The sequence below is a fragment of the Malania oleifera genome, chromosome 1 (genome assembly GCF_029873635.1).
Source record: "Malania oleifera isolate guangnan ecotype guangnan chromosome 1, ASM2987363v1, whole genome shotgun sequence".
Taxonomy (NCBI): Eukaryota; Viridiplantae; Streptophyta; class Magnoliopsida; order Santalales; family Ximeniaceae; genus Malania; species Malania oleifera.
This window is the reverse complement of record NC_080417.1, coordinates 107298470-107370558: the sequence shown is the minus strand read 5'-3', so window position 1 is coordinate 107370558 and position 72089 is coordinate 107298470. Positions and strand designations below refer to the sequence as shown.

The 72089-nt window shown below is 36.0% G+C and overlaps 3 protein-coding genes across 10 annotated transcripts in view; 2 read left to right on the top strand and 1 right to left on the bottom strand.

Moving 5' to 3' along the window:
• Positions 1–16633: 16633 nt before the first annotated feature.
• LOC131147990 (uncharacterized) lies at positions 16634–21322 on the top strand. The gene is made up of 12 exons (XM_058097712.1): positions 16634–16893; positions 17013–17076; positions 17301–17708; positions 18004–18134; positions 18240–18348; positions 18519–18664; positions 18795–18865; positions 18977–19088; positions 19190–19392; positions 19559–20739; positions 20846–21117; positions 21235–21322. Exons 1-12 carry the CDS (start codon positions 16679–16681, stop codon positions 21266–21268), a joined length of 2946 nt encoding a protein of 981 aa, XP_057953695.1. The 5' UTR covers positions 16634–16678; the 3' UTR covers positions 21269–21322.
• Positions 21323–22136: 814 nt separating this feature from the next.
• Positions 22137–27927, bottom strand: LOC131163374 (DExH-box ATP-dependent RNA helicase DExH18, mitochondrial). 4 transcript variants are annotated; one of them, XR_009139067.1, is made up of 5 exons: positions 25163–27871; positions 23778–23844; positions 23492–23587; positions 22560–22593; positions 22137–22241 (listed from the first exon to the last, which is right to left on the bottom strand). XR_009139067.1 is itself a non-coding variant. In XM_058119973.1 (4 exons), exons 1-2 carry the CDS (start codon positions 27496–27498, stop codon positions 23790–23792), a joined length of 2391 nt encoding a protein of 796 aa, XP_057975956.1. In that variant the 5' UTR covers positions 27499–27927; the 3' UTR covers positions 22137–22241; positions 22560–22593; positions 23778–23789. The 4 variants fall into 4 exon arrangements, 2 of the variants coding, with proteins under 2 accessions (XP_057975956.1, XP_057975953.1); XR_009139066.1 differs by having other exon boundaries at positions 22137–22593; positions 25163–27927; XM_058119973.1 differs by lacking the exon at positions 23492–23587 and having other exon boundaries at positions 25163–27927.
• Positions 27928–61718: 33791 nt separating this feature from the next.
• LOC131167390 (protease Do-like 8, chloroplastic) overlaps positions 61719–72089 on the top strand; it is a 26769-nt gene continuing 16398 nt past the window's right edge. For 4 of the 5 annotated variants that reach the window (XR_009140119.1, XR_009140120.1, XM_058126215.1 and 1 more), the window contains exons 1-12: positions 61760–62172; positions 62302–62429; positions 63421–63503; positions 63627–63725; positions 63950–64016; positions 64639–64714; positions 64957–65023; positions 67842–68059; positions 68192–68259; positions 68453–68532; positions 68819–68905; positions 69918–70025. Coding sequence is in view for 3 of the 5 variants with exons in the window: in XM_058126215.1 (XP_057982198.1) it covers positions 62000–62172; positions 62302–62429; positions 63421–63503; positions 63627–63725; positions 63950–64016; positions 64639–64714; positions 64957–65023; positions 67842–68059; positions 68192–68259; positions 68453–68532; positions 68819–68905; positions 69918–70025 (1254 nt within the window). In the remaining 2 variants the exon portion in view is untranslated. Of the gene's footprint in view, positions 62173–62301; positions 62430–63420; positions 63504–63626; positions 63726–63949; positions 64017–64638; positions 64715–64956; positions 65024–67841; positions 68060–68191; positions 68260–68452; positions 68533–68818; positions 68906–69917; positions 70026–72089 lie in introns of all 5 variants that reach the window. The other variant, XM_058126208.1, reaches the window with a different exon arrangement.

Here is a 72089-nt window from a genome sequence, read left to right as displayed (position 1 = left end):
CAAAAATCATACTTGGGAACTAGCTAAACTGCTAAAAGACCAAAAATTTTGGGTCGCAAATGGGTTTTCAAGAAGAAAGAGAGAATTCCTGAAAGTAGAAGATGAAAGGTTAAAAGTATGGTTGGTGGCAAAGGGTTTTACACGGCAATAAGGTATTGATTTTCATGAAGTATTTTCATCAGTTATAAAACATACCTCCATTTGTGTATTACTTACAACAGTTGCTACGAATAACTAAAGCTGGAGCAGTTAGAAGTCAAAATAACCTTCTTGCATGGTGAGTTCGTGCAAGAAGGCCATGAGGAGTTCGTGCTTTCTAGGAAAGAAGACCATGTGTGCTTGTTCACAAAATCATTGTAGGGCTTGAAGAAATCACCTCAGGAATAGTATAAATGGTTTAATATTATTATGCAAGGTAACGATTTTATCATAACTTAGTATGATAGTTGTGTGTGTTATAAAAAGTTCTCAAATGACTCATTTATTGATCTATTATATATTGATGACATGTTGAACACCTCTAAAAACATTTGAGATCAACAACCTAAAGCTCAATTAAGTGGTGAGTTTAAGATGAAAGATCTGGGTGCAACAAAGAAGATTTTAGGATGAAAATCATCAGAAATAAAAGTGTTGGAAAATTATTTATGTCATAAAGAAAATATGTTGAGAAGGTGCTTAAGTGTTTTAGGATGAGTCAATCCAAATCAGTTAGCACTCCTTTAGCTACACATTTTAAAACTTTGATGGTTCTCTCACGTGTTGACTTTTTAAGTCTGATTCCTGTTTTGATGCTGACAAAACATATGTATCTTATATGTGTATTTAGTACTTGAACAGGTTATAATTCAACATACACATAAGGGGACTGAAGATGGAAGCTAGAAGGAACTCAAAGAATGCATCATTTGGCGTATTCCATGAAGTCAAAAGAGTAAAGAAGAAGAAGACATTTATTATTTCATTTATAATGCATTTTAGTTTATTTTTGGTCTATAATAATGCATGGCTTGCATGATATGGATTGACAGCTCAAAATGACCATAAACTAACTTTAGGGGACCCAACCTTTTATAAAAAACATTTTTTTCTAAAACTGTATAATCATACAAAGGTTTTTAAATGTTTTTTTCAAAACAAAATTTGAGCTAAAACTTTATTTTTCAAAGTGCTCAGTCGACCAGTCATGGCTAAGCAAAAATGGCTCAATCGACCGCTTGTCTTATGTGCTCAGCTGACTCGCCATCTTTAAAACAAGAAAGCCCCAGCCGGCCGACCTAAGAAAATTAACCAAAGTCAAAGGCTTAGTCGACCGGCCAACTAGTTCAGAAAAGGCTTAACCGACTAGCACTGTTCACATAGTACACCGGTCTTTAGCCTCAATCGATCGAACCTATGAAGGTTCGGAATCACCTTCCGCCAGCTGACTGACACTTCCCTGAGTCAACCGAGCTTCTTTGAAAATTTAAAATTTAAACAGAGGACAGCCAACTAACAAAGTCGTCAGTCGACCGAACCTCTCGGGAAAGTTAAATTTTCAGAGCTTAAACACGTTTATTTTTTAATTAAACAAATTTAAAAATACCAAGCGTGTCCCCAACAATCATTTTTTTTTTTTCAGAAAATCTGTAAATACCCCTCCCATAAGCTTGATTAGCAACTTTGATTAGCCAAAAAATTCTCTAAAATATTTTGGGCTATTTTTAATCAAAGTTCCCCCAAACTCTTTTTATTGCAAATTTTTTTTTTGGGGCAAATTTTTTATTCTCTCCTACGCTTTTTCACTCTTACATTTGAAAAATATTTTTGAAAGAGAGCATTTTATTTGGGCATTTATTTCATCATTTGAAAGCATTTACTCTCACTTTCTTTAGCTTTGAAAATTATTTTTTAGAGTAAGCTTTGAGTGTTTCCCATATTATTTCCTTGATAAATATTTTTTGGGAAATCTCTTCGTAGCTTGTGAATCTTTACACATTTATTGCAAGATTTAGAAGCTCATATATCATTTATTGCAATAATACTTTTGAGCTTAAGTCCTAACTTCTCCAAACATTGTTTATTGCAAAATCTTTATTGGAGAAAATATTCATTACATTCAGATCTTTGATGTGCTTATTGCATAGTTCATTTCACATCAAAGATCATATATATTCATATATATATATATATATATATATATATTATTTGTGCAAAAATTATTTGAAGGCAAAACCTTAGGTTTTCCTATTATTCTTTGAAAAATATTTTTAGAAAAATATTTATTAGCATTCAAATCTTTGAGTATTTATCATATATATCTTTCTTCAAATATTAGAATTTTTATTTTGAGGAAAACACCCTTACTCTACTAAGCTGATTTCATATCATACGAGAGTACATTTTATAACTTTCTTGTGTACATTTTTGCTTATTTTCAGAAGCATTTTTATGTATAAAAATTATTTGTGTACCAGTTTGGCTCAGTCTGTTGATTGAGCTAGGGAATATCTGCCCCGTAAAGAGACCAAGTTGGCTCAGTCTGGTAATTGAGCTGGGGAGACTCTACCCCGTAAGGAGAAACCAGTTTGGCTCAACCTGTGAATTGAGCTTGGGAGACTCTACCCCGTAAAGGATTCTCGGTTTGGCTTGAACCCGGTTAGGTGAGTTAGGAGGTGCACCATCCTATAAAGTGTGTACAGCTTGGTTCTGCCCAGAAAGTGAACTGAGGTGTCTCCGCCTCGTAAGGAGAATTGGTTGTGGCTCAGCCCTGTAATTGAGCTGGGGAGACTCCGCTCCGTAAGGAGGAACCAGTTTGGCTCAGCCCTGTAATTGAGTTGGGGAGTCTTCGCCCCGTAAGGAGAAGTGTAAACGGTTTCTACTCCACCCGTTAGTGGAACCCTTGGGGGGTTTGCCCAAGGCAGGGACGTAGGCTAGTTTGGCTGAACCTCGATAACAAATTATCTCTCTCTCTCTCTCTCTCTCTCTCATTTATTTTGTGCACTTTAATTTTCATATGTGTATACTTGTTTATTTATTGTTATAATTATTTGCATACACAAATTTAATTTAAATGAGATATGCTACACACATGTATGTTTGTATTCATTGCTTATTCATTTTATGTGCGCACTTATGTTGTGAATGGGATATGATCTATGGTGAATCGGTAAATGTTTAAATGAGAGAAATATTTTTAAAATTCAATTCATCCCCCCCCCCCCTCTTGGGATCACACCTTAACTTTCATCACGTACTACTAAGAAGGAGGAGAGGTATATGAAAAAGTTCCATACGCTAGTGTCGTTGGTTCTCTTATGTATGCTATAACTTGCTCTAGACTAGATATTGCCCAAGTTGTTATTGTAGTGAGTAGATACATGCATTGTCTTGGGAAGAAGCATTGGGTAGCAATCAAGTGGATATTTAGGTATCTCAGAGGGACTGTTGGTTATAACTTAGTTTGTGGCAAAAGCAAGACAATTGTTGGTGTTATAGAATATTCATATTTGGATTATGCAGCTGACTCAGACAAGCGAAGGTTCTTGATAGGTTATATATTTTCACTTCTATTGGAAATAACATCAATTGGAAGGATTTTGCAATCAATAGTACCCTTGTTGACACTGAGGCAGAGTACATGGATTTGGTAGAAGCAGTGAAGGAAGCTTTGTGGCTAAATGGCTTGGTCAAAGACATGAGAGAATAAGAATGGAAATATAGTTCATTGTGATAGTTAGAGTGTCATACACTTAACCCATATCAAATACACAATAAAAGGGCTAGTCGCATAGGTATCAAGTATCACTTTGTTCGAGAGGTCATAACCCAAGGTAAATTAAAAGTCAAGAAGATTGGAACAAAAGATCCATCAAATATGTTGACTAAGTCAATCCCTACAATCGTGTTTGAGCATTTCTTGAACTTGATTAATCTTTTTAGAATAAGGTAAGCCCTTTAAGGGGGCATGGCAGTGAAAGAAAATAAAATTTGTTGAGGACACTTGGTTATTAGGTGAGACTCTGTAATCTCTTATTGCTCATAATGAATATTTTCTCCTGTCTCCCGTTGATGTAAATTTCACATCAAAGTCGAACCACTTTATATTTTATGTTCCAGGTTTGTTTGTTGTTTTTAATTAAATTCGTTGATCCAGACATAAAATTTTTTGAAATATTATGACCAAAAAGTATATATCAGAAATTGAAATTCTTGTAATTAAGGAAAACACTAATCTTTCTAAAAACTTTATAAACGTATATCCCGAATATAATGTGTTGTGTTTCAAGTAAATCATCACTCAAGCCTCTTAATTTGACTATTTTTCTACATCCCACATGTTAAAGTGATAATTTGCAAGAATTCAAAAGGCATTGTTGGATTCAAAAATACATATTTGTAAAATTGTAGAAAAGGTTAAGGGAATCATTTAATCAATAGTAAAGATAAATGGGTTTTAAACAATTAAATATTTAGTTTTTAAAAATATTTATTTATTTCTTAGTAATCATTTACCATTCTCTTAAATATTTAATTTTAAATATAAGAATGCATTCTAAATTAAATATATTTAATGCGGTAAAAATAATTAAAATTAAAACTGTCTAGATTTCTGTTAACTAAGAGTCAACGAGTTTTTTTCCCGTTTTAACTTTTTTTTAAAAAAAATATATTAAATAATACCTCATTCTGGGAAGTATTTCCCAGAATGACTCTGACGTAATCTCGCTAGTCCAAGTAGCAATTTTTAACCAAATCTCGTTACTTCAAGTAGCGAGATTTACCACGTGTCACTGGAGTTTATTTTTTGTAAAGCACAAATCTCGCTACTCCAAGTAGCGATTTTTAACCAAATCTCGCTACTTGGAGTAGCGAGATTTACCACGTGTCACTGCAGATTATTTTTTGTAAAACACAAATCTAATTATGTGTTGTAAAAAAATATTATTTAATATCTATATTTTAAAAAATGATAAAAAAGGAAAAAACTCGGTTCCATGTGCTGTGGTGTTTTTTGGTTCGTTGAATGGATTGTCTCGGGTGGACAGCCCCAAAAATGATAAATAAAGATGCAGTCATCGATTCTCCCGAGAGGCCGCAAGTAAATATTAATGACAAAGGAAGCATTTTTTATACTAATACTTGTACTTGCTCCACTATTCAGCCCAAACCTGGCTGAGGAAGAGTTACGAGGCGTAAAACAAAAAAAATATGCAGATTGGCCCGTGCATACTATATTGAATATAATGATTCCATCATTCATGATAAGATCAATAATAAGATAAATAAGTGTTGGAATATTGCTTCAAGAATTGAACAGTTGGAACTAAAATCCAAAGCTACGCAAGTTAAATTAGAAGAAGAGAAGATTAGTTAATTAGTTAGCCTGATTAGTTAGTTTTCTTTATTCTTGATTCTTGTATTATATAAATACAAACATATACTCTGTATTTGAAGCAGATAATAGAGAAGAATTTTTCAGCTTATGTAAAAACTTCACATGGTATCAGAGCACTTGCTTCCCTTCCGCAATTTTTTTTAAGTTTCAAGAAACCATGAAAGCTCTGTTTTTAGCCACAGTGCGCCTCCAAATTCTGAGCAGTACGAATATTCAGAAAAATTCTGACGCTGATCAAGAGAAGCTGATAGATTAGTATTCTGTATCGGCATTATTCTAGTATCAAATTGTAAAGCCTCAAGTGAATTGCTTTTATCTCTGGTCTTTACAAAGAAAAATTCGTTGATCTGCAAATTTTTTATATTTCTTGGAGAAATTCCATATATGACTTCTGCTGATAATTCTACCAGTTCTCAAAATTGTCATCGTATGATCAATCTTTCTGATGATTCATCCAGTCCATATTACTTACATCCAAGTGATAATCCTGGTGCATTACTGGTTTCTGAAATTTTTAGTGGTGATAATTACATTGCATGGAGTCGGTCAATCACCATTGCTCTAACAGTTAAAAATAAGGTAGCATTCATTGATGGCTCGATTCTTGCTCCTTCTATAAATCAGTGTTCTCTCCATACTACATGGCTGAGTGCAAACAATCTAGTTTTTTCATGGTTAATGAATTCCATTTCCAAGGAAATAAGAAATAGTCTTCTCTATGTTACATCTGCTGTTGATCTTTGGAATGAGCTGAAAATAAGATACTTACGAAGTGATGGTCCCAGAGTTTTTCATCTTGAAAAATCTCTTAGTTCTATTACTCAGGGTTGTTTATCAATTACTGAATATTTTAATTCATTCAAATCATTATGGGATGAATATATTAACTACCGACCATTCCCTACATGTAGTTGTGGTAAAATGGCAACTTGTACCTGCAACCTGTTTGATTTTTTGTTGGTTAGACAGCAATCTGATTATGTGTTGAAATTTTTGATTGGTCTGAATGATTTCTATGCTCCAATTCGAAGTCAATTGCTTATGATTTCGCCATTACCAAGTATGACGAAAGTATTTTCTTTACTACTTCAAGAGGAAAGTCAAAAACAACTAAATAATGTTGTCAGCAGTGAAACTCATGCTTTGATTGCCAAACAAAACATTCAGCCATCTGGTTTTTTGAAATTCTCAAAGGATAAACAGAAGAGATTTTCTCTATACTGTACACATTGTGGATACAATGGGCATACAATAGAAAAATGTTTTCATCTTCATGGTTTTCCTCCTAGCTGGACTGGACCAAAAGGAAAAAGGAAGCCACCTACTGCACATGCTGCCATGACAACTCCTGAGCTTTCTCTTCAACAGAGTAATGAGGATCCAAAGTTTTCTTTTACTTCTGAGGAATTCAATAAATTGCTAGCACTTGCAAATTCTACTTCATCTCCAATATCTCATCAAACATCTTCTCCGGCTGTTAACATTGTTACTTCTCAATTTTCTGGTAACCCTTCAAATTTTTGTTATTTAGTTTCTTCATCTCTGCAGAATGTACATTCATGGATTTTAGATACAGGTGCAACAGATCACATGATATGTTCACCTTCATTATATTCTTCTCCACCTACACCAATCAACACTTCCATAAATTTTCCAAATGGAAACTCTTTTCCAGCTTCACACATTGGCAGTATTTGCATTTCAAATATACTGTCTTCACATAATGTGTTGTGTGTTCCCAGTTTTTCATTCAATCTGTTGTGTGTTTCTAAACTAACAAAACAATCTAACATTTGTGTTTCTTTCTTTAACTCATATTGCCTTCTGCAGGACCAATTAACAAAGAAGATGATTGGGACCAATTAACTCATACTGCCTTCTTTAACTCATATTGAGAAACATAGACTGTACCATTTATCTCAAGTTCCTTCAAAGGCTGCTACTCACAATCAAGCCAAGTTTCATTCTTCATCTTTGGCTTCAACCATTACCCAAAATCAATTAGATACCTGGCACTACAGACTTGGTCATGTTTCCAACTCAAGGTTACCTTATCTTAAACAGTTGGAGTCATCCATATCTTTTAATACCACACATGTTTGTGATGTATGTCATTTAGCAAAACAAAGAAAACTCTCATTTCCTGTATCTTAGTCTAGTTCAAAGAACAAATTTGATTTGATCCATTGAGATATATGGGGACCATTCAATGTTGTTTCCTATTCTGGTTTCAAGTATTTTCTTACTATAGTTGATGATCATACTCGTTGTACTTGGGTATACATGCTCAAGATGAAATCTGAAGTTTCTTCTATCATTAAAAATTGTTGCACAATGGTAGTAACCCAATTCAATGTTCCTGTTAAAATAGTGAGATCAGATAATGGTCCTGAATTTCTTTTAACTCAATTCTATAATGACCATGGCATTATACATCAAAGATGTTGTGTAGAAACTCCACAACAAAATGGTGTTGTGGAAAGAAAACACCAACATTTGTTAAACACTGCCAGGGCCTTATTGTTTCAAGCAAATATGCCTTTACCTTTCTGGAGTGACTGTGTATTAACTGCAGCTCACATTATAAACAGAATTCCAACTCCAAGTCTTAACAACCAAACACCATCTGAAATGCTTTTTGATAAACCTCCTAATCTTTCTCATCTTAAAGTATTTGGTTGCCTTTGTTTTGCATCAACACTTACAACCCATAGACATAAATTTGATCAAAAATGTACCAAATGTTTATTCTTGGGTTATCCTTCTAACATAAAAGGTTACAAATTAATGGACCTTAATACTAATAAAGTTTTCATCTCAAGAAATGTAGTTTTTTCTGAAAATATTTTTCCTTTTAAGGTTTTTTCACCTAATCCTGAATCACATTCTTTCTTATTCCCTCCATCAGCTTCTACATCTGATTTTTTTTATTCTTCTAATCAAACTCCTCCATCCTCTTCACATTCAACCAACAATCATCTAACATCTTTGAACAATGTTCCCATCCCAGATATTATTTCACCACAACTCAGAAAATCTTCAAGAATTACACGACGGCCAAGCTATTTGCAGGATTTTTACTGTGGTACAGCTTCCAAGGTTTCACTTGCAACTTCTTCATCTGATATTGCTAATTGTTTTTCTAATAAAGGTATTCTATATCCCATCTCTGATTATCTTTATGAAAAACAATTATCTCCTTCTCATAAAGCTTTTCTAGTCTCCATTTCAGCTTCTAAAGAACCCAAAACTTACAAATTAGCTACTCAAATACCTGAATGGCAAGCTGCAATGCAAAACGAATTAAATGCCTTGGAATTAAATAAAACTTGGGAACTTGTAACTCTTCCTCAACATAAACAGACTATTGGTTGTAAGTGGGTATTTCCAATTAAGTATAAGGCAGATGGAACTATTGCAAGGTACAAAGCTCAATTAGTAGCTAAAGGTTACACTCAACAAGTAGCCTAATTTTTTTAAAATATCTTTACTCATATTAATATTTAAATTAGAAGGATCCGACAGTTTCATTTATTAAGTCAAATGACAAAAATACTTATCATAGATAGTGCTGGATCTTGGGGATAATAATAATAATAATAATAATAATAATAATAATAATAACGCAATTATTATTTTACAAAAAATTCATTAATATTGTATTGCTGCCCCCTTATGTTTATTGTTGTTCATTCATATCTAAATTCGCAACCTGGTATTAATTAACAACAATTCTGACTTTATATGTAAAATAAGAACCACGAACCAACTGTTGTAGAAATACAAATGGCTCGGTATACACTTTTTAGGATTATATTTTATTTGGTAGTTCTAAAGATAAATCATCATATCATACAGCTCTTTTACTGAGTATACATTTCAACCCTATTCAAGTTGAATTGCACCTAATTGACTTCTTTCCTTTTTCTTCGGGGGCCCTTTTGGTGTTACTTTCAATAATGTGAAATTAAAAGTAGAAATAAAACCTAAGAAACATACATAGAGAGACTAAATTATATTTCACAACGTTACATTCATGAGACTCGTATACATTGAACTTGTCAAAATAGTAAACTAATTTCGGCAGAGTCCTATTTAAAAATTGAGCATATCCATCCACGCACCTGTGCAAATAAAACATTCTTCCAATACAGTTGATACCAGTATGTTCACAACATTACATTCACGAGAAGCTGGCACATTAAACCTATCAAAATAGTATACTAATTTCGGTAGAGTCCTGTTTAAAAATTGAGCATATCCATCCACGCACCTGTGCAAATAAAACATTCTTCCAATACAGTTGATACCAGTATGTTCACAACATTACATTCACGAGAATCGTATACATTAAACCTATCAAAATAGTATACTAATTTTGGCAGAGTCCTGTTTAAAAATTGAGCATATCCATCCACGCACCTGTGCAAATAAAACATTCTTCCAATACAGTTGATACCAGTATGTTCACAACATTACATTCACGAGAAGCTGGCACATTAAACCTATCAAAATAGTATACTAATTTCGGCAGAGTCCTATTTAAAAATTGAGCATATCCATCCACGCACCTGTGCAAATAAAACATTCTTCCAATACAGTTGATACCAGTATGTTCACAACATTACATTCACGAGAATCGTATACATTAAACCTATCAAAATAGTATACTAATTTCGGCAGAGTCCTGTTTACAAATTGAGCATATCCATCCACGCACCTGTGCAAATAAAACATTCTTCCAATACAATTGATATAAGTATGTTCACAACATTACATTCACGACCGACTCTGCCGAAATTAGTATACTATTTTGATAGGTTTAATGTATACGATTCTCGTGAATGTAATGTTGTGAACATACTGGTATCAACTGTATTGGAAGAATGTTTTATTTGCACAGGTGCGTGGATGGATATGCTTAATTTTTAAATATTACTCTGCCGAAATTAGCATACTATTTTGATAGGTTTAATGTGCCAGCTTCTCGTGAATGTAATGTTGTGAACATACTGGTATCAACTGTATTGGAAGAATGTTTTATTTGCACAGGTGCGTGGATGGATATGCTCAATTTTTAAACAGGACTCTGCCGAAATTAGAATAATATTTTGATAGGTTTAATGTGCCAGCTTCTCGTGAATGTAATGTTGTGAACATACTGGTAGCAACTGTATTGGAAGAATGTTTTATTTGCACAGGTGCGTGGATGGATATGCTCAATTTTTAAATAGGACTCTGCCGAAATTAGTTTACTATTTTGACAAGTTCAATGTATACGAGTCTCGTGAATGTAACGTTGTGAAATATAATTTAGTCTCTCTATGTATGTTTCTTAGGTTTTATTTCTACTTTTAATTTCACATTATTGAAAGTAACACCAAAAGGGCCCCCGAAGAAAAAGGAAAGAAGTCAATTAGGTGCAATTCAACTTGAATAGGGTTGAAATGTATACTCAGTAAAAGAGCTGTATGATATGATGATTTATCTTTAGAACTACCAAATAAAATATAATCCTAAAAAGTGTATACCGAGCCATTTGTATTTCTACAACAGTTGGTTCGTGGTTCTTATTTTACATATAAAGTCAGAATTGTTGTTAATTAATACCAGGTTGCGAATTTAGATATGAATGAACAACAATAAACATAAGGGGGCAGCAATACAATATTAATGAATTTTTTGTAAAATAATAATTGCGTTATTATTATTATTATTATTATTATTATTATTATTATTATTATTATTATTATTATTATCCCCAAGATCCAGCACTATCTATGATAAGTATTTTTGTCATTTGACTTAATAAATGAAACTGTCGGATCCTTCTAATTTAAATATTAATATGAGTAAAGATATTTTAAAAAAATTAGGCTACTTGTTGAGTGTAACCTTTAGCTACTAATTGAGCTTTGTACCTTGCAATAGTTCCATCTACCTTATACTTAATTGGAAATACCCACTTACAACCAATAGTCTGTTTATGTTGAGGAAGAGTTACAAGTTCCCAAGTTTTATTTAATTCCAAGGCATTTAATTCGTTTTGCATTGCAGCTTGCCATTCAGGTATTTGAGTAGCTAATTTGTAAGTTTTGGGTTCTTTAGAAGCTGAAATGGAGACTAGAAAAGCTTTATGAGAAGGAGATAATTGTTTTTCATAAAGATAATCAGAGATGGGATATAGAATACCTTTATTAGAAAAACAATTAGCAATATCAGATGAAGAAGTTGCAAGTGAAACCTTGGAAGCTGTACCACAGTAAAAATCCTGCAAATAGCTTGGCCGTCGTGTAATTCTTGAAGATTTTCTGAGTTGTGGTGAAATAATATCTGGGATGGGAACATTGTTCAAAGATGTTAGATGATTGTTGGTTGAATGTGAAGAGGATGGAGGAGTTTGATTAGAAGAATAAAAAAAATCAGATGTAGAAGCTGATGGAGGGAATAAGAAAGAATGTGATTCAGGATTAGGTGAAAAAACCTTAAAAGGAAAAATATTTTCAGAAAAAACTACATTTCTTGAGATGAAAACTTTATTAGTATTAAGGTCCATTAATTTGTAACCTTTTATGTTAGAAGGATAACCCAAGAATAAACATTTGGTACATTTTTGATCAAATTTATGTCTATGGGTTGTAAGTGTTGATGCAAAACAAAGGCAACCAAATACTTTAAGATGAGAAAGATTAGGAGGTTTATCAAAAAGCATTTCAGATGGTGTTTGGTTGTTAAGACTTGGAGTTGGAATTCTGTTTATAATGTGAGCTGCAGTTAATACACAGTCACTCCAGAAAGGTAAAGGCATATTTGCTTGAAACAATAAGGCCCTGGCAGTGTTTAACAAATGTTGGTGTTTTCTTTCCACAACACCATTTTGTTGTGGAGTTTCTACACAACATCTTTGATGTATAATGCCATGGTCATTATAGAATTGAGTTAAAAGAAATTCAGGACCATTATCTGATCTCACTATTTTAACAGGAACATTGAATTGGGTTACTACCATTGTGCAATAATTTTTAACGATAGAAGAAACTTCAGATTTCATCTTGAGCATGTATACCCAAGTACAACGAGTATGATCATCAACTATAGTAAGAAAATACTTGAAACCAGAATAAGAAACAACTTTGAATGGTCCCCATATATCACAATGGATCAAATCAAATTTGTTCTTTGAACTAGACTAAGATACAGGAAATGAGAGTTTTCTTTGTTTTGCTAAATGACATACATCACAAACATGTGTGGTATTAAAAGATATGGATGACTCCAGCTGTTTAAGATAAGGTAACCTTGAGTTGGAAACATGACCAAGTCTGTAGTGCCAGGTATCTAATATATTTTGGGTAATGGTTGAAGCCAAAGATGAAGAATGAAACTTGGCTTGATTGTGAGTAGCAGCCTTTGAAGGAACTTGAGATAAATGGTACAGTCTATGTTTCTCAATATGAGTTAAAGAAGGCAGTATGAGTTAATTGGTCCCAATCATCTTCTTTGTTAATTGGTCCTGCAGAAGGCAATATGAGTTAAAGAAAGAAACACAAATGTTAGATTGTTTTGTTAGTTTAGAAACACACAACAGATTGAATGAAAAACTGGGAACACACAACACATTATGTGAAGACAGTATATTTGAAATGCAAATACTGCCAATGTGTGAAGCTGGAAAAGAGTTTCCATTTGGAAAATTTATGGAAGTGTTGATTGGTGTAGGTGGAGAAGAATATAATGAAGGTGAACATATCATGTGATCTGTTGCACCTGTATCTAAAATCCATGAATGTACATTCTGCAGAGATGAAGAAACTAAATAACAAAAATTTGAAGGGTTACCAGAAAATTGAGAAGTAACAATGTTAACAGCCGGAGAAGATGTTTGATGAGATATTGGAGATGAAGTAGAATTTGCAAGTGCTAGCAATTTATTGAATTCCTCAGAAGTAAAAGAAAACTTTGGATCCTCATTACTCTGTTGAAGAGAAAGCTCAGGAGTTGTCATGGCAGCATGTGCAGTAGGTGGCTTCCTTTTTCCTTTTGGTCCAGTCCAGCTAGGAGGAAAACCATGAAGATGAAAACATTTTTCTATTGTATGCCCATTGTATCCACAATGTGTACAGTATAGAGAAAATCTCTTCTGTTTATCCTTTGAGAATTTCAAAAAACCAGATGGCTGAATGTTTTGTTTGGCAATCAAAGCATGAGTTTCACTGCTGACAACATTATTTAGTTGTTTTTGACTTTCCTCTTGAAGTAGTAAAGAAAATACTTTCGTCATACTTGGTAATGGCGAAATCATAAGCAATTGACTTCGAATTGGAGCATAGAAATCATTCAGACCAATCAAAAATTTCAACACATAATCAGATTGCTGTCTAACCAACAAAAAATCAAACAGGTTGCAGGTACAAGTTGCCATTTTACCACAACTACATGTAGGGAATGGTCGATAGTTAATATATTCATCCCATAATGATTTGAATGAATTAAAATATTCAGTAATTGATAAACAACCCTGAGTAATAGAACTAAGAGATTTTTCAAGATGAAAAACTCTGGGACCATCACTTCGTAAGTATCTTATTTTCAGCTCATTCCAAAGATCAACAGCAGATGTAACATAGAGAAGACTATTTCTTATTTCCTTGGAAATGGAATTCATTAACCATGAAAAAACTAGATTGTTTGCACTCAGCCATGTAGTATGGAGAGAACACTGATTTATAGAAGGAGCAAGAATCGAGCCATCAATGAATGCTACCTTATTTTTAACTGTTAGAGCAATGGTGATTGACCGACTCCATGCAATGTAATTATCACCACTAAAAATTTCAGAAACCAGTAATGCACCAGGATTATCACTTGGATGTAAGTAATATGGACTGGATGAATCATCAGAAAGATTGATCATACGATGACAATTTTGAGAACTGGTAGAATTATCAGCAGAAGTCATATATGGAATTTCTCCAAGAAATATAAAAAATTTGCAGATCAACGAATTTTTCTTTGTAAAGACCAGAGATAAAAGCAATTCACTTGAGGCTTTACAATTTGATACTAGAATAATGCCGATACAGAATACTAATCTATCAGCTTCTCTTGATCAGCGTCAGAATTTTTCTGAATATTCGTACTGCTCAGAATTTGGAGGCGCACTGTGGCTAAAAACAGAGCTTTCATGGTTTCTTGAAACTTAAAAAAAATTGCGGAAGGGAAGCAAGTGCTCTGATACCATGTGAAGTTTTTACATAAGCTGAAAAATTCTTCTCTATTATCTGCTTCAAATACAGAGTATATGTTTGTATTTATATAATACAAGAATCAAGAATAAAGAAAACTAACTAATCAGGCTAACTAATTAACTAATCTTCTCTTCTTCTAATTTAACTTGCGTAGCTTTGGATTTCAGTTCCAACTGTTCAATTCTTGAAGTAATATTCCAACACTTATTTATCTTATTATTTATCTTATCATGAATGATGGAATCATTATATTCAATATAGTATGCACGGGCCAATCTGCATATTTTTTTTGTTTTACGCCTCGTAACTCTTCCTCAGCCAGGTTTGGGCTGAATAGCGGAGCAAGTACAAGTATTAGTATAAAAAATGCGTCCTTTGTCATTAATATTTACTCGCGGCCTCTCGGGAGAATCGATGACTGCATCTTTATTTATCATTTTTGGGGCTGTCCACCCGAGACAATCCATTCAACGAACCAAAAAACACCACAGCACAAGGAACCGAGTTTTTTCCTTTTTTATCATTTTTTAAAATATAGATATTAAATAATATTTTTTTACAACACATAATTAGATTTGTGTTTTACAAAAAATAATCTGCAGTGACACGTGGCAAATCTCGCTACTCCAAGTAGCGAGATTTGGTTAAAAATCGCTACTTGGAGTAGCGAGATTTGTGCTTTACGAAAAATAAACTCCAGTGACACGTGATAAATCTCGCTACTTGAAGTAGCGAGATTTGGTTAAAAATCGCTACTTGGACTAGCGAGATTACGTTAGAATCATTTTGGGAAATACTTCCCAGAATGAGGTATTATTTAATATATTTTAAAAAAAAAAAAGTTAAAACGAGAAAAAACTCACAATTTATCACCTAGTCCACCTAGACTGTAACTTGCAACGGTGTACAGGTACGGTTTTTAAGTTTTCAGTTGATCTAACGGCCAGGTACAGTTTTCAGTTGGATGGGCATATTATAAATTTCCCAACTAGGGCCTCGCTCGTCGAGTCAGACTCCGGCAGTATAGGCAACTATGCAGGGGCATTTTAGTCAACTAACAGTAGAATGGCGCGAACTGGACTTAACGGAACTGAAGTTACACGCCCAATTTACTACTCTTTTGAAATCCGCCTCTATAAGTACCCTGCGCCGGCTTCGCTTCTCTAAAGCATTTTCCCTCGCTCTTTCTGTTCAACTATCAAGAGCTGGACAGAGCACGATCTGCGCTTTTCCCTGGCGGTAAGCTTCTCTCCGACACTTCTCCGTGGATGAAAAATATACATCGAGTTGAATCTTCATTTGCGTTGTGATCGAACATACGCGACCTTTGGAAATGCTTAGATTTTTCCGTGGAAGTGCGCATTACATGTTCGAAGTTGTTTTCTAGTTGATTCTAATGTGAAATTAGGGCTTGAACACTGATCAAACATAATCGTGAATGAAATTAGATCTCTCGTTTTCCTCTGCGAATACTTCCATTTTCTATCTGAATCTGTGTTTTCTTCATCAGAGCTCTTAGTTTGGCCTCTTTTCTCTTATTTACCGACTCTTTATCCAAAGATTGGTTCCGCTTCTCTTCAATAACTGAAAGTGATCTTCTTTCTATGCGTTCTGCAGAAATTCGATGTTCCGGCAATTAATACATGCATAATAAATTAACTCCTTTTCTTTAGATTAGGTGCGATCATCTCTCTCTCTCTCTCTCGTGTGCTTGAAATTCTTGATATCATTGCAGGAAATGAAAAGTTTTAGTCTAACAGAACTCTTCACTTCGCTACCGAAATGCATATATACTTCGGGTAAATGTGATGGTACTGGATCAACTAATGATGATCTTAGAGAATTCAGCACCAAACTGACAGATGCCTACAAGAGGCTTATCGAATCTATCTTGCAAGACGACAGCGCTGAGTTCGTAAGTCAGTTGAAGAGACTCAAGGAAGAAGCTTTGAATCGAGAGAAATTTGAAGGAGGCCAAGGCAGAGGTTCACCAGAGGTGCTCCGCAGTGGCATTGTGTCGCGAATTCTGCATTTCTGTTGTGCATTTGATTCGATGAATTGTGCCTCTGCATTGCTCAACGGAGATATCGGGGTGGTGCCTCTTGTCAACGAGATGGATGATACTGGCTGGTCTGCCTTACACAAAGCGGCGGAGTTGCATGCTAAGAAATGCGTTGAGCTTCTGGTAAAGCAAGGAGCCCGTCCGGACATCAAGTGTAAGGACCAGCAAGCACGGCTCCCTCTGGAGCTAGCTTTGTATAGCAGACGGTAAAATCAAAATTCGCTGCCAATATTATTGACTTTATAAGAACTCCATAATTTTTATTAGAAACAGTGCTGTTTACATTTGAGTTTGCTTATTTTTTATTTTTCAACCAAAACTTCAGGATGGATGTGGTTTGGAATCCAAATGACGCAATTGAAGATCTCGTCGTATGTCTGAGAGAAAAGGTTGGTCCATGGGAGAGCAAATTTTGGTTTGATTCTCAATTTAATATATCTTTGTACTTTTTGTCTTTGAATTTTTTCCCCCTTCTTATAATATGAAAAGACTACAATGGTATTTTGAATATTCAAATTTCTATTTCAGCCACCGAAAAAGCCAAAGTCCAAGAGTATGAGACTACATATAGATTGATATGCATTGATTCTGCAATTGTCATCACATTTTACAGGATTTAACGGTGGTGAAACTTCTGGCTGAGAAAACAAAAGATATTTTAAAGGTTGCTTATGGGTGTGCTGTTGAATGTCGGGTTGTCCCTCTAGCTGCCCTGCTTATGGTAGCTGCTGAGAAAGTTAACACCTCGGCTTTGGTCCCACGACATGATACTGATTTAGGTTGCAAGGACAAGATTACTGTGTATGATTGCGTGATCAGAGAGGCATTGTCCCTGGGTTGGACTGGGATTTCCTCGTGGAGAACAAAAAAACGGACAGCTATTTGGAATCAAAGCGAGAATGCTGAGAGACGGAAACTCTTGTTATGTGAGATAGAGCTACTCCAGCAGTTTGGAGCAGTTGTTCAACGAAGTGGCTGCACTGATAGGAGGATTACATCACCACTAGTCCGTGCTGCACAGGTAAAACAATCTTTCAAGGCAGGAAAATTCCTTTTTAGCTTCTTGCTGTCAAAGAAGTTGCTTCCCTTTATGAGACAAATGTCTTCCAATCATGAAGGTGCAGCAGCCTAAAAGTCTGACTTGAAAGTGACAAACAGGATTAAAAATGAAATGTATTTAGCTCCATCATTCTCAGTTTTGTTTGTCAAGATATTAATCAGAATATATATCATCTGTTATTGGTGCATAAAACAAGTTATTGAAGTATAATATTATTACGGAGCTGAGGAACCAATACTAATAGTACCTTTTGTAGGCTGGAGATGAAGCAGTGATTGAGTTACTTTTAAAAACAGATATAGATGTAAATGATGTCGATGCAGAAGGAAATTCTGCGCTCCATTGGTCCCTGAAGACCAACAAGGATCTGTGTCCGCAACAGATAAGGTCTCTCTCTCTCTCTCTCTCTCTCTCTCTCTCTCTCTCTCTCTCTCTCTCACACACACACACACACACATACGCATCTGTAAATGTAATTGCTTCTGTTTCCAGAATTGTATGCCTCCTCCTGAAGCACGATGCTCTGGTAAGCCTGAAAAATCGATTGGGATTAACTGCGCTCCATATTGCTGCTGCAAATGGTAATAAACAGGCACTTCAGGTATATACAAGGCAATTCCCTTGAGTTCTCTTTTTCAACTTTTGTTTCTCATCTTCCATCTCCTGGGCAGTAGACTGACTTCTGCAATTTTATAACATGAACTACATTTTCTGCAAGCCAGGAAAAAAATATTTAAGTTATGATGCTTTCCTATGTCATTGACACCGCAGATTCTGCTATCTAAAGACCCTGATAGCATTGAGTCTACAACCGAAATGCTAGAAACCCCACTATTTTTTGCAGCCAAGAATGATTATTTGGATTGTGCGCAGCTTCTTCTGCACTTTGGTGCAAACACTGAAGTCCTCAATTTGCGGTTGAAGACAATTAATCCCTTTTGATTAAGTTCCTCACTATGGTTACTTTTTCGCTTTCTACATATGGCATATGCTAAGAGTTTCAGGTGCTGACAGCTGCCTGTTTGTCATCTTATTTTTATCCAGTAGACAAAGGCCTATAGACTTGGCCAAGTCGCAGGACATGCGTTTCATATTAAGCCCCACCAACATTAGCTTTAGTAAGTTAAATTTTATCACATATATTCACCCCAAATATTGTCGAAAGAATTGTGACCATTATAGGTAAGCAATACTAGCCTTAACTTAATATCCCCGCATCTGATATGCAGCAACCCAGGCTTCCCAACGAAAGTATACCCCCTGGTTACAGAATGATCAGATTCTTTCAGGGACCCGTGAAATTATTCCACCCATGACAAACAAAGGTACCACTGTTGAAAGGTAACTGCCCTCATTAAATTTACTATGTTTTAGTTCATATTTTGATAGGATTGGGATTTTTTTTTCCCTAGATCTCACTCATGTCTCCCATGTGGATCCAGAGTTTGCACTAGCCCTAAGACAGAGCTTTGTAGATTCTATGGATCTCCAGGTGGATCCCTCAGAGGAGCTAAGTGTTACCATGCTGAGAGTAAAGAAGAGCTTCAGCAGATAAGGCAGGATGCTCACTCAATTCATTCTCAGGCTAGAGAGAAACTTAAACAGAAAATATTTGTAGGAGGTCTCCCGCCTTCATTGGATTCAGGTTGGAAGCCTGAGAGAATTGTGAAATTTTCATTTTTCAATTTCTTTTTTAGGGTGGAAGCTAGGTACAAGATACATTCTTCATTGTCCAAGTATAGAAGTTAATGGTCGATGAATTGAATTGAATCAACAATTATTCAAATGATCATCCAATATGTGTGAGGCAGGTTCACTGGGAAAGTTTTTTGAAGAACAATTTGGGTGTGTAGAAGAAGCCATAGTTATCAATTCTCAAGCAGGCAATCCAATACAGTCAAGGGGGTTTGGCTTTGTCACCTTTAAATATGAGCAATCTGTTTCAGCTGCCCTTCAAGCGCACTATGTCACTATTAAAGGCAAGCTGGTTGAGATCAAAAGTGCTGTCCCAAAATGCCTATTAATTTCAGAATTTCAAAAGCTTTCGCCTAGACAACAAGAGGAACAGCAGAACAACCAATCACAAACTCAGGCACAAAGCCCTGATGAGGAGAAAACAGACAAGGGTAGACCTAAACAGATGTCTTTGGACGATGGATTGCTGTGCGTTCAACAGAATACACATTCATATGAATCTGAAGCTCATGTTACCACCTTCTCTGTGGACCAATTCCTGCCAGATTGGGTGAGCATCTTCAAAGGGTGGCTCCCCATCTTTTTGCAGGAGGTATCAAAGTGTTTGAGGGAAGGCGAGTGGTATCCTCTCTCATCCCTCAAGGCTGACTTTAGGGCTTCGTGTGGACTAGAACTAGACCATGCTTCTGTTGGCTACCACAAGCTTAGTGACTTTATGAGGTCTCTGCCTGGGATTTGTCGCATGAAGATTGTCCCTGTAGGAGGACGTGGACCTGCTACTCACATGGTCCTCCTGCCTAGCCTTCAGCCAAATGAAGAACTCGCCAAGTCGATCACAATGCCAGGCACATCATGTTGTACACCATTTGATGACAATACTGACTATGTTTTCTGTGACAGCTACCTTGAGGATGGTTCATCAATTTCTTATGCTGACTTCGGTTTCTTGGAAGTTGGCTTGGACGAGAGGAAATCATTTCATAATGAAAATTTTATCCATGAAGCTTTTGAAGCAAAGCAATATCAGTATGATGCTTTGCAGTGGGTGCACCCAAGATTCCTGGAGTTCTTGAAACCAGACCCACTCTTCCATGGCAGACCATGGACAATGAAACAAAATAATAGAGATGCAAGAGGCAGTGATAGTGAAAGGAGTGGGGAAGTGAGATGTGGGAAAGAAGGGGATGCTAAAGGGAAGAAACTGAAGAAGCAACAGAGGCATCTAGTTTTGGAGGCCCTTGCAATAAAAAGAAAAAGCTCCTCAGTTTTCTTTCTCCGTGAATTTGATTTTTATGATGTGAGGAACGAATTATGCAGTGTTGTTAGTGTATTGAGAACTTCACATCTACATTACTTTGTGCACAGTAACTGTTTTTTTGCGGTCTTGTGGATGGTGTGTGCAGAATTACAAAGCAAGCATGGAGCAGGGAAAGTGCTTCGCCTGCAACCAAGGTAAGATGTCATGGACCAACTTTCCATGCCAACACTCACTGTGGTGCAGTGACTGTAAACATCTGGCTGTTCAAGCTGCTGCTGGAACTTTTGAGCACAAGTGTGTGGTCTGCGACTCCAAAGTGGAGGAAATCATATGGAATCCGTGGCATGACAACCCTCAACAAACAGGCAATGTGCCTAGTGATGAGTTTCCTTCTTTTGATCCAAACCAAATACAAAGGTAAGTCCATCTTAAAGCCTGCGCTTGTCATCATATGTTCTCATTTATTATTGCAATAACATTTGGGTAATACCACAGAGAGAATGACCTTTATGCTTTTTTACGTTTCTCTGCAAGCTCGGGCAAGAAGAAATTTCCTCTGCACAATTGATGATGATGTTGCTGCTGGCGCCAGAAAAAGGGAAGATTGCAAGACAGTTAACACGATTTTTTTTTGGGATTTTGGGAGGGGGGGGGGGTGTTGGTGCGGCTTTGGGAGGTACTGCTTTGGACTTGAGACAACAACTCACTAGTTGATGGACACAATTTCAGCCTGGACTAGAGAAAACTCACAATTCCTTTTTTCATTTTCTCATGTTAGCATCAATATTAGTTTTCATCCAACCACTATTAAGAAGTTGACGCTGTGGTCCTACCGGCATTGGGAAGTGTCTGTTCATTACGTCAAGACCCCGACGAGCATCAACCCCCTTGTATCATTCTTGTGTTGAGAACATGGATCTTCTATCTTCTCCCCATCTTCTGTCCCCCTTCTTCTCTCGTCACATCATAAGATAGTATGAAAAACCATAAACCTTTAAAATAATTGATGGTATAACAGCAGAAAAATTAAAAGGGGGCAGGCGGGGCACAGAATGGGGAGACAGGATCCAAACTCCAGTGTGGAAGCATTCATTGTCCGACCAATATTTCTAGAAGAAGCTATTAATCACCAGGGTGAGGAATTTGAAAAGCAGCACTCTTATTTCAATAAAAAGAGAAATGAAAATGTTGAACAATCCAGTAACTGATCCTCACGCAATGTCCAGAATCTTTTCATGTCCCCCAAAATTTATTCACGATGAATGTGAAACCTTTCTAGCCAAACCGAAAGGGGGAAATTTTGATGATGTATATCAACACGCAGACATGTGGAAATAAGAACACACGGCTCTTACAAGGTGTAAGGCCAAAACTGTGAAGAAAGATATCACACTTTACATCATTTAGAAAAATAAAAGTTAAAGAAAGGGAAATAATTGTAAGAACGTGACTGAATGATATCCCAATTAAGTAGTGAGTATCCACAGGACTGCAAACTACTTCAACTGCCTCAACCTGCTTTTCTTGAAATTACACAAATCCTGAAATTGAACATAAGATTTAGAGCAATGTTCTACTATACAAGTCTAATTTGATAACAACTACCCTAAAATTCAACTGGTTGAACCAGAGAAGAGAACAAATGTTTAGGCTACTCCGCAAAAGTCTCAAAATTCCAGTCATCTTCCACAAACTCATGGGTATTGAAAGGCCCTACAGTCCACTGCCTTCGGTGTTAAACTAAATTTTTCATCAACTAAATGTCTAAATGTATCTGCACATCTTTAGGAAGTATAGTAAAGAAGGTTGACAGCCATAAAAAAGAATTTTAAGATGATGGATCACAATAGCCCACACACCTCTCTGCTTTAAGCAAGTTGCCTCCAACCTCACCTGCAAATTCAAATTTGTAGCCTTTTAGCACAAAATTGCAGTAGCATCAAAATTTTATGATAAATATGAGCACTTTTATCCAATATCTCATACCATCAAGCAACTCTAGTTAATGTGAGGGGATAAACATGAAGCATGATGGTTTAGCTCCAATGTCATTTCACCAAGAATCTATTAGCCATCTTAGTTACCCACAGACTTGGTAACAGATCTAGGTTTAGTGAATCTTCCTTTATGGATGGGAGAGAAAATAGGTAAAAAACAGGGATTTGTGACAAAGTGAAGGAATCGCACATCAGCATACTTCAAGCTCCTACACCTCAAAGCCAAACTCATAATTTCTTTCTTTCCTCTCTTACCTATCTATACATTTGGTACATAGAATAGAATGAAATCAAAATTGTCACTCAATTTCTTCACGCTTTTCATTAAATTTTTATTCCATTCTACTCCCACCCCCTTCCATTCCAAGAACCATCATTTGAAGGGAAAAGACGGAAAAATGATGGGGGGGAAGATCAAGCTGAACATGCTCATCACTGATTTATGCCAGCTTCAGCATTTATCCATATCAGAAAAAAAGGCAGGTAAAAACCAAAAAAGAAAAAGAAATAAAACCTACTAGGCTAAACAGATTGTCAGTTTCCATTCTCTGGTAATTCATGCAACAATTAACGCATTGTGAATGAACACAGAATGAAAAAAGCACATTCAAATGGTTTTTAAGTGCATGCTTGTCCATCCCTTCTGGCTTAAACAGCCAATACTTCAACAATGTGATCCTCAAGAGAGCATGAAATATAAATGCTAAATAATGCGAAAGCCCCACATCTCCTCAATTATTAGTAACCCCAAACTTATTGTTAAATTTCATCATACAAATGGCTGCAATTCTTACCTAAACTCTGCAAAGATTCATAAAGCTGAATAATTACATATTCACTATGCATGTGTATGTACCCACATGCGCAAATTCATCAAAGAAGGCTTTTCTCTGCAGAAGGCATAGTGAAAAGGGAAAAAGGAAAATTATGAACATTATGCAGTTTCTGTCTAGGGTTTTCCTTAAATCTCAAAGTATTACAAATATGAAAACTGTATGATATCAACATATTAGGGGAGAAGAGTAACAGAAACAGAAGATGGTGTCACAGCCAAAACATGGAGGATGGTGGTACATGTACCTGGCAAGAAAACTAGGCAGCCACCTTCTCTGAATAATTGTGCAGTGAGAAATTTGTTTGCCTTTTTCTGCAAAGTGGAAAAGATGCCATTATTTGGAATCAATTAAATTGCATAAAAACCCAAAAATCTCTTTCTTGATAAGAATTAAAAACACAACTATCTCAGAGACAGAACCAGCAAAATCTTTTACAATATTATATCCCTGGCGGCCAAACTAGGGAAAAGCTCATGTTAAAACAAAACCATATGCGGACCTATGTTAGAACTTAGAACAAGGAAGCAATAGAAAAAAAAAATGGCAACAATATTTCATTCTCCATAAATCACTTCAAAATAACAAGACTAAAAACCATTAGCATTCTGAACAACCTGTTTATCAAAACCTTTGCTTTCCAAGGATATCCTTTTGGAAAAAGAAAAAGAATATATATGGCACTGTTGGAATCTCCAGCCATGATAATCCTTCCAACATTCTAATCCTTATCAATCAAGCAAACCATCAATAGGGTTGTGAGCTCATGAAATAAAACAATGTGGTCCTCTTCGGCAGCAGAAAAGCACAGGGATCTCCTGATGATCTCAACTAATTAGTACATATCCTTAAAAAAAAAGCTGATAATGCCCACTAATGTTCAACAATAATAAGCTTAAACAAAAAAATATATATCTAATCAGCATGCCTCTACTGCCATCATATCACAAACAATGGCCACTCTTACAGTCACCAATCCCGCTGCCACAACTCCCACCTGTTACAACAACTGCACTACCAACTACATGACCACCAACACCACAACCACCAACACAATAATCCCAAACATCATCACCTCTCTGATGTAAGGCAGCCTGATTTCTGAATAAATGCTAATGAACATTAAAGTAAATTATATCAAAACCTAACACAAACTATAGCTACTTAAAATATTTGAAGAACTTCAAAAGACCATAAATTGTTGAGGTTTTAAAAAATCAATTCCAACCAAACCTAATCAAGCCAAGACTAACACCATCAACCTAGCAAAATGGCTACCACCATCTCAACCATAACCATGCACGCCATATGACCACTATCACCACTCCCACCACCATCACCCAAGAAACTCACCAACAGTGCTACTTAACCACCACCAGCCCTGCCACCGTAATCACACTATTTTTGAACAATTTCTATAACTTAAGAAAGCTTTTGAGTTAAATGATGCCTGTGCAGCGATTTTAATGCACAAGATTAAAGGGCAAATACAAGACAGGGGACATAACAAAATAAATTATTATCAGTAACTGTAGACTACAATAGTATCAACACTCAGAGCTCCAATCATGAAAACTATTAATAGCATGTCAATTCAGGAAGCTAAAAATACAACTAATTCAGCAAACTTACTTTTCATAGAGTTTAATCAGTGACCTTGGCCTCTCATAGCCATCTTCCTTCTTTTGGGGCTTTGGTTTCACTGCCTGCCTTGATTCTGGTTTCCAGCAAGCTTTGGCAAGAGACTCTCCCAGTAAACTGGCAATATCAGCTGCCATCGTCTCAGCTTTCTTCACATATGGAAAAGTTTCCTTCTTAAAGTGGTAAGACAACCAAAGATACATAGACAAGACTTGATGCTTAGTCTCAAGGTCCAAAAGCTCCGAGTCGTTACGGGCAGAACCTTTTGGCATGCCCATTGCAATGCCAACTGGGAGATTTTGACCGTATGATGAAGCAAACCTCATAAGATGGTACATGGCTTTTGGGTCTCTAACATTAACTGGAGCAAAGCAAAAGTTAAAACGATCTTCCAGTGATAATCCCTGGACTTTCTCTAACATATTTGCTACCTTCTTGATATGAGCATGTTGGCACAAAAAGTAAGAACCATCTAGACGACAATTTTCACCAAACTTATCCAGCAGCTGGGAGAATGTCGCATTTGGGAGTTGGCCAGCAAATAACTCAACTTGCTCAAAGAAAGGAAAAAGCCCCACTTTCTTAACTTCATCAAAAGGCTTCTTCAGACACTTAATCAGATAATCTAAATCATCTAAATGTAGAGTTGTTGTGAGCCCATCAGGATAGAGACATCCCCTTCGACCAGCTCTTCCAGCAATTTGCTTCACCTGTGATGCTGGAACTGGAACAATCTTGTGGCCGTTGTACTTAGAAAGACTGTAGAAAATAACTCTTCTGATATTAAGATTCAAACCCATTCCAACTGCATCACTTGCAACCAAAACATCAAATTCATTATCTTGATCATTAAATAAGCTAGCTTGCTGCCTACGAGTCTCTGGTGGCAAGGCACCATAAATAACACAACATCGGTGCTTTGTATGTTTCTCAATTGCCATTTTCACCTCAAATATCTCTCTCCTAGAGAATGCAACCACACAGTCTCCGGACCGAACATTTTGAAGATCACCCAATAGAGTCTTGGCTTCAACCACCAAAGGCTTGAACCTTCCATAATGGTTTTCAACCAACTCGTCGCCAGTTTCGGAACACATCTTTCGAACAATATTTAGAACACTTGGATCCCCACATAAATGTATTTCATCAGCTTTTAACCCAAGTAGAGCTCGTGTCCATGCATAACCTCTACATGGGTCTGCCATCATCTGAATTTCATCAATAACGGCCACATCATACAATTCATCAGTGGACACCATTTCCACAGTACAAGCAATATGGTTAGAAAAAGGGACATGCTTCTTTTCTTGCCCTGTGTGAAGGCTACAGTAGATCCCCAATGAATTAACCTTGTCAAATACTTCCATGGCCAACAACCTAAGAGGACTGCAGTATATACCATTCTTTGCTTCCATGAAGCTCTGCAGAGCATTGTAGGTTTTGCCACTGTTAGTCGGACCACAATGATAAATAATTTTACGTTTCATGGCTCGTGCAAAGGGAAACCAAGTGTGGGGTTTTGTAAGGTCAGCCGATTCAATCATGCTCCTAAATCGCTTGATCTCATCTGGGAATTCTTCCAAACAATATTCAACAAATATAGGGAAAAGGAATCGGTCAGCAGCATCAGATGGACCAAGCGTCACCAAGTACTTGGCTACATCAGCTGAACATTTCTTGAAGAAGAAGTTGTTCCGAAACTTATGCACAGCAGTAGGATAAAATGAGGTACCAATGTAGATTGCCAGAGCCTGATTAGATGCCCAACCTGATCTCGCAAAGCTACGGAAGATATCTGCAAGCATTTCCCAGTCAGACCGCGTTTGCTTTGCACATTTTACATTATTGCGAAGCTCGTGGTACAATTCCACAGGACTGCGCAATGCAACATGCTCAAACCCAACACTCTTTCCACTGCCCACATCAACCTTATTACATTCTGACTCGATCACGGTTGAATTGCGAGCATCATCCTCATTTACCCCATCCCCATCTTCTACTGCTGTAGAAACACAATTACTACTATCATTAACATCATTCCTATCCTCCACAATGGATGAGAATGATTTCGCACCAATGGTATAATTATGGCTCCTAAATTTTGAACTCTGCAAAGCTAATTGCAGATTATTTGTATTCATCAAACCCATCCAAAAGGGAATGTCGGGCACATCATAAAAAGCACCGGTTGGCTTCCTCTGGGGGTCGCAGCGATCCCATCCTCCACGAGAATGGACGTATCGACTTGATATCAAAACCCTAGAACTAACAAATCTGTTCTTTGATGCATAAATACGAAACAGAGTAGTTGCTGGACCTCTTGCCATTTAACACCCGCATGCGAATCCAATGAATTTAAACAATTGCACTAATCTAATTGATGTATCAAATGATCACAATCACAAAACGACTCAATTTGCGAAATATACAGTGGAAGAAGGTGATCTCCAAAAGCTGCATTAATCATACCTCGATGGGTTGAGAGAGAAAATCGGGCGCTCGAGCATTTCACACAGAGAGTGCGAGTGCGTGTGCGTGTGGGAGAGAGACAGAGACAGGGCCGGGTGGCGTTAACCACCAAAACCCTAACCAGTTCGGCCTATCGGGGATGGTTGGTCACCGGCCCATAAGCTCACCGAAGCCAGCCCAATGTAAAACCTAAAAGCTCATCATCTCCCGACTATGGAGTTGCATGTTTCAAAATCCATACTGCTAAACTTGGTGACGTAAATAATTATTATACCAGTATCTAAAATTTTAGTGTATTACAAAGATCTTACTCATTGTTTAGTTCTTCTTTTTCACAGTTAATGTTTATATTATTAATTAAAGGAACACAGGTATTCTTTAACCATTAAATTTTAAAAATATTCTCAAATTTTTACATATATTCATTGAAAATTAAAATTTTGCTTAATAGGTAATTCAGTAAATATAAAATTTACTAATAAATATAATAACTATCTGTAGTTATAAACAACCATCCATAATAATTATACTTACTATTCAATATATTCATGGTCACTTGAAGCCAATAAACATTTAAGACTAGTATACATCTAAATTTACCATAATATTTTCCCGATCATATTATTAAACAAGGCTACTAAGACGCAAAAATCTTTAATTTCTCAATAAAAAAAGTAAGCAAATGAACTAGTAGTCTCACAATCTAATGTGTTTTCATATCCAATAACTACAATTATAAAATAATTTTATTCACTTGTAATGGCATAATAATTTTAGCGGTAACCTAAAAGGAGGGGGAGGAGAAGTCGCGTACAATGATAAAAAATAAAGAATAATATGAATTATACAATTTAAATCGCCACCTAATATTATAAATTGACTATTCTCTCATTGCTAAAGGGCATGTTGGTCTCTATCTTTAACATTGACATCGATTGTAGCCATTAAAAATAGTACTCTTTCTAAGTTTATTAAAGAAATAATTTAATTTTAACAACTCCTCAAATTTAGAGTCATTCTCAATACAAGTCACAAATGAAGCAATGTCCACTCTTTAAATTATTATCAGGTTTCCTCTTTCTCTCCAAATTGGTGTTAGCTAATGGTTTAAAGGATTTAATTTCAATTTGCTTAACAAAGTTCATTTTCAATGTACTCTTAAGTTGTACTTGAGAAAAATATTCTAAGCACTAATATTAGGAGGTCAAATAAGGCATTGCGAGGTAAAATGAGGCATCCCAACACATAGCCCTCGACTGATGTGTTAAGACCGGAGGAACCCATGGGTAGGCATGATACGCATGGGTGAACAACAACTTGACCCAAAAGCTTAAACCTATCAGGTCTTGAGCTCATCCATATATATAAGCACTCATCATCCACTCTAATTTTCCAATGTGGGATAAGCTCACAAGTGAAATTCTCAACAATCTCCCCCTCACTTGTGAGTTCCAATTGCTCTCCTTTGAACGAAAATCATCTCCCTTATAGAGCAAGCCCAATTCCCCAACAGTTGCTCAAGTGGGCCTTACCATTGGCGCCTTATGTGCATCAAATTGCATTTCATGTGCCTTCGAACCAATCCTACCTCTCACGTCTTGACCCTATTCAAATCCATCTGCAGCCTAGATGATCTTTATTAGCCTCAATCACACACTTGGTCCTCCAACTATTAGCACGTCAGGAGAATTAGCTTCACGTCTCAACTTTTTTATGATGTCGCTTACCCAGACTTACGAACCGTTGGCTTTATACCTCTTGGATCCATCATGCTCTTCTTTGATCCTGTACACCCATTTGTTGTGAAGAGCCTTCTTACCATTGAGCAACTTAACTAGTTTCCATGTTTTGTTGGAGTTAAGAGACTCCGTCTCGTCTTTCATTGCAAGCTCCCACTTGCTCAAATCTCCTGCCTGACATGCTTCAACATAGCATTCAGGTTCTCCTCCATCTGTAAGAAGTAAATGATTCACATACCTCCTATTTGGTACATGCTGCCAAGATGATCTCCTAAGCTCCGGTGCTGGAGTAGGAGGTGGTGGTGCAACAATCTGCTCCACAGGTTCCTCTACCTGAGGATTCTCAATATGCTGCTAAGGATTCTCGGTATTCCACTGACGTATCCTTACACCTTCTAGAACATCATCCACATCTACAAAGGTTGTTTCAAACTCTGTAGATTCTATTGTGTGGCTATCTTTGTACATCAACTTTTCATCAAAAATCACATCTCTGCTTCTGATCACTTTTTTGTTTTCATCATCCCAAATGCGATACCCATATTCATCTCCACCATAACCAACGAAGGTGCATTTCCAGGATTTTGGATCCAGCTTATTCCTAACATGATCATTGATATGTGCATATGCAACACAACCAAAAACTCTCAAATGTGAAAGTCTTACCTCTTTATTGCTCTATACTTTTTTTGGTAGATTATAATCCAATGGTACTAATGGACTCCTGTTAATAAAATAAGTTGTTGTGTTGACTGCTTCTGCCCAAAACATTATTGGCAAGCCTAATTGCATACGCATGCTTTTGGCTTTTTCTATCAATGTTCTGTTTATCCGCTCAGCTACACCGTTGTGTTGAGGCATACCTAGCACAGTTCTTTCCATTTTGATACCATGCTCATAGCAGAATTTCTTGAACTCAGTGTCAACATACTCACCACCGTTATTTGTTCTCAGCTTCTTGATTTTCAAACTAATTTCATTTTCTACCATTGCTTTCCAAATTTTAAAAGCATCAAAAACATCAGATTTATATTTCAAGAAGTAAACTCATACCTTTCGTGGATGATCGTCAATAGATGTTACGAAGTAATGCTTCCCACTTGTGGATGAAATGGTCATTGGTCCCCATACATCTGAATGGACTAGCTCAAGTCTCTCCTTCTTTGGTGTACTGATGTTCGTATTTAAACTGACCTTCTTCTGTTTCCCAAATATGCAATCCTCACATATGTCAATCTCCATCGACTGTAAATCACTTAACTTACCCTTTGAGTGCATCATCCTAAGTCTCTTCTCACTCAAGTGTCCGAGTCGTTGATGTCATATGTTGCTATCATCATTTCCTGTAGCAATTGTAATAGACATGCATGCATTAGGAGTTACATAAAGAGTACCACTTTTCTTACCTCGTGCAATCATCGATGCACCCTTTGAAATCTCACATTCATCACCAATGAAAGTTATGTTATATCCTTCATCTGCCAGTTGACCAACTGAGATCAAATTCTTCCGCAGGTCTGGAATATATGACATCTCTCAGGTTCCATACCGACTCATTCATTTTGATTTTCACTGTCCCCTTGCCAGCAAAGTAGTAAGGTTGATCATTGTCAAGATATACTTTACCGAAATTACCTGATGTATACTCCTTTAGGCAATCTCTGCTGCAAGTGGCATGGAATGAAGCTCCAGAGTCTAACACCCAAGACTCCTTTTTACTTTCCAAAGAGCATATCAACATATCATCATTTTCTGAAGCAACATTTGCTTTTGTCTTTGACTTTGTCCCATATTCTTTCTTCAGACTTTTGCACTGGTTCTTCTAATGACCTATTTTTCCACAGTTCCAGTACTTAATAATTTTTGTGCCCTGGGAACCTATGTCCTGAGAACCTTTAGGATTTATGGATTTAAACCGCCTGGGCCTAGATCTGCCGCAGTTGTTTGATCATCCATGCCTATTTCCTCTGCCTCAACTTTCCATGTTCAAGGTTGAACTCGAAGTGGAACCATGGTTTAACTGCATTTTGATTTCTTCCGTTAAAATCATGTTGACGACCTCATCATATACAAGCTTTGATTTCCCTACAGAGCTACTGATTACAGTAATAACACCATTCCAACTTTCAGGCAACTGACTGAGAATCAGTAGAACACGAATCTCACTATCAAATGTAATCCCGACTGAGGCGAGTTGATCCGACAGCTCGTTGAAATTATTCAAATGTCTGCTAAAACTTTCACCTACAGACATAGTCATAGTAAATAATCTTTTCATAAGATGTACCTTATTAACGGCTGACAGCTGCTCGTACATAGTAGAAAATGCATCCATTAAAGACTTGGTGGATGAAATATGCTTGATATTGAATGTCACAGACTTTGACAACGTCATTCTGATAATTCTGAGAGTTTTACGATCAAGCAACTCCCACTCGTCTTCGTTCATAGATGCTAGTGTATCCTTCAATGGTAAGTACAACTCCTTCCCAAACAAGTAATCTTCAATCTGTATTTTCCAGAAATCGAAATTATTGTCATTAAACATCTCGATCTTTTAGCTCTTTTCATTCAATATCTCGAATCATTGATCTAGAGATGGAATTAGCTCAAATGGACAGTACAGTTGGATCCAAAACGGTCAAAAACCTTCGAAATGGTTCAAGTTGTTTGAAAAGCGGACCCAAAATGACTCTAAAAAATCCGATCAAAGATCAGGTCAAATCTGGTCAACGGTTGCTGATGTGGCTAGTGCTGACGTGGTAGGTGTGGGGTCCACTACAGACGAGGCACTGTGTGGCAGATTTTGTAGGTCCCACGATGGGTCCCGCTGCTGATGTGGTGGCTGATGCAGCGGCTAACGAGGCGCTCACTCAGCGTTGACAGGACGCTGGTTCGCAGACGTGGACGGACCGGGTATGGATTCGGGTCGCAGGTTTCCAAGTTGGGTCGAGGGTTGCTGGGTAGGTCGAGGCGGCCGGGTGAGGGAGATGCGTGGCGCGTGTGCGGGTACGTGGCCGACAGTTCACCGGCGCGTGAGAACACAAACCAATTCAGCAAAGCGCGTGTTGGCACGTGTGCATCCGTTTGAACTCCTTTTGAGCTCCGGCTTGCACTGTTGGCTTCATCTCGACGAGGTGAACGTGATGGTGGCCTCAAAATTTAATTTCAAGCCACTGGACAGAGCTCTGATTTCGGTGAAAAAACTCCAATTTGGCCTTTCTGCTCCAAACAGATCTCTAATACCACTTGTTAGGACCAGAGGAGCCTATAGGTAGGCTTGATACACATGGGTGAACACCAACTTGACCCAAAAGCTTAAGCATATTGGGTCTTAGGCTCATCTATGTATATAAGCACCCATCATCCACTCTAATTTTCCAATGTGGGACATGCTCACAAGTGGAATTCTCAACATGATGAAGGATGTTTCCAGATAAGGTGCCATAGTACACGCATGTATACCTATCTCCTCCTGGGAAGGTATGTCTCAAAATCCTAAAAGCTCCATCTCGAATAGACACTACTTTGACTTGAGACTCAAAGAGGGCCTTTGGAAGCCATCGAGGTCCTCCAAACTTTTCTCTTTCTTGGTTGCATCTAACTATAGGAAGGTATTAGGATGGAGTTCAAGTCACGTTGATTTTTGCACCAACAACCAATATTATTCAAACATAACTAGGTGAGTTGGAGACCTAGCTATCCATGCCTAAAATTAAGTATGTTTATGTTAGACAAGAAACATATATGACCTAGTTATATTCAGCATGTTTTGGGGTACTTTTAGAAGTTTTAGCTAGATTAGACACATCTGCATGAGTTTGCATTTGTAATATATTTATTTTTCTTATTTTTTAATATTTTTTTATTCAGTTGTATTTTTTAAAAAAAGCTTAGATTAGTAAACTGTTGAAGTTTTTATAGTCATTTTTTTAACCAAACAAACTTTAATCGAGCTAAAAAAGTTAATTCAAGACAAAAACTAAAAAGGAAAATAAATGTTTCACAGAACAATCAATCGGTCCCCTTCTTCCCCATTTTTTTGCTCATGTGCAAAGGATTTTGGCATCATTTGCAAATGGTTAATCAGTCTATCCAGGGCAGTCGACCAATTTAGTGCAATTTTGAATTTTGTATTATTTTCCTCTCATTTATTGGTCATTTTGGTTGTATCATTTGCTCTAACGATTGACACATGTTAAGTAGCAAATGAGGACGTTGGTAGTTGGTTGTTGGTAGTTATCTTGATTTAAATTTGATTTTTAAAAAATTCAAAGTCCAAAGTTGTTTACCTCATCCATTATGCATGGTCTATTTATAAACCATGCATTAGTCATTTTGTTGCACACCTAAGAGGGGAAAGAGAGGTTAATTGTAGAGACTTAAGAGTATTTTCATTCATGTTTGGAGGAGATCTCCCACTCTTAAATTCTCATCATTTTCCCCATCTTTCTATGCTCTTATTCATTCCATCTTTTCGTAGTCTTCTTAAGTGTGAGTTCTTCCGCTCTTATCTACATTAATAAGCAACTTTCAAGTTAGTTAGACATCTTTCGTTTATGTTAATTAACATGTCATTTTTGTTTTATTGTATATTTGAGAATATGGATTGATATGATTGATTTTGTATGATTATTACGTACCTAAGTTGATTTTGAGTAATAGCATGTCATTTAGGATTAGTTTATAGTAAGATTATATTATAGAGTCAACAAAATTGCACTAAAATTTGAGTTTAGTAGGACATACATGCAATCGACTGCCTCTCTAGGGAGTGGCAACTAGCTTGAATGGAATGTGGAAGGTTTATTTTCTTTTTTCTTTTTCTTTTTTTGCATCCTTTGATTTCTTGAAATGCTGCTAAGTTTATATATTGTATTATGAGATTGGGCAATCCTTTGGTAATGATTGGTGGCATTTTTATGGGTTTTCTCTTCAAAAAATTTTTTTTAAAAAATCAATTTTTAAGCTTTATGGTTTTTTTTTTTTAACTTTAAAAAGTCCTAAAATATTTTTGGAGAATTTACCCTTTTAATGAACTATTCCTGATGTCTATTGGATAGATTAAAAATGCTATTTAAAAAAAAATAGAAAGATTAGGTAAGGTTTTATAATTTTCATCTCAAATAAACCAAAACATTTTTTTTTATAAAGTATGTATTTTCAATGAACTGTCCATGATGTGCTTGTTAGATAAATTAAAAGCCTTTTTTTGAAAAAAAAAAAAAACAAAATAAGGGACTTCAAGTTAGGTTCTATGGTTTTCCTTCTAAAGAAATCAAAATAGTCAAATCTCAAGGATTTTCTCAAATAAACCTAAAAATATTTAAAAATTTAAATTTAAAAATATTTTTAAGAACTACAAATGACTTAATCCCTCTTTAGAAGATATGTAAGCAAACTACTTTGTAAATTCATATCAATCAAAAAACCAGAAGTTTATTTTCTTCATTATTCTCTTTATTTTCAAATTTTATATGAATGTATTATCGTTTTGGAGAGATATAAAGTAGTGGATTCTCCATAAGGTTAAATCCTTTGTATGAACCTTAAGAAATTAAGATATAATAAAAATAATAACTAAATTAAATTAGTGAGACAATTATAATAGAATTGAGATGTGGTAGGACCATTGTCCTTAAAACCGATTTCGTTCTTATGGAGAAAATCTCTTGGTGCAAATATTCACAGCATGCACGATTTCTAGGATTACTCAGCTAGGCTTGGGTTTGTGTACACTCACAAACTCCTAAGCTTCAAGAGTTATAGTATACGGTTACCCAATGCGAAGGAAGGAAAAGAAAGAAGAATAAGATGATAGGAAAAAGACATAATAACAAAATATCTACTAGATGTTGAAATAGTAAACTTGTTTAGAGATGGCCGGCAGCCCACTGCTGTTGATTTTTCTAGAGTCGGTAGGCAACCTACTCCACCTACCAGCCCAACTCTGTTGAAAATTTACTCCCACAATTGTTGATTATTTGATTTACAATTTGCTATAAATAGGTGCGTGTATGTGATGTATTAAAATGTGGTGTTGAGAGAGTAAAACCAGTGAGCGAGAGAGTGATTATTTTCCTCTATAATTCAGTTTTGAAATAAATTGAATGTGTTTTTTGTTTGTTATTGATTCTCACTAAGTTTCACTCACAACCAGTGACTGAGCATTCCTCTCCACCGATCAGTGGTATCAGAGTGTCCAGGTACGCCGGAACCCGCCAAACAAAGGTGAATAGAGGAGAAATTCAATTTTCTTCTCAGATTTGAAGTTGCTCAAAATCTAAAATTGAGTCGATCATTGTAAAATTCAAGTCGAGACGATTCCAATGGTGAAAACCACGTCTCAAACGCACTCCGGGAAACGCTGCATGCGCTCACACGCGCCTTTGACAGTTTTAGCGTTTTTCCCATGCGCCACATGCGCCAACGAATACTCTGATGCCAGTGACACGCGCCCCACGCACCCCACACCTGTCTTCCTCGCCCGATTGTGAGATCTGACCCAGCCAGCAACCCACGACCCATCAACCCGCGACCCAGCTCAGCAACCAGCGACCCGTAACCCGGATCCGTACCCAAGACCCAACCCACTTCCGACCCGCATCCAGCCGCCGACACGCAACATGCGTAAGAGCTGCCGCGTGGCCTAACGGTAAGCACTAACGCCATTAAATGGCCATTAAGTTAAACCGGCCAGTTTAAAAACCACCCAAAAATTCCTATAGCTAGTTCAATGATTTTTGGACTGGTTCTTTGCAACCCAAAACCGGTTCCTAAGGTTTTTTGACCTTCTGAACACATTGGTGGCATCATATTTGCCAACATCAATCCCCATATCTCTATTTTGATATACTAAATTCGATGGCTAACGATACTACACAAGCGTTCATTCCAAAATTGACCCGAGAAAATTATGACAACTAGTCTATTCAAATGAGAGCCCTTCTAGGTGCTCATGATGTCATGGACATCATTGAAGATGGGCACAGAGAAAGCCCATTAAAAGAAGCAGAAATAGCTATGTCGGATGCTTAAAGAACGACCTTGCGAGCCAATCGAAAGAAGGATTGTAAGGTGAAGTCCATAATCTACCAAGGCCTTGATGAGGCCACGTTCGAAATCATCACCTCCACCGAGACATCCAAAGAAGTTTGCGACTCTCTCCATCGAACACACAAAGGTGTAGACAAAGTGAAGAAGATTTGTCTTCAAACATTGAGAGGTGAGTTTGAATCTCTAAAAATGAAATCTACTGAATCTATTGCTGACTACTATACACGAGTTATGGTAGTATCAAATCAATTAAGAAGAAATGGAGAGACTCTCAATGACGAGAGAATTTGTGAGAAAATTTTGCGATCTCTAGATCCAAAATATGATTATATAGTTGTGACCCTGGAAGAAACAAAAGATTTGGAAACCATGTCCGTAGAAGAACTTGTGGGCTCACTCCAAGCCCATGAGCAGAAAGTCAACAGAAGAAGTGATGATAAAACACTAGAGCAAGCCCTCCAAATGAAGTTGTCCCTCACTGTAGATAGATATAACAAAGGGGGGACGTCACAGCAAGGAAGAGGACGAGGCCGAGAAACCTGTGGAAGAAATTATGGAAATTTTGACTCCAAAGGAGATGGCAAAGGCGAAAGAGGTCCCACTAGAGAAGGACGCAATCAACATAACTACGTACCACGAGGTAGAGGACAAGGAAGAAAAAGAGGATACAATAACCACACAAACGTAGACAAAAGAAACATTCAATGCTACAACTGCCACAAGTACGGACACTACAGCAATGAGTGTTGGGGGCGACAACAAGAAAAAGTTAGCGAGGAGGCCAACCTTGCCGAAAGTGAACATGCAAATGAAAATTCGTTGATGCTAATGGTACATAATTCAACTCCCCAGGACCAAAGTGTTTGGTACCTTGATTCTGGAGCCAGCAACCATATGACTGGAAAAAAGAACATATTTTTTGAACTTGATAATAAAGTTCAGGGGGAGATCTCTTTTGGCGATAATTCTAAAATCCCAGTCTGAGGGAGAGGAGATGTTTTGATCAAATAGAAGTCTGGAGATCATGCTTACATTTCCAACGTCTATTACGTGCCAGATATGAAGACTAACATCTTGAGTCTCGAACAATTCGTGGAGAGAGGCTACCGAATTAGCCTTAGTGGTAAGCAAATGGTGATAATAGACACTCGAGGAAAGCTTGTTACTCGAGTTCAAATGGCAAAGAATCGAATGTTTCCGCTCGCCATCTAACATGATACGCCAAGGTGTTTGAGCGTTATCATCAGAGACAAAGACTAGCTGTGGCATCTAAGGTATGAACATCTGAATTTTGAAAGTTTGAAACAATTGGGAAGCAAGAAGATGGTGAAAGACTTACCCAATATCCACCATCCAAATGTAATATGTGAAAGCTATATTCTGAGCAAGCAATACAAAAACAGTTTTGGAAAACAAGCCGACTGGAGATCTACCATGCCGCTCCAGCTAATACACAGACGTGTGTGGTCCACTAAAACCATTTTCGAGTGGATAGAATCGATACTTCCTAACCTTCATCGATGACTACAGCAGGAAGACTTGTGTCTACTTCCTGAAAAGGAAGTTAGAGATGTTCGACAAGTTCAAAGAGTTCAAAGAGTTCAAAGCTCTTGTGAAGAAACAGAGTGGCTACCGCATCAAGTCACTCCGGTCAGACCAAGGAGGAGAGTACAAAGATGAAGCTTTCTTGGAATTCCTTAGGCATCAAGGGATTCAAACACAATTCACACCGACCTACACTCCCCAGTTGAATGGTGTAGCCGAAAGGAAGAACCGCACAATCCTTAGCATGGCTAGGAGCATGTTAAAGGATAAGAATGTGCCCAAGAGTTTTTTGGCAGAAGCAATGTCATGTGTAGTCTATCTGCTCAATCAGTGTCCTATGAAGAGTCTTGATACAAAGACACCATATGAAGCCTGGAGTACTCATAAGCCCAGTGTGAGTCATCTTAGGGTGTTTGGTTCCATAGCCTACGCCAAGATTCCAGAAGCAAGAAGGACAAAGTTGGATGATAAAGGAGAGAAGTGTATCCTTGTTGGATACGGTGATAGCACCATGGGATATCGACTCTATAATCCCATCAACAAGAAAGTATTTCACAGTCGGGATGTCATTTTTGAAGAAAATGAATCTTGAAAATGGGACCAGGCTGAATGTTCAAAGATGTTGAATTGACACTTGAAGGAGAAGAACCTACACAGACAAGAGAAGTGGCTATCGTGTCATGCCCCAAACCCGAAAATGGGACCCAGGGGTGAATTGGTAACCTAACATGTCCATGTATCATACAAATAACAATGATACAACATAATGAATGAGGGTCTGACCCCGTAGGGTTACGAAGCACCCTATACGCATCCATACACAAATCATATACACAGTGGAAAAGGTCATTCTATACATGCACTATACCATACCAGAGTCTATATAAAACAAAATTGAGTCCAGACTCCATACATTCATACAAAATCATACATTCGGGTGCCAACATACCCCAAAACGGCAACCTGCACAACCAAGGTCCTAGTACTTACCCAAGCACTACCCATAGTACATTGACCACTACGCTCCCAACTCTAGGACGCTAGTTCCGGTTACTCAAAAGACCTGTAAAAATATACGTACAGCAGGGGTGAGACACATCTTAGTAAGGCAAACACAGGTTATATTAGTGTGTGGCATTCGAGTGTTATCATGACAGCAAACAAACACAGTTAATGCAATTCCAGTATTCTCACAATATAGTTCCAATACAATTCATACACGCACACACACGCATATGCACACCCCATGATCTACATGGTGTCGTCACACCCCTCGGCCCGAAGCCGGTCCGGCACATACGGTGTTGGCCCATAGCCAACCTGCGAATACGGCGCCATCGGCACATGGCTAGTCCCAGACTCCCATGGCATCATACCAACGCTAACTAGTGGATCCACACCCTTCGGTGATCAATCGGTATAGGCTCACGTCCTCGGATATGGAGTCGGACACTCTTGCCTACATGGCAAGTGATAAACACACGCCCTCGGATATAGAGTCGAACACTCTTTTGTACTTGGAATAATTTAGAACCCAGTTCCTATTGCATTTTAACATAACACGCTCATGCATGCTCATATAACCAAACATACCACACCCATTTGGTAATCTGAAAATCGTGTTTTCCAATCATATACAGTTTAAAACAAAGTCAAGGCATGACCATCCCTAATACACAGTATAAATCACAATATACCAACTGTTTTCAACAAAATTAGGGATGCAACCCAATACAATTTTTCCCAAAATTGTGACATGAAAAACCCATAATTTTACTTGTCAAATTCCCCCAAATGAGTAGTCAAAACACACACAGGACCGTGAACCACAGTTCCACCGAGTCCAATTTCAAAAATAGCTAATATAAACTGCATTCCCTTACCTTTCCCCCAACAGACCAATCCCAAACTCTACAGCTCCTAAACAGCGAACCAAGTTCTCAAAATCTACAAAACACAGTACAGAATATACTCACAACTTTGTCCTCTACCAAACTACCTGACCAGAAAAGAAAATTGAGCCTTACCTCGATTTTAAGCTGAAACCCGAAAATCTCTGAAACGAGATTCTGATCCATAGGTTTTGTAGAGAATCCTTCCGTGATCCTCGTGGTAACGTCAGATTATCGAATCAGCCAACGAACGACGAAGAAATCTAGAGAGAGAGAGTGCCCTTTAAGTTCTAAAGAGAGAGGAGGAGAGGATATTTAGATTTCTTAACTTGGAAGCAAAATAATGGATATTTATAGCACCCTTGACTCGGCCGCCCTCGTCGACGAATGGCAACCTCATTGACGAGGCATTGAAGGCACCTCGTCGACGAGATGACAACCTCATCGATGAGACGACAACCTCGTCGATGAGCCTGAGAATACCGTTTTCTTGAGACTCCTCAGCTTTTCCTCGTCGACAAGCCTTTGAACTTCATTGACGAGCATAACAAAGCCTTCATCAATGAAATCTGACTTCATCGACGAAGCCTGCTCAAATTCCAATTTTACCCTTCTATTATTTAATTAAACCCATATTTCACATTTCAGGTTTTTACAATCGAGCCACAAGTTCCCAAGCTATAGAAACCTTCACATGGTTCACCATTGAGGAATGAAGCTCCATCACCAATAGAGTGTGAAATCTCATACATGAGACCTAGAGGAGCTCGAACTCTAGCTGACCTGTATGAAACTACAGAACCAAGAGAAGAGTATGTTACTCTATACTATCTGTTGTTGACCAGCGACCCGGTTAGTTTTGAGGAAGCTAATGAAGAAGACCAATGGAGAAAAGCAATGGATGAGGAGATTCAATAAATCGAGAAGAACAAGACTTGGGAGTTGACAAATCTCTCGAAGGGCTGCAAAACTATTTGTGTGAAATGGGTCTACAAGACCAAGAAGAACGCTTAAGGAGAAGTTCAGAGATACAAAGCAAGACTTGTCGCCAAAGGCTACAAGCAGAAAGAAGGGATTGATTATGGAGAAATTTTTGCCCCGGTTGCCAGACTTGAAACCATCAGATTACTAATTTCACTTTTAGCACAAAATGGATGGAAGATTTACCAACTGGACGTGAAATTAGTATTTTTGAATGATTTTCTGGAAGAAGAGATTTATATCGATCAACCACCTGGATATGTAAAGAAGGGCGAAGAAGATAAAGTGTATAAGTTGAAGAAAACACTTAATGGCTTGAAGCAGGCACCTCGTGCGTGGAACATGAGGATTGATGACTACTTCCAGAAGAATGGATTTGAGAAGTGTTCCTACGAGCATGCGCTATACATAAAGATGGAGACAGATGGAAGCATGCCGATAGCCTGCCTATATGTTGATGATCTGATCTTCACCGGCAACAATCTAGAGATGTTTGCCACTTTTAAGAGGAGCATGGTAAAAGAATTTGAAATGATGGATATTAGCCAGATTGAACTCACTTCTTGGTATTATAGACGTATGCCAAAGCCCAGAGAGGGAATCTCACTCCCAAAGTCACTCTCAATAAAGAAGTACTAAAGACAGTTTGGGATGACAAATGCAACCCTGTGACAACTCCGATTGAAACGGGATTGGAATTGAGAAATATGCGGCAGGCGATGTGACCCCCTATATTTTAAGAGTCTGATTGGAAGCTTGAGGTATTTGATGTGCACTAGACCAGACATACTGTATGGAGTTGGGCTTGTCAGTAGGTACATGGAGACTCATGACCAGTCTCATCTAAATGCAGCAAAAAGGATACTCAAATATGTCAAGGGTACCATCAACGATGGTATGTTCTATTCATCAAGAGGTGATTGCAAACTTATTGGCTATTCCAAATAGCGATTGGGGAAGAGATCTTGATGAAAGAAAAAGCACGATGGGATTCACATTTTTCATGGGAGATACAGCGTTTACATGGTCTTCAAAGAAGCAACCCATCGTAACATTGTCATCATGTGAAGCTGAGTATGTTGCTGCCAGTTCGGCTATTTGTTATGGTATATAGATTAGGAATGTACTGAAGTATCTGAGATTGCTTTAAGATAACCCCACAGAATTCTACATCGACAACCGATCAGCGATTGCACTTGCAAAAAATCCAATTTACTATGAAAGAAGCAAACATATTGATACTCGGTATCATTTTATCAGGGAGCATGTGAAGAATAAAGAAGTAAAATTGATATCTTACATAACGTATGATCAGATTGCTAACATTTTCATGAAACCACTCAGGCATGATATTTTGGCAAGACTGAAGACAATACTCGGAATGACAAAGAGTCAAGTTTAAGGGGGGATGTTGAAATAGTAAACTTGATTGAAAAAAAAAAAAAGAATTTGTTTTTTGCGCAGCCCACTGCTGTTGATTGTTTTGGAGCTCGAGTAGGCAAACCCTACTCCACCTACCAGCCCTAAACTCCGTTGAAAATTACTCCCACAATGTGATTATTTGATTTACATTTGCGTATAAATAGGTGTGTGATGTAATGTATTAAAAAGTGGTGTTGAGAGAGCCAAAACTAGTGAGCGAGCGAGTGATTCTTTTACTCTTGTAATTCAGTTTTGCAAAAAATTGATGGTTTGTGTTGTTAGTGGATTCTTACTGAGTTTCAGTCACAATCAGTGATTGAGCGTTCCTCTCCACCCATCACTAGAGACTATGTTGAATTATGGTAAGAAAAAGTATGTGAGAAAGAGACAAAGTATGTTTCTTTGGTTGTATTTTGGAAATGACTGTACTTAGCCTTTTTATAGGTTGCATAAAGGAGTAATTTTTAACTGGTTATTGCAGCAAATTAATGGTATTTGACCATTCAAATACCGCCATTAATATTTAGCTGTTGGAATAAATTAAACAAAATAAAAACATTTGAAAATAACACAAAGAAAAAAAATTGTTACCATTAATCCACAAAATAAAGAAACAAAAAATTGCTAGAATTTGAAACATCTCCAACATGAACCCGACAAAAGTTTTTTCAAGAGGGGTTAAAGGTTTGAAAGTTATTTATCAAAAAAAAAAGAATAGAAGTTTGCAGCAGACAGACGATTGACCTCTTCAAGCGGTCAATCAGTCATTGCTGCAACTTGTGTTCTATGTTTTTAAATATTCATTTTTTATAAAATTACTATCCAAAAATGAAGACATGAATTACCTTATTCACAATTGTACTTCCACCCTTAATTTTTTTTTTTCAAAAAAGTTTTCCTTTATTTTGTCTTTTTAAAACTAAAATAAAGTGATAAATTCGTTTTCTAAAATGTAAAAAGGTAAGTTAGATAACTAATGACTTGATATTCTGTCTTAATTTTCAAACAATCACAAAATATAATGACAACCAAATGGGTCACCTGAGTTCGGTATCGAAAATATATGAAAACAATCAATAAAAAACTATGGTAGCCAATTAACAAAGCAATTAGGAGTTTGTTACAATTTCTTCCCCTTTTTACCCTTGCAAATGATTGACTTGGCATATTCACTCAATACAACACATGTGAAGAACATTTGATTGGGTTGTACGTATTTAAACTCAATCTAGATTTTTAGGTTGGGATAATATATTTTATAGCCAACATGCTCAATTGTGTCAATTACTCATGGATTTAAAACATTTTCTCAAGTATAATTTGGCATAAAGGAGAGACATTAAAAATGATTCCAAAAACTAGGGGCATGTTTGGTATTGTTGTTTTTTTTATTTTTTATTTTTATTTTTGCATAATGAAGAAATAGATTATAAGAAAATGTTTGTTTATTTTGTCAATTTTTTGTTCTCGTGTCGATTTTCAATTTGTGAAAAAATTTAAAATCAAATTTTATGATTTTTAATTGTTTTAATTAACAATCTGTTGCTAGAAAATTTAATATCCATAAATAGTTTTTTTTTTAAATTAAATCATTTATTTTATATACTTTAAATTAAAATATAAAATAAAATAATCATAAAAATTTTAAATATAATTAAAATAAAAATATACATAAATTTAATAAAACCAATCACAAAATATTTTTACTACTGTTCAATTGTCGTCTCTGACAAAATTCTTATTGTAAAGTAAATTTGAAAGCATAACAATTAAGTGAAATAATTATAATAATATTTATTTTTATGATAATATTTTTAATGTATATTATTTGTAATTTTATTATTTAATTAAATTTTTATAATATTATTTGATTTAAAGATGAAAATAAGTATTTTTAATTAAGTTTTGAATTTATTTTAATTTTATAAATATTAACCATATGTTGATTCTTGATTTTTAGTTTATGTTTTTAATTTTTTATTTAAGTTTATTATTTTTATTTCTATAATTTTTAATAGTGATACCTAAGTAATTAATTAAAATAAATCCTTTAATCCATTAAAAGTATTAATAAATGTAGTGCTATAAAATATGGAGGAAAATAAATAGAGATGAGACAAAAATTTACGTGGTTCGACTATACCTACTCCATGGGCAGATGAGATAAAAAACTCCACTATTTCGGGAGGAATTATAAGACGATTTTGAACTGACCTTGTACAAAATATCTGTCTCCTCTTTATCTCTCCTCTTCTCTCATCCTTTTTATATAACTACTCTCTTCAAGTATTTTTCTGTACATTATAAAATGAGAGGGAGAAGGCCATTTTATAGGGCAATACATGGTGGTGGAAGATGATGGAGTGGAAGATGAAGGGGTGACAACTATTCATATTTTTCATAACACCCCTCCTTTGATGTCACCCATATACTAACTCCTTTTGCTAAGATCTTTAAGACATTTCATTCTAATAAGATGAAACAACTTCTTGAATGCTAGGCAAAGTTTTGATAAACAATTCTGTTAGATTATCACTTGATTGAATCTGTTAGACATTTATATCACCATTCTTCTGGAGTTAATGTGTATAAAAGAGTTTTGGAGAGATATGCTTTGTTCTATTACCCATTATGTATCCTCATTTTAGTTGAACTATACATGCAGCATTGTATTCTTATAAAACTGCTGGAATTCCCTTAATTGATTGAAGACCACAATTTGCTTGGATATGAGAAATCATTTATCTGAGTCACACTAATTATCTACTAGTTTCATGGATAGCTAGTATTTCGGAATGATTGGACTATGTTGCTGTAGCCGTCTGCTTTAGTGATTTCCAAGATATAACAGTTTTTCCGTAAAAAAATACATATCCAGTTTGAGATTTAGCATTGTGAGAATCAGATAGATATCTAACATCTGCATATCTTACTAGTTGAGATTTGGAATTAAATGAGTAGAATATACACAAATTAGATGTACCTCTTAAATAGTGTAGAATGTGCTTAATTTCATTCCAGCGTCGCCAAGTAGGAACAGAACTATATCTTGCTAGTAGATTTACAGAAAATGCAATGTCGGGTCTTGTACAATTGGCCATATACATCAAAGAGTCGATAGCACTTAAATATGGTACTTTAGGCCCAAGTAATTCCTTCCCCTCATCATGAGGTCGAAATGGATTCTTCTTAAGATCAAGTGATCGCACTATCATTGGAAATCCCAAAGAATGAACTTTGTCCATATAGAATTGTCTTAATATCTTTTTGGTATATTTAGATTGATGAACAAGAATTCCATCATTTATATGTTCAATCTGTTGGCTAAGACAATATTTTGTCGTTCTTAAATCTTTCATCTCAAATTTTGCTATTAAATAATTAGCAGCTTTAGTGAGCTCTTCAGGAGACCCAAGTAAATTCAAATCATCAACATAAACAACAATTATAGCAAATCCAAATTCTGATCTTTTAATAAAAACGTATGGACAAATTGGATCATTTATGAATCCTTCTTTCACAAGGTACTTAGTTAATCGATTGTATCACATACGTCCATATTGCTTTAATTCATATAAAGAACATTGGATTTTAATTGAATATAAATTTCTAAGTTTTGCTTCAGACAATTTAAATCCTTCAAGAATTTGCATATAAATTTCACTATCCAACGATCCATATAGGTATGCTATGTCCATAAGACACATGTTCAGTCATTCAGCGACTGCTAGCCCAATTAAGAATCTGAAAGTGATTCCATCCATTACAAGAGAATATGTCTCCTAATAATCAATTCCAGGTTTCTGTGAGAAATCTTATGCCACAAGCCTTACTTTATATTGAGTAATTTCATTATTTTTATTTTGCTTGTGCACAAATACCCATTTGTATCTAACGAGTTGGACATCTTTTGGTGTTTGGACTACAGGTCCAAAAACTTTTTTTTTTTTTTGTATAGAAAGTTTAATTCTGATATGATAGTCTTTTTCCATCTTGGCCAATCATTTCTATATCGATATTCATTAACAGATTTAGGTTCAGGATCCTCATTACTTGTAGTGATATCAGTAGCCACTGCATATGCAAATATGTTGTTGACAACAACTTTATTTTTATCTCACCTTTTTCTCGTGTAATGAATTGAGATCTCATTATTATTTTCAGGTACCTGTCCCTTTTCATGAGATGTCTCTTCAAAAGTTTTCTCTTCAAGAGATTCCTTTTTGGGAGGTTCCATAATAGGGATTTCATTTTCAAGAGAAACGAGTTTGTAAATATCGAATGGATTATCGACCTCTGTAACCTCTTCTGGAGTTTTTACAGATTTTAATTTTCTCCTCCTCGGAGTTTTATCTTTTGCACCAACAGGCTTGGATGTAACGACCTACTTAATTTCCATGTTTTTTTCCCCCCCATATACTATGACATTCTACATGCTCTGATACCATACTAGGGGTAAATCCAATCATTAACTTAAGCATCAAGAAGCAGAATTCAAATAAACATAACCATATGTAAATATATATATATATATATATATATATATATATATATATATATATATATATACAATACCAAAGTACTAACATGTTTCCCAAAATATGGGGAAAAAAAACACCCTCAACTAGCTAGGGTTATACAAAAACACTCCCAAAATATACTCACTCTCTACTGACAGCGCAGTACTGTGACCCCTCTATCTGCGAGCCTGGTCTGCTCGCCTACCTGGATCACCTGAAAAATAATTCAACACTGGGATGAGCCAAAGCTCAGTAAGACGAAATATACTATTACTAGTATGTGGCAAATGAGCTACAATATTATGAAAATCTGTTTTCATATAATCATGTATAACTGAATATGTAAATACAGTACAAGTGATAAAATCCACCCCCCTTTCCATGTTGCTTATCATAACAGTATTATAGGTTACTATTCAAAATACTTATAGTGTACATAAGTAGGTTTCCTATTTCTGTAAATCTGTATATACGTAATAGTAACTAAAAACTTTCTCTGTGGATAACTGTGTGTCATGATTTAACCCCTCATGACAGGGTTGTGCAGCTCGTAGGAGGGATCTACACTGGCTGGCCGACTAGGGTAAATCACTATACTCCATCGATCTGATCTGCCCACCTCAACCCATACCTGATGGGGAGCCTGTTCACGTCAAGGACCTAGGTGATCGACCTATTACCATGTATTATCTAAATAGGTGGTTGCACTCATAACATAACATAATATCTGTAGCAATGGTACCGTGCTCTGTAACTGCATAGTCCAATAGGGTCTGATACTATATAATATATCTCTATATACAACTATCTGATTTACCATGATTCTGAAATAATCGTAATAACCATGATATTGCATAAACTGTACTATAATTCATATATCATAATACTGAGAACTGTATAATCATAACACTGAAACTGCATAATCATAATATTGAAATTCGTATGATCATGGTATTGAGATTCGTATAATCATGGTACTGAAATTCATATAATCATGGTACTGAAATTCATAAAACATATCTTCGTACTATATATTCATATTCTCAAGCCACACCACACTTTAATACATAATTTTCATAATTTAATAAACTGTATAATATTTCAAAATTTCCTAGCATAGCATATTTCCCTTACCTGACTATTGAAAAGCCTTTATGCTTTACTGGCCTAACACCCGCAGGGCCTCTTACATAACACCCTGAAAACAACATTTGCCAAAACAGAATATCAATATTTCTTTGCCTACATCATTTCCTATAACTGTCATAAGGCCAAAAATGGACTAAAAGGCCTTACCCTGAATTTGGAATGAAATCCAATTTCATTTCACCGATGATCCGCTCCGGCAAACTTGCAGAGAACTTCCTTAGGAGCGTCGTGGTGGTTTCGGATCATCAATCCGGTGACTGGTGAGGCCGAAATCGAAGAGAGAGGGGAGAGGGACCGTAGGAGAGAGATAGGAGAGAGAGAGAGGGCACTGAAAATATGATAAAAATCTGAGTTTTCCCTATTTATAGGGTCAGATTCGTCGATGAGTCCTTAATAAATTCGTTGACAAACCTTACCCTTCGTTGACGAAATTCAGAGCAGCCCAAAACCTTCACTCGGTATTTTCTCGTCGACAAAATGGGACCTCGTTGACGAGATTCTGAAGACCTTCGTCGACGAATCCCTGTATTCGTAGACGAAGCCTACTGCCTCCTTTTGTTTCTGTTTCCATTTCTCTCACTCTTATTATTAAAATACTATTATTCTTTGGGTCACTACATTCCATGCTTAACTTGCAATTTAAGTTTATTAGCCCGCTATTGTCCTTCAAGGACATCAATACGTGTTGGAGTATTTGCAGTAGGTAAAAGAGATTTTAAAATGGCCTTGGTATTTGCAAAAAAAATCTAGTAACTAATTTGCAATCCCTTACAAATGTATAATCTTTTAAACTTTAAGTTCACTTTGATTTGTACGAGAATTTAATTGAGATAAACTCATAACATTTCACATGATTTCATGTTGTGCTTCAAATACTGATTTTGCCCCTTTTAATGTAGGGAATACTGTTTCATCAAAATGACAATCTTGAAATTGTGCTTTAAACAAATCACCTGCTAAAGGTTCAAGATATTTAATAATAAAAGGGGAATCAAAATCAACATAGATACCAAACTTACGTTGAGGACCCATTTTAGTTCTTTGAGAAGGGGCAATAGGAACATATACCATACAACCAAAAGTTTTTAAATAATAAATATCAGGTTGTTGTGTTGAAACTAATTGCATGGGTAAAAGTTTGTTGTAAGTAGTTGGCCTTATATGAACTAAACATGCAGCATAAAGAATAACATATCCCTAAACATATAAAGGCAATTTGGTTATCAAAATCATAGGTCTAGCAATGAGTTGAAGTCTCTTTATAAAATATTCAGCTAAACCATTTTTGTGCATAAATATGAGCAACAGGATGTTCAACATCTATTCTAAGTGACATGCAATAGTTATCAAAAGTTTGGGATGTAAATTTGTCAGCATTATCCAAACGAATTGATTTAATTGGATAATCGGTAAAATGAGCTCGTAATCTAATCAGTTGAGAGAGAAGTCTAGAAAATGCAATATTACGAGTAGAAAATAGAGAAACATGTGATCATCTAGTAGATACATCAATTAAAACTATGAAGTATCTAAATGGTCTAGATGGTAGATGTATTGGTCCGCATATATCACCATGAATTCTTTGAAATAAACTAGGAGATTCAAGACTTATCTTTGAAATAGATCTTTTGACAATTAATTCCCCTTGAGAGCAAACAATACATATGAAATCAATTGATAAAAGAATTTTATGGTTCTTTAGTGGATGACCATGTGAATTCTCAATGATTCTTCACATCTTTACATCTCAAGGATGTCCAAAATGATCATGTCATAGTATAAATAACTTTAGGCCATTGCACTTCTGGTGCAAGACATTATATGATTCAACTGATTTAATCTTTATATAATACAATCCAGAAGATAAAGTTGACAATTTTTCTAAAATTTGCTTCTTTTTTTTCTAGAAACAATAGAAGTAATATAAAGAAATTATTTACTGCCTTCATTTGTAGTTTCAATGTGATATCCATTGAATCTTTAATCTTTAATCTTTAAAGTTTAACAGATTTCTTTTGGATCTGCTGTAATATAAAGTTTCATCAATTTGTAATAAGGTACCATTGGGTAACTTTATATTAGTTATTTCGGAGGCTTCAATCAAATTTGTAGAACCAGATATCGTATGAACATTTATTGAAGATATATTCAAGTAAAGGAAATATTTTTTATCTCCAAGAATTGTGTGTGTTATAGCACTATTAGCTAAACAAGCTTTTTCCATTAAAATTTTAGAATCGATCAAAGCTTTAAAACAATCCACACTACAATACATATTTAAAAAAAAAACCCATTATTATAATTAATCATAGCAACAATAAATAAGATAATTTATTTATTGAAATCCAAATACAATATTGCTTTACTTTATCTCTTAGAATATTACATCATTATTTTCGTCTTTATTTAAAAGGAAATCAGCAACATCAAGATAAATAGAGTTGGATGGTTCAACATCAAGGTCTATTGGAACATCATTATCAGCAAAATTTGTTTCAATTTTTTTACTTTTTTCATTTTCTTTTATAGAAGACTGGTGTAGATCTACTAAGTATCCGGGCGTACGACAAGTACGCAACCGATGACCTTTTCCTCCACATTATTTGTAGCATTTATTTTCATGATGTCTGGGTCGTTGATCCTGATCATTATCCCTCTTATAGGGACCATCCCTCTTCTAGGGGATTGTAGCCTCACGTCAATGCCAATGATTATTTCGACCACAACTACGATCATGCCTGTGACCTCGTCCCTGACCACGAGATGTATTCATATTCACTTTAGGGAATGAGATTGAACCTGTTGACACGCAGCGATTTTAATCTTTCGATCAACAAAATAAATAGCACAAAGAACATTCATAGGAAAAATGTAGACGAGAGATTTTACGTGATTCGTCAAGATTGCTTACGTTCACGGAGCGTGCGAAAAATCCACTATGAAATGATGGCAGTATAAGAACTAATCAAACTCTCCTCGATCCTAGATCCCAGATCCCCTGTACACCCTTTCACCTGTCAAACCAATGAAGAAAAAATCTTCTTAGAGAGAAAGCCCCTTCTTGCTCTCCTTGCACAAAATGACAAGCAATACACACTTTTCCCATGGCTTACAAATATATATATGACACCACACAACCGTTGAATTTAGAGACGATCCAACGGTTGTAAGCCACAATAAAAAAAAAAACATATTTTTTAACAATATCCACCTTGGCTTTTAATCACATCCAAGCCCAACATTCCATCCCCACGCTCTGGGAAACATATTTTTTAACAATCTCCACGTTGGCTTTTAATCACATCCAAGCACAACATTCCATCTCCACGCTCTGGGATGCTCTGTGAACAATCAACAAGAGACTACATTAACTAAGTCTAGACAACACTTGAACTTAGCTAATGTAATAGGCTTCGTGAGCATATCTGCAACATTTCCATATTTGTGGATCTTCAATAACTTAAACTTACCACTTTCAACCCAACCTTTAACCAATATGCTTCGTGCGAGAGTGGTAGACCTGATTCCTTGCCAAGTGGATTGCACTCTGACTATCACAAAATACGTGTAACCTATCCTGCATAACACCAAGTTCCTGAATTAGTCCAGTTGACCACAAAGCCTCTTTACCTGCCTCTACTAAAGCTATGTATTCAGCTCTTGTAGTAGACAAAGTTGTAGTAGGTTGCAACATAGCCTTCCAACTAATGGAACCACCAGCCATGGTAAAAATGAAGCCAGAAGTAGACCTCCTCTTATCCAAATCACCTACATAATCAGAGTCCACATAACCCTAAACATTACAATCATCAGTACTTTCAAATAAGATATCATAATCAGAAGTGTCACGCAAATATCTGAAAATCCATTTCACCGCATTCTAATGCATTCTACCTGGATTAGCCATATATTTGCTTACCAAACTAATTGCATATGACAAGTCTGGTCTACTATATACCATAGCATACACAGACTCCCTACTGCACTAACATAAGGCATACTAGCCATATCCAACTTATCCTCATCAGTAGAAGGACACAGTTTAGCAGACAACTGAAAATGAGCCGCTAGAGGTGTACTTATCGGTTTAGCCTTATCCATATTAAACCTTTCCAACACCTTCTCAATATACTTACCTTGTGACAACCACAACTTTTTCTGTTGTCTGTACCTCATGATTTCCATGCCAAGGATCTTTTTAGTTGCACTGAGATCCTTCATCTCAAACTCATCCTATAACTTGGCTTTCAACACATTCAACTCATCAGTATTGTTAGAGGCAATCAACATGTTGTCCACATATAGCATAAGGATCACATATACACCACTGGTAAGCAATATGAAGTAAACGCAACTGTTATAACTACTTCTAACACACCCAATCCTCAACATATAAGAATCAAACCTCCTATACCATTGCTTAGGGGATTGCTTTAAACCATAAAGAGACCTATTCAACTTGCATACCAGGTGTTCTTTACCCTATTCCACAAATCCCTCTAGTTGCTCCATAAATATATCTTCCTCCAACTCACCATGAAGGAAAGTTGTCTTTACATCCATCTGTTCCAGATCTAAATCATGCATGGCAACCAATGCTAACAAGAATCAAATAGACACATGCTTAGCAAAAGAAGAAAAGATTTCATTATAATCTATACCTTCTTCCTCTTTGTATCCTTTTGCTACTAACTTGACCTTATATTTTATCCCTTCCCATTTTGAAGTAGGTTCTTTCTTTTTGAAAACCCACTTACAACCAATCAGCTTCCTGTCCTTGGGCTTCTGAACCAACACCCAAGTGTTATTCTTATTAAGAGACTCCATCTCCTTAACCATGGCTCCAAGCCAACTATCTCGTTCAGAACTCTAAACTGCTTCCTGAAAATCAGAAGGATCCCCACTACTAGTAATCAGAGCAAATGCAACTAAGTCCTCAAACCTATACCTGACTGGAGGCTTAACATTCCTCCTTTCTCTACCGGTGGTTAGCCCTGTAGGCCCATGTCTATCACCTATTTGAGAAATTTCCTAAGGAACTGTAGCTTGTCTCATTGTATCCTGTGCAATAGAATCAACAACAGTAGTCTGAGTATTACCCATACTTGAATTTTGAATACTATCCAGCTCCACCTGAATAGGTACTCCCGTTGAATCAGACTTCATCTTCTTATCAGCATTCTCCTTCAACATGGCTTCCTCATCGAATACCACATCCCTAATAATGACCACCTTCTGTGTTATAGGGTCCCACAACCGGTATCCCTTCACTCCTTATTGGAAACCAAGAAATATGCACGGTTTGGATTTAGAGTCCAACTTTGATCTTTCCTATTCCTGCAAATGCACATACGATGGACAACCAAATATTCTTAACACAGAGTAATCTACTGGCTTACCTGTCCATACCTCCTCAGGATTAGACTGAATCCTTATACATCTTTCCCTCTTTAGTAATGTTCTGTTCATCCTTTCAGCCACCTCATTCTGCTGTGGCCCATGTGGAGCTGTATAATGTCTAGTGATCCTCTTTTCCTTACAGAAGTCAATTAACTAGTTGTTTTTGTACTCCAGTCCATTGTCAGATCTCAAAAACTTCACCTATTTTCCTGTTTGTTTCTCTACCTGAGTTTTCCATTCCTTGAACTAACTGAATACCTTACTCCTGTGCTTTAGAAAATACACCCAGACTTTATTGGAAAAGTCATCAATAAATGAGACAAAATAAATAAATAGCACCATTGTGAAATTGTACCTGTACTGGACCCCATACATCTGAATGAATGTACTCCAACACCTCCTTGCTCATATGCTTTCCTGTTCTGAAACTCACCCTGTGCTGTTTATCAAACAAACAGTATTTACAAAACTTAAGCTTACAACAAGAATTACCTTCCAGTAAGTTCCACTTGTGCAGCTCATGCAAACCACGCTGACTCATGCTACCCAGCCTCATATGCCACAGAGTAGTATCATCTGTATTTGTATCTGAAGAGGTACTAGTTGCAGCTCCACCTGTCACTGTGCTACCCACCAAAGTGTACAAATTGTTCCTCAGATAACCCTTCTTTACTACCAGTGAACCTCTAGCCACTTTCAGTACACCAGATCTCTAGCTAAAAAAGAGAAACCATTACTGTCCAAAGAGCTCAAGGAAATCAGATTCTTTTTTAGATTTTGAACATGCCTCACGTCTCTGATGGTTCTAACCAAACCATCGAACATCCTGATTTTGACGGATCCAATACCAAGAATACCACAAGAAGCATCATTACCCATCAACACCATCCCTCAAGAGATTGGTTCATAGGAGTCAAACCAGTACCTGTATGGACACATGATATGAGCACGCTAAATCCAAAGTCCAGATATCAACTAAGTAACTGCAACCTGAAGTAACAGCCAAAAGATCCCCATAAAAAACTGATGAACTGCTCTTCACTACAGTAGCCTGCTCAGTCTTCTTCCTGTTTCTTTTCCTCTAAATCTCTTTTCCTTCTTAGACAGTCCTTCTTCATATGCCATTCTTTCCCACAATAAAAAATAACCACTCCTCTAGTTCCCATTCTTACCCCTGGACTTGGATCGAGATTTCCCTTGATTCCAATTATCCCTGCTAAAACTCCTACCCCGTTGTTGACTAGACTCACTCTTAGCCACCAACCCTTCTCCATGTCCTGGATAATCTGGTTTGTGAAAATTCTCACTATCCAGAATGGCAGTAGTCACCTAATAAACTATAAGAGTCTCCTTACCTAGCAGTAGTGTGGTTTTCAAAGTATTAAGTGAACTGGGAAGCAAATACAACAAAATCAACGCTTTATCTTCCTCCTTTTTTACCTCAATACTTAGCAACTGTGTGATTATCTTATTGAAATAATTGAGGTGGTCTCTGACTTCTGTGCCCTTAATCATCCTCAACTGATACAACTATTTCTTCAAATACAGTCTATTAACTAAGGACTTGGACATATAAATATTCTCCATTTTTTTCCAAAGCTCAGCTGGTGATGTTTCATTCAACACACTATATTTAATTTTTGAAGCTAAACTTAAGCGAATGGTACTTACCGCTTTCATTTCAAGCTCCTCCCACTAATCATCTAACATGGTCTCTAGCTTCTTGTCTTTCCTATACAATGCTTTAATCAGTCCCTATTGAACCAACACATCCTTCACAATGCTCTACCACAAATTGAAATTATTTTTTCCATTAGAAGGCTCCACCTCGAACTTGGCCGTCGAAGTACTCACCATTAAAATTTTTTTTTCTCTCTCCTTTGACATCAGCACCTGTCAGGATGATGTCAGCGTGATGTCAGTGCTCCATGGGGAGGATCCGCGCCTTGACTCAACCCGTTTCGCTCGACTCGGATCCCTGATCCACTGCACATGTTCTAGCCAACCTTGACCCAATGGGTTGCGCTTAGATCCAACCTGCAACCCAGCCTCTTAACCCAGATGCCAACCCGTTGCATTCTGTACTCGACCCGATTCTGAATCTGGGTCTATCACCCAATTCTGGCACTGATCATCATGTTCTTCATCTACGAATATTTTTTTTTTCTTCTGAATTTTTTTTTCACACCTTCAATTGAAAAATGATCCTCCTTCAATTGAAAAAATTTCGAAATAATTTTTCGGCACCTGATCTGAATCCAAATAGCTCAATCCAATTTGAATGAACCACTCTGATCTTGAGCACTCCTGCGAAAAACTATAGATCCAAAAAATTTCTTTGAATCTGATATGATCTATCAGATCTGCACCCAATCGAAAATCGTGCTCTAATACCGCTTGTTGACGTGCAGCGATTTTAATCTTATGATCAAAAAAATAAATAGCACAAAGAACATTCACATAAAAAATGTAGACGAGAGATTTTACATGGTTCGGAAAGATTGCCTATGTCCACATAGCGTGCACTTGGAGAAAAATCCACTATGAAACGATGGTAGTACAAGATTTGATCAGACTCTCCCCGATCCTAGATCCCCTATACATGTACACCCCTTCACCTATCAAACCAGTGAAGAAAAAATCCTCCTAGAGAGAAAGCCCCCTCTGGCTCTCCTTACACAAAATGACAAGCAATACACACTTTTTCCCATGAGTTACAAACATATATATGACACCACACAACCGTTGAACTTAGAGACGATCCAATGGCAGTGATAATAGCCACAATAAATAAATAAAAGAACATATTTTTTAATAGAACCAGTTGGACGAGTTTGGTGATATTTCATCAAAAGCTCGTTATTTTACTTAACAACAAGAAGACATGATATAAGTTCAAAAAATTTAGTAAATTTCTTCTCCCTATATTCCTGCTGCAGGAGTACATTAATAGGATGAAAAATAGTAAATATCTTTTCAAGCATGTCTTCATCAATAATATTTTTGCCACATAATTTTAGCTTCAAGCTAATCTTATGTAGAGCTAAGTTATATTCATCGACTATGTTTAAAATCTTGCAACCTCAGGTGTAGAGACCTAAAAGAATTATATTAATTAAATAATAAAAGGAGAAAGAAAGGAAATTGTAAAGGGGGGTCACAGTAGGTCCTCGTGTTTGTCGACGAAGTGGCTTATTAGGATCGTCGACGAGGACACGTGTTTCGTCGATAAAGGTTAGTGTATAAATAGCCTAAACTCGAATTTTCTGCAGAACTATGCGCAGAAACACCCCTCTCTCTCTCTCTCTCTCTCTCTCTCTCTCTCTCTCTCTCTCTCTCTTGTGCATCCCTTTCCCCTTCTCTTTAAGATTTCGAGCGGGTTCTCGCCGATTCGACGATTTGAAACTGCCGCGACACTCTTGGGAAAGTTCTTTATAAGTTTGCTGGAGTGGATCGTTGGTGGAGCTGACTTGAACTCCATCCCAAATTCAAGGTAAGACTTTTTAACTAATATTTGACTTTTCCGTAGTTGTAGGAAATGTAGTACTCGAAGAAATGCTGAAATTTTGTTCAGAGAGATATTGTTTTCAGGGTGTGAACAGGGAACCTTACAGGTGTAGGACTAGACACTATAGGGGCATTTTAGTAGTCAGGTAAGGGAAATATGCTATGTTAGGAATTTTAGAAAGTTTGCTAGAAAATTATATATGTATCGGTATTATTATTCAGTTTCCCATAATTTTATTATTATTATATCAGGAGATGTAAATTTTTAGAGCATGAAATTTAATTACTTTATTGTGTGGCATGAGTTTATTACAGTTTAGTATAATATTTATATAGTTTTACAAATATCAGATTGTACAGTTCATTAGCAGGAAAATATTGATATCAATTGTTCTGAAAATATGATTTAAAGTATTTTTTAGAATGCCATGACTTCAGATCCATAACACTCAATTATTCAGTTTATTTAATTAGTCAGTCAGAAATTCAGATTATGCAGAGCAGTTTAAAGATGTTATGATTATTTTTATATCATGGTAAAAACAATAAGATAATTATATATATCAGTACTAAATAATATTAGACCCTGTGGAGATATTCAGTCAAATTGAGACAGCAGAGCACGGTACCATTGCTATTTCATATTAGAGTACAACCACATATCTCAGATAGTGTGTGGATTCCGTTTAATCGTGCCAGGAGAGATTGTAGACTCCCTAGAAAGCTGGGTTGAGGTGGCAGGTTAGACGAGATAAAGTAGGAGTATGCCCGGAGAGACTGCAGTGGGCCAGATTGTTGATAGAGATGTGGATTGACTTGCTTGGTAGGCCAACCAGAGTAAGTCCCACTTACGGGCCGCACAACCCTGTCATGAGGGATTAAATCATGACATTCAGTTCTAGGATATTCTCACAATTGTTTTTGTATAAATATATATATATATATGTATATATATTACAAATATATAGTGCAACAACAGTATTATTATAATATTAGAATTATGTGTGATTAGAAAACTCAGATATCCAGTTGTACTTTAAGCTATTCTAAATGTGATTTGTACAGTATACTAGACTAGCAGCTTTACAATTTCAGTATTAAAATTAGTAATTTAAATGTGTAACTCGGTTGCCACACACTAGTAATAGCATATTTTCTCTTACTGAGTTTTGTCTCATCCCGGTGACTTACCATTTTTCAGGTGATCTAGTTAGGTGAGCAGATTAGGCTCACGGGTAGAGGAGTTCTTGCGCTGCCCTTTCTGGAAAGGTAGGTGTTTCTGTGGTGTTAGTGGTTAGGGGTAGATTCTGTTGACTTTATAGGTCAAGCCCGGTTTTGATAATGACAAATACTTTTGTGTTTAATAAATATCTAGTTCATGTGCAGGTCTATATTAGCAGATACATTGATGGCATGTGAAAGCTCAAAGCTTGAAGACAAACTTATGTTCTCAATTGTAATATTCAGTAGTGAAATTTGTCTGTTATAGTAATTAGGATATTTGGTTTATAATAAGCACACACATCACATGTATGGTTTATTTTGTGAGCTTAAACCAATCATAATGCAAAATGACCTTAGAGTGACCTTAGGGTTTTTGGTCGACCGACACCGGACTTATTCGATGTCTTCAAATTGGACCTCAAGTGACCCTAGGACATACACATTTATACATATGTTTGATAGGCACTTCATTAGGGTTTGTATGCTTCAAGATTGGACCGAAATGCCCACATGGTGCACTTTTGGTCGACTAGCACAGTCAGTTCATTTTGGCCTGGTCGACCGAAACCTCCTTAGGTCAAAAGTTTGACCACCTGGTCGACCGAACCAGGTAGTTCAAAAAGACCTAGTTGACCGAAACCCTCCCTGGTCAACATTTTGACCATCTGGTCGACCGAGCACTTTTGTTCTCCAACTACCTAGTCAATCGGAGGGTCCTCGGGAGAAATCCCAACGGTCTGGTCGACCGAAGCAGCCAGTTCAAAATGGCCTGGTCGACCAAACCTCAAAAAATTGAGAATTCTCCCTCTCCTGGTCGACCGAGCCCTTAGTTCAAAAGTCCCCTTATTGACCGAACCATATGAGACTTGGTCGACCGAACTTGTTCTGGTCGACTGGACCTCTTGGGTTGCACCCAATTTTTTACCGCAGTTAAAATCTTTAAGCGGGGTTAAAATGTTTAAAACATCATTAACTTTTCTAATAATCCCTAATAAGTCCCCAACGGTGAAAAATTCGGGTGTGTCTATATATACCCTTTCATTTGGGAGAATTAAGCATCGATTAGCAAAAATAGAAAATCAAATTCTCTCTCAAAAAAAATATTTCTCATTGCTCATACTCTTCCAAATACACTCTAGCTTACCTTCAAAAGTTGTTAAATCATCTGTAAGTGTTGTTGAGTGTTTAGATTGAAAGGTTTGCTCTCTTTTTGCTGTGAGATTGTTTCATTTTGTTGAGAGCCAAACCCAAAAGGATTTTTAGGGGACTTTGCTGATAAGTTCATTCTAAGAAGACTTTACTAGATCTTCTAAGATTGCATATTCGTTGCAACATCTTGAGAAGCTCGCATTTGCTTTTGGTTGCGAAATATTTTCAAAATCATTTACAAATATCTATTGCTCTTTATTTTGAAAATCATTTGAGGAGATATTTGTTTTTGAGGTAAAACATCTTTGTTGCAATATTTATTCACTCATATATTTTTGCTGAAAACAAAGATCATATATATTTTGCAAGTCCAAGCATATACATATTTATGTGATTGAAATATTCTACTGATTGACATTCTTGAGGCTTGTTTGATATTTTGTATAAACACGTTTGATTGAATATTTTGAAATACACAGATTATTATTGACACTCTCATGTACGTACTACACTGATAGAAAATATATTTGAGAGTGAACTATCTAGACCACACTGAGCTTACATTTTAGATCATCCGTGGTGTTTGTGATTGTGTGCATTTGTGGTACAAATTTGCTTTACGTGAAAGCACCATTGTATTGTACCTTTTGATTGTATATCTGAGAGATTCCAAGTGTGGCCTGAGGGGGCGGTAATCCAGCCTGGTAAGGATTGGTGTAAAGGTTGAGGTCAGCCCTGTGATAATTTGACTTGATTTGTATAGGTGCCGCTCCACCCGTTTAAGTGAGCAAGTTATTGTGATAATTTTGTGCTGGTTAGCCAAGGCCGCGACGTAGGCAGTTGGCCGAATCTCGATAACATATCTGTGTGTTACCCTATTCATTACTGCTTTCTGGTGCATGTGTAATTGATTAAATTGTTTTAATTAACTTCTGATATTACTTGCACAAGATTGACTATAGGGTTGTGAACATACTGCTGTTAAGAGGAACACCTAGGGGATAAAAATTTAAAAATACTAATTCACCCTCCTCTTGGGATCACGGTAAAGCTAACAGATTCCAGGATTTTGATGACGTCACTGGGTATTTTGTGATGTATGTTTTGAGACTTTTTTTTTTTTTTTTTAGATTTCTGGTATTATATATAATTGTTTACAGTTTTATGTTTACCGCTGCTTAAGAATGTATAGTGTACAGAGTTTTCCTCAGTGCTCCTTTGGGCTTGAGATATTTTTAGTAGTATTACAGTCATAATTGCTATATGTTTTATATATATATTAAGGGGAAAAAATGGTATATAAAAGCAGGTCGTTACATCAGGTGCAACAATTAATATAGAGCATTTGGTAAAATCACATTCTTTTGATGGTAAAATCTATTCTTAAAATTTTTCCATAATATAAGTGAGTCTTTAATAATGAGGTATTCAGTATTTAATTCTTCATCTAAATAATGACGGAGAAAGATCATAACCTTTGTGCGATTCTGCAAGGATGCAGTATTTTTATGTATAATAATAGTATTTTCAAAGTTCATTACATTTAGATGGATGTTAACATAAAGAATTCATGATAAATAATTATTGCCTTTGATATCAAGGGGAACAAATTCAACTTTATTTAGGTTTGACATTTGAATAAATTAACAATAATAAGGTAATTTAGAAAAATACAATGTAAAAATTGCAATAAAATTGAGATAATAATAGATATAATTTTATTTCCACCCTTCTAGGGGTACTTAAATATGTTTCTTTATGAACATTATTATTTTTTTTAATTTGTACTTTTCATGAGTATGATTTCAATTACAATATGAAAATAGGTAATAATTTATCACCTATTATGGAGGTTAAATGTACTATCTCATTTGGAGATAAACGTCTCGCATTCTCAGGAGGTTAATTTTAACATCTTTTCGGGAGGTTAAAAATATACCCTTTTCAAGGGATAAATATTTACTATCTCTTTTGCAGACTAGATACATAACCTCTTCAAGAGGTTTATCACTTCGAGAGATTAAATATATAGACAGAAAATTTAAATATATAACCTCTTTAGGATAACTATCTTACCATCTCTTTTGGAGAATAATATTCTTTAAACTTTAAAAGACATATTCTCTTCTAAATAATATCATACACTTGTGGAGTAAAAGTTGTAATAAATAAATTAAGTAGGATTTAAAAAAATATCTCAGATAGTTAGAATTTCTTGTTGATAAGATGTAGGAAAATAAATAGAGATGAGACAGAAATTTACGTGATTTGGCTATGCCTACTGAGCGGATGAAATAAAAAACTTCACTATCTGAGAAGGAGTTATAAGATGATTTAGAACCGACCTTGTATAAAATATATTTTTGCTCTTTCTCTCTCATCTTCTTTCATATTTTCTATATGACTACTCTCTATTTTTCAGTGAGTTGTAAAATAAGAGGGAGAAGGTCCTTTTATAGGACAATACATGGTAGGGGAAGATGAAGTAATAGACGATGGAGTGGAAGATAATGAGGTGACTACCATTCATTTTGCCTCATTTACAACTTCAAGATGCACATTGAAAACGACCCTAAGTTTTAGGGGAAGTGATTATATAAAATCAAAGTGATCCAAAGCACCCTTTTCATTCGCCGGTCTGCTAGAAGCTTTACATCCTCACCTGAGGGAAACTCGGCCGCCTCATATCTTCCACTGCTTCTCTGCTAAACTTGCGCACGGGTCCTTCTTGGGTCGGCCGTCTTTCCCACCAATTGCTACCCTTCTGGTTCAGCAATGCAAATCATCGCTTGCAGTTGTCTTCCGCAATCTCACAGAATGCTGCTTCCGGCTCACTTGGGTCGCCGACGTCTCTGCTTCGATGGCGTCTCTTCTGTCTTCTCTCACACCCAAGCACCGACGGATTCTCCCCTTGGCGTCGTTTCTTGCCAACCCATCTCCAGTTCAAGGTCCTTCTCGCTGCCATTCTCCATTTCTCCCCCAATGCAAGCACACTGCTTGTATTTTATCATTAGGGTCAGTTTTGATTTTTCTTTTTTCTGCTGTGAATTTTGGTAGCGTCTCTCTGATGCTTTCAGGACTGGTGAAGACTGTGTCAAGGTTGTGGGTGAAGTGATACGGAAAACCATTCCCTTAACAACGCGCCGGATGTTGTTTGCTAGTTTGTTTGTGTATTCGTGCTTTAATCCCCCAAGGTACTTATCAGGTTCGCACTGTTCGGCTTTGATTTCTTCCGGCGTGATTGCTTTTTCTTCTGGGTTTCAGCTGTACTAAACAACCTGAGTAATATTGCAGCAATTATTTGTTTTCACAACATTAGTATCTGCAGATGGTTTGGTTTGCTGAGAATGAAGTGGATTGATTATTAAAAAATTCTAAACTTCGATGTGTTTGTGAGGCACTGAAATGCTGAGGATTAATCAGAAAATTATGATAAATATCTCTGCAAAACATATATGGGCATGATTGTTTTGAAAAGATAACATAACAAATTGGAGAGCTCATGTGTAAATAGCTATTTAGCTAAGGCTTTGGAGAAATGTACTCATTTGTGATGATTTTTATGTTTGAAAATGAGTCTAATAACCAAAAGTGGGATGCATGTGGCCAAATGCTTATATGTGCAGAAACATGAAGGCGTCATGCAGAAGAAGAGACGTAATATTTATGCTTTTAGAAGGATATCCACTCGTTTGGGCATTAATGAACAGATGCAATGTGCATTGTTGATAGTAAAAAAAAGATTTGAGTTTCCAAAAAGATGCACCTGACCAAATTCATGCCATGAAAATGAGCCTCAAACTCTGTAGAAATGTTGCCAGCTGATTACAATGAGTGATTTTTGTGGTTGCCCTCGGTTCTTCAATCCTGACTGATTTTTGGTTGGATGATAGATCACTTCTCTTTCCCCTTGACAGAAAACAGTTCTAACTGATTGGGTTGAACAGTTTATGACAGCATTCAACATGGTGTCTCAGCTAGACACAAGGGCGGGGCCCACACATGGATTCCATACCCCTGCTGCTAGCTGGGAACCCACATGGGATGCATTTCCTGGGACCTTAGTCATTTTCCAACTGTTTAAGACTTAAATGGTATTCATTTAATCGTAAAGGCATAACCTGGTTATTATATGTTTATTGCACTTCATTTAAGCATACTGGGTTCTTCTTACACTATATTCTTTGGATATACAGCCCATGCTTTAGGGGATCCATCTGTGACAGTTGAAGAAGTAACACCTCCTGTTTTCCCTTCTGGGGAACTTTTTCCTACTGAGGTCCATTTTTATACCAGCCACTTGCTCTTATTTCTATTTAATTACAGTTTTATCAGTTTCATTTTTTTGTCATATTCTATTTTCATGGTGGATGAATGATGTCTTGGTTCTCTTCTTTGACAGGATAGAATTGTCCAACTTTTTGAGAAGAACACTTATTCTGTTGTCAACATCTTTGATGTAACCTTGCGCCCTCAACTTAATGTAACAGGTGTGGTTGAGGTAATTCTGTCTGTAAAACTTGACCATTATCTTTTGTGAATTTCTTGGGTATCAAAAGAAGAGGAAAAACATAATAAATCTTGAAGGTTTATTGTTCATTAATTTCCCAGCTTAATAAGCATGGTTTGAGTCAACGATTTCAACATCTTTCTGTGCTTATGAGCTTATATGACATTTAAGATAGAGGTATTTCTCAAAATAATTCTTAACATGCACATGGACAGGTTCCAGAAGGAAATGGTTCTGGAGTCGTTTGGGATAGATTTGGACACATTGTGACAAATTATCATGGTAAGATCCGGAGTTTGAAATAGCAGTTTCACATGTGCATGTGAAAGATAGTTTGCCAAGCGCCTCTATGTAATGAACAGGTCAATCTGTCCTTTATCTGTCTTGCTAAAAATGCTATGTCACGGGGATACTTTTTATCAAGGCAGCAGATTCATAATTGGTGACAGAATATTATTTGACCCTTAGTTGAGGTTTGGTTCATTATTCTTATCAACCTTGCCAGCAAGAGCCTCTTTCTAGGATGCCTCTTTAAGCTTTCTCATTGCATCTCTATATTTTTTTTAATTATTATTATTTAGTCTTGTATAGAGCAAGATATTGCGGTTAGGTTTCTTGGGAACAGTCCCGTAAAATTTTTACCATGATTTTAAATGTAGCTTGCTATCCTAGAGCATTTTTTTTTTCTTTGATTTCTCTGTGTGAGTTTGAGGTTGATTTTCTAAATTTGGCTTACAGGTTGAACATGACATGCAACACTAGATAATTGTTATAAATTTCTAATATTTTTCTGGGCATATTGACTTATTGAGTATGGCTTGGTTCTCTTTAAAATAATTGGAATATCAATTGGATTGTAAAATTGTACATTAACACATTTTTTTTTTTTTTTTCATTTTCTCAGTAATTGGAAATGCCCTTTCGAGAAATCCAAGCCTTGGCCAAGTTGTTGCTCGAGTCAATATTCTAGCATTAGAAGGGTGGGACTTGTTCTGTTCTGCCTTCGCCCAATCCTTATATTGAATTGCATTTTATGGGAGATCAATCTTTGGCCAAGTACAACAGCTGTTGTACAGTTATTGTTGTTGAGTGCAGTTTAGCCTCTGCAAATAAATTTTAGAGCACTAGCTTAACAATGATTTTGGCTATATGGTCCACATTTATTGCATATTGATCTCGTTTTCTAGCACCTGTTTTCTAATTTTCTGTAGTTTTTTGAAAGGGTGCAAAAGAATTTTGAAGGTAAGCTGATTGGTGCAGATCGTGCCAAGGATCTTGCTGTCTTGAAGGTATGTATGTTTCCTTTGCACTGCCTTTTTAATATTCTTTTAAAAATGCAATATCCTGTTTTCTGGTGGCCAATTTTTTACTTCATTTATATTTTTGGTTTTGCTATTGACTTCCTATAACTTATTTAGGAATCGTTTGAAACCACTTTTCATTAAATACTTTTCTAAAAAAAAAAAAAAAAAAAACTTGGAAAAGTATTTATTTTAAGTACTGAATTGGAAAAGCATTGAAAATCATAAGTAATGTTTGGTTGTGTATAAAAAAATGTTGATTTTAAGTACTGCTTGGATACTCATGTGAGTTCTATGTGAATGTTATTATCATGTGAACAATATTATACATTTATAATATATAAAAATGATATATAATTATTAAATTATGTAAACATTTTTAGTTAATATTTACAATTGACATTTTAGATATTTTTAATTAAAAAAATAATTATTATTTTCATTAATCAACATTTTAAATTGACGTTTCAATATTGTTTGATCAACAAAGTAATTGACATTTTGAACTAATATTTATTAACAATTTTTATTAAAATTTTGAATATTTTATAATTATTAAATTACACTTTTAGTTAAAATTTTATTATTAATATTTGCAATTAAAATTTTAATTTTTAATTAACAAATTAATTGATATTTATGTTAATTAAAATTTTTAATTGAATTTTTTAATATTACCAAATTAAAAATTAGTTAGCATTTTTAGTAAAAAGGGGCAGCCCGGCGCAGAAAGCTCCCGCGTATGCAAGGTCTGGCTAAGGGGTGGACCACAATGGGTAATTAAACTTTTAAACTTTTTCTACTTTTAAAACTTTAATTAAAAATTTGTAATTAATATTTATGTTAACTAACATTTTCAATTGACCTTTTAATATTGTCTAATTAAAAAAATAATTAAAAATTTAAGTAACATTTTAATTAAAATTGTAAATATAGCCTAATTAACAAATTAATTAAAATTTTAATTAAAAGTTTATAATTCATGTATTTAATTAATATTTTAGAAATTTTCTAATTAAAAAATAATTATTATTTATCTTAATTAATTAAACATTTTTAATTCACACTTTTAATATTTTCTGTTAAATAAAACAATGAATGATTGTTATTTTCTAATTAAAAATAATATTATTGTTACCTTATGTTTATAACATTATTGTTTCAATAGTATTTTATGATTTGTCATTAATTATTAAATAATAAAATGATCGTCATGCACATAAATTGCTTAAATTTACAAGTTTGCCACCAACTATGTACAATTACTACTTATAAGTAAAGTAATAATTGATCACTTCTTAAAAGGCACTTATTTTTACTCCAAAAAAGTAGTTTTGAATAAATATTTTTTGCATAAGTACTTATTTGGGTGCAAGCCAAACAGTACTTTTGTACACAAGTACTTATTTTAAGTACTCTTTGGATAAGTACTTATATTTTAAGTAGTTCCAACGGGGGCTTATTCCTATTATCTCAACCAAGGTCCGTCTTATTGTCTCAGGAATAGTTTATGCACTTGTTGCTCTTTTCCAATCTCATCATGAATGAGCATTTTCATTACTCTGGGTCTCATTTGCAATATAACCTTGATTGAAACCCTCATACTGTTATCTGGCTACAGTTACATGACAGTTTTTTATCCTGTCACTTCTGTCCTCTGTTTACCTACTATTCCTAGGACAGCCTGGTATTGGCATAACAGCATAGTCTTTTCACATTTTTTGGTTGCCATCATACTACAAAGCTAGGGAAGCTGGTCATTTCCTTTTGTGACTTTGAATAGAATGGTGTTGGCAAATTCAATGTGCTGGAGTATGTTTTTAAAAATATGCTGTTTGATGCAGGTTAAGCAAGTTGTGATTTGCCAGGACATGCCATAAGGGCTATATTTGCACTTGATTTATTAATAAAAAAATTGAAATGGTAATCTATATGAAATGCATTCTGTTGGCCCAGGCTCCAAAGGCATGAAGAGAGGGGGAACTCTCTGAATTGGCAAACAATAATTGAAATAGAGGGTTAAGTCAACAAAATTAAAGAGAGAATGGAAGAGAAAAAATGTTTTTTAATGTGGTTGGGCCACAGTCTGACCTACATCCACTCTGCAAGAACTTGTCCTGAGCTTATGCGTACACTGTTTTTACACAGGATGCTTGATCCCAAAACACCTTTACTTTATAATCTTGATCCTCAATCAGCACAGAGAAACTCTCTTCAAAAAAGAATATACAAATTTGGCTGAAGTCCTCAGTATCTCTGTGTCATAATTAGCAAAGGGAGGTAGGAAGAAGAATGAATTAGATTTTTCTCTGTGCACTTGGTGAGGTTGTCTCATGATGTGTCTCAACCAGTAGCTCACAGCACAATATTTCTCTTAGATGTTTGGCATCACTTTGAATTTCAACTTCAATATAATCTGCAAACTATTAGCTGTTTAAAATCCATCAATTTGAGTGCTATATTGAACTTCAAGAAGGGAATAATGGTGTCACATACCATTTATCAATATTACAGATTCGTTTATCTTTGTGGTTATAAACAGTGATTCGGCATTAATTTGTTGTCCATTACAGAGGAAATTGCATTGGGAATCCTTGTTCTTTTATCTGAGAGTATAGCATTGGTAGATTTAAACATTACAGTATTGGCTACCTTATTTTCTTAAAGGCGTTATGGCTTGCTTTATGTGTGAAGGTGAAATTCAAAGTTGGTGGCAGATAGATTTTAATTTGAAGGTGTATACTATGCTGAAGTCATTGGTATGTGGCCTACAACTAAAGGGATGTTTATATCTTCAAAATACTAGGTAGAAACATCTGGAGATCTGTTAAGGCCAATCAAGGTTGGGCAATCATCTTTTCTAAGAGTTGGCCAGCAGTGTTTAGCAATTGGAAATCCATTTGGTTTTGATCACACCCTCACAGTTGGGGTTATTAGTGGATTGAATCGAGATATTTTTAGTCAAACTGGAGTAACAATAGGTGGTGGGATTCAAACAGATGCAGCCATCAATCCTGGGAATAGGTTTGTGTGAACCTCATATTTTAAATCAATAGTGTTTAGTGTTCTTTTGCTATTAAAAATAAAAATCAATAATGTTGATTGACACATCTTGTGGATTAACTTCTACTGCTTCTTTTTCTGTTATTCTGGCAGTGGAGGGCCCTTATTGGATTCCCAGGGATCTCTAATTGGGATTAACACAGCAATATTTACTCAGACGGGTGATTTCCTTTCTTTTTTGTCAGGAAATTCTTATCTTCATTTTTAATGTTAACATGAACTTCTGTTTTCTGTGGATGCAGCTGCAAAGAACACCACTTGGTGCCTATGAATTTCATATTCATTAATATGCATGCCTCAAAAATGAACCTTGCCTAGATACCCTGGATTAAATATTTAATTTTGGTATTACAGGGACATCGGCAGGTGTGGGGTTTGCCATTCCATCCTCAACCATACTCAAGATAGTACCTCAGCTGATCCAATTCGGCAAAGTAAGCTCTGTTGCCATTTTTTTATTTCAATATTGTTGCTTACTTGTACTATCAAATTGTTTGTTTTTTCATTCTTTTTTTCTTTTTGTTTGGTTTTTACTTCTTGTTTTTTAAGTACTTGAAATCTGACACTTATATATTTTATTTTTTATATTTTGGGTGCAATTTTATGTTTGGGAGCTGCAGATCATCATCATCATTATAAAAATTCAGAAATTTATTTTGCTTCAGTTGCAGATGCTCTAAAAGCTATGTTCATTTTCTTATTAGTGTTAGTTAATATTAGGTTGTTCGAGCTGGTTTAAATGTCGATATTGCTCCAGACCTTGTCGCCAATCAGCTTAATGTTCGAAATGGAGCTCTTGTTTTGCAGGTAGTTTCCTACAGATCCACTGATGGATTCTCCCTATGTGACTATGGCATTCTGTGGCAGTTATTTAGATATTACCATTGATGTTTGGTCCCTGATCATTTAATCTTTTGTTTATCTTTACCATAGCTGTCAAATCAAGATTCAAATCATGAATTGAAATTCCATTTTCAGGAATCGAGAATTGTGAATCGGATCATCAGATTCAGGACAAAATTCCAAAATCAATTCCAAATGACATGCATATATTGATGTGCAAACAAGAAGAAAATTAGTAAAGTACATTTAAATATTGACAATTAAAAATTCATATTGTATGCGTATGCTTGCTTTCTCTAAACAATAAAAAAGGGAATGAGTGAAGAAAAAATAATTAAAAAAAACCTTTATGCTGTTTAAGGAAAGGAATAAAGAAAATATGATAAAAATCTGAACTTTTTTGGTGTTTATCAACAATTATAAAAATCATATTTCATGCGTATTCTTTTCTTTTTAATTAAAAAGATAAAATCAATTAACTTCAAATTTCTTAACAACACAACGAAACATGTACCGTCTTAGCCATTAAGTGTCCTGCCACTTCTCTCAATGGTAAAACACCATACACCTCCAAGAGTGAAGAATGATTTTATGAAGGCAGCATACGACCTAAAGTTCTATTTTATCCTCTTTTTTAGCACAGAACTGACATAAGCAAGGAATGGAAGGTAATTGTGTAAAAATGAAAGGCTAAAAGCAACAAAAGAAATGTTGTTTTGGGGTGTTTTAAACAAATCAGGTCTGTCAGGATATGATAGGCCTAGAACTGTGTGAATCATTGGATTCAGATTGATTCGTTAGATTCATAGGGTGAATTGATAGACTTGGAAATGATTCAGTTGTTTTTAGATTCACATTCACTAGTAACTAGTAAGATTCAAGTTGATTTGATGTGGAATTAATACGAATAGTGTGAAACGAATCACGAATTGTAAGATTGTAAAAACTTTTTGATCTTTACTGCGTGGTGCTGCAGGTTCCTGGAAATAGCCTTGCTGCTAAGGCTGGGTTACTTCCCACTACCAGGGGTTTTGCTGGTAGTATCGTAGTTGGGGATATCATTGTTGCTGTTGACAAAAAACCTGTAAGTGCTCTTGTTGCAGCTATTTCCATTGATACTATGCATAAAACTGTGTTCATGTTTGATTAATCTGCAAAATGAACTATTTGCACACCATAACTTGTTCTCGGACCATACAAAAGTTTTCAAAAAGTACTATTGCATGTTTTATTTTTTTATTTTTATTTGTTTAAATTTTAGTCTTGCTTGGACTCACACCCAAAATTGTATGCTTTAATATTTTTTTTAATGCATTGCGTTGCGTGTGTGGTTTCTACTAGTTGTAGGGCGTGACTTCGAAAATTGTCTATGTCAAATAAGTTTGCCAAAAACAAAAAAAAGGCAAATGTGTACTTCGCCTATGTAACACAAATTCTTTGTACACACAGCCGGTCCTAAGTCCAGAGAAAGGAGCAGGGTTGTGTTAGGTCGCTGATAGTCAGCGTAAACTTCGTCTTGAAAAGTCAGGATTTAAACTTTGGTACACAACTAAAGAGAAACATAAAAACGGGGTGGTTTGGTTATTATAGATAAAAACCTAAAAGATAATGTAGCAGATGTTAAAAGAATAGTAGATATCATTAAAATTGGGATAACTTTAGGCCTGGAGATAGTGAACGTCATTAATGCATATGCTCCCCAAATAGGCTCAGCAGAAAATCTGAAAAAATAATTTCGGGAAGATATGGATAGTATTTTAGAAGGGATACTAGTGTCTGAAAAGACATTCATAGGAGCTGATTTGAATGGTCACATTGGGAAGGATAAGATAGGATATCATAGGATACATGGAGGTCATGGATATGGAGATAAAAATAAGGTTGGTGATATAATCTTACATTTTTCTGTCCCTTACAATTTGGTTATATTGAATATTTGCTTTATAAAAGGAGAAGAATACTTAATAACTTTCAAGAGTGGGTATAATAAAAGCCAAATAGAACTAGCACACTGAACATAGCAGGAACTTGAGCCCAAACTGAAAAATGGCACCTCAAGGCCTTCAACTCCCATCTAGTCAAACAATAGAAGGAATATTGTAAACAATATATAGTCAATATTCAATATTTAGTGAAAAAAAAACAATCATTCACGAAGAAAAGGGGAATAAATAACCAATAATTCAACCCCCATTGAGTTAAACAATGTAGTCAATATTCAGGAAAAATCCAAACAAATGTGGCAGTAATTCACAAAAAAAGAGGAATAAATAAAAACAAAACAATCGAATCGAAATAAATTGTGAAAAATATACATATCTCATGTGAACCCTAGCAAGAAGAAAAGGCACAAATCCACCACACATCCTTCTATATCCGCTATTGTTGTCGCAAAGAAACAAAGAGTAGATTGAAAGAATGTGATTAGTTCGCCATATTCATGGATGTTGTGTTGCTGTGCTGGTCACGTGGTCGTGAAGAGGGTTGAGAGTCCTAAAGTTGTGTAGAGGGTTAGGGATGTGGGTACAGATGGGTTGGGTGGGTAAACCCGTTTGAACCCTTTTAATTAATGGATCAGATGGGAAACCCATTTATTATCCATTTAAATAAAAGGGTGACTCCATACCCATTTTGTTAAGGTGGGTAAGGGTGGATAAATGGGTATGGGTCAATCCTACCACCTCTAGCGCTTCAATTCTTTTGGTATTGATTGACATGATCTCTCACCAATGCTTCACTCAATCCCACAATACAAAGGCAACCAAGTTTGCTAAGCGATCAACCAAACTCTGATACCAACTGTCATGGGTCAAACACTTTACACATTGTGAAAAGGCTGTGACATTAGGTAAAACATTCTTGCTTAACTAGTTAGGCAAAGTATACTGTGGTTTACTGCTAGAACACGTTCACAACATTCAAACACGGAGTAGTAGAAGTAGTAAGCAATTCATGTAAGCAAATGAAAATCACACGAGAAACATTGGAGTAATGTAATTTATTAACAACACTCCGTAGGCAACCTATGCTTAGTGAGAGAGGCAAGTAAGCTAAACATGTTTACAAATGTTAGTGAGTTTTATTATGATGATGAACGCTCACCCTCTCCTAAAGAGTTTTATATGCTATTCTAGTTTTGACATTAAGA

Excerpts from the sequence above, each read along its gene's own strand:
- LOC131147990 (XM_058097712.1), top strand. The coding sequence starts at position 16,679 with ATGAATTGTGCCTCTGCATTGCTCAACGGAGATATCGGGGTGGTGCCT. Across the intron at positions 18,665-18,794 it reads ACTGAAGTCCTCAATTTGCG|ACAAAGGCCTATAGACTTGG; the intron begins GTTGAAGACAAT and ends TTTATCCAGTAG. Across the intron at positions 19,089-19,189 it reads AAAGGTACCACTGTTGAAAG|AGTTTGCACTAGCCCTAAGA; the intron begins GTAACTGCCCTC and ends ATGTGGATCCAG.
- LOC131163374 (XM_058119970.1), bottom strand. The coding sequence starts at position 27,498 with ATGGCAAGAGGTCCAGCAACTACTCTGTTTCGTATTTATGCATCAAAG. Across the intron at positions 23,845-25,162 it reads CTGATTAAACTCTATGAAAA|AAAAAGGCAAACAAATTTCT; the intron begins GTAAGTTTGCTG and ends TCCACTTTGCAG.